A 72,089-nucleotide genomic window follows, 5' to 3' on the forward strand; every position below is an offset into this window, starting at 1 on the left:
GGAGGTAGAGGATGAGAAATGTCTTGAGCTGGCTGGGAGACACCTGCCTGTTACTCACCAACCGCCTGCTCCCCCGCCCCCCACCCCCACCCCCACCCTCACCGTCCTGTAGGGAGGAAGCAGTTTGGGCAGAAAGGGAGGCAGTGAAGAAAGAAAGGACTCGGGAGAAAGCAGCGGGGTTTCCAGGTAATGATGTGTGAAGGCTAAACACGGACACGGTTTCAGAGAGAGAGCCAGCGGGAGGGGGCCGATAGCTCTGATAGGCAACAGGACACAGCTGTATGAAAGATGCCCGTCCCCCACCCACCTCCACCAAACACTCCCCACCTCATTGTGAGGAGATGGCGGTGTGTGTGTGCGTGTCCAAAATACTGCAGATACTTCACTTCCAATTTCAGCCGACATGCCACTTCTATCTCAATCTGTCTCTTCGTCTACCGTTTTCAACCTTCCTTGAAATCTCTTAATCTTCTCAGAGTACCACCTATGTCTCCATACATTTTTTTCAACAGATAGAAAGAACATTGTGCTCATTTTCCATTCTAACAGTGCAGCGCATTTACTTTTCTCAAGCACATTGAAGTACCAGAAAAGCACTAGATGTTGGCTACGGATGACTCTCCACCTGGGCTAAGCATCAGGGATTAAAAAAGTATGTTCAAGATGTTTTTTAAACCAATGTGTGTGTTATAGTGGACTCGATTAAGGGACGACATAGGTTGCGAGTTAAGGGACGACATAGGTTGTCAGTGAATAAGTGCTACAACTCCACAAGACCTCGTCCCAGTCAGCCTGTTCTGCCTGTGGCCTGGCGACTAAAGAGACCAAAGTTAGCACAGAAGCTAGGTTAACTTAAAGTTGGACAACCTTCAGAATTGACCATCTACACTCATTATGATGAAAAGATGCTCATCCAACTTGGACTAAGAGCTGTTCTGGTTAACACCCTGAGAAAGGGTCAACCTTTTTTGGTTTGGAATGTTTCCCCCTGGAACACGTGGGTGCCAGACAAAACTTGGCACCACTTTACAATAAGACTACCCTTATAAAGGGTTTACGAATCGTTTGTAATTAATTTATTAATTAGGTTGTGAACACTTTATACATCATGAATAAGATTATAAACAGGGCAACTGTGACCGTCTGCTTGCCAAATAGTGAGCCCACATGTATCTGTACTGCTAAGCCTTATATTGCTACCTAGCTTACTTGGTCTTCTTCATCAGCCAGCACCCTTCTATTGTTCACTGAGTTGATTCTCCCCTCCATCCATCTTGATGTTTCTTGCCATCTCTTATGACCATTTATGCATGAGTTACTGGCTGATGAAGAAAACGAAGGAAGCTAGGCAGCCAATTAGTCATCTTGCCAAATAGTGAGCCTGTGTCGATGTATGAAAACTATGTTAGACACTGGTTTATAAATAGTTCTTAATGATTAATAAAGTGTTTACAACATAATGAATAACCTAATTATAAACCCAAAATATATAATATATTGGTGCTAGTTCTATGTTTTCCTGCAACTCTCATAAAAAATCTTTAATAATCTTGAGGAAGCGGCGCAACAAGTTGAATTTAGCGTCTCATGATGTTGTTATGGCAACCTGTTAACTAGATGTGAAGCAACATTAGCATTCATTGTGTCAATTGTTCACTGCTGTTGAGCTCTGCTTTGTTCTCCACCAACCCCTGAGGGAGATATCTAACTCTATTGGACCTGGAACAACAACACCACTGCACTGGCAAAGAAGGCCCAGCAACGCCTCTACTTCATCAGGAAGCTCAAGCGAGCAGGATTGTGTCTATGTATATATTACTTAGTTTTATTTGTATACCCCTTTTTACTCCCCCTTTTTCCCCCCTAAGCTGTTATCTTTTTATGTTATATGTTCTTGTTTATATTTGCACTGTGGGACTGCCAGAAACGGTATTTCAATTTTCGGTATGTATAACACATGTGGAAACTTTGACAATAAAGTGGACTTTGACCTTAAGTGCTAAACGCTCAACTTTGCTAACCAGCTAATTGCTAACTTTGTCTGTGTGCTTGGTTGGAAGGCTAGTGTACGATTAGAGATCAGAATTGACAGAAAGCAGTTTTAACCACATCAGATTTAAACAGCTGTGATGTTAGTGTAACTTTGTGTATCACTTGTAGATAAATAGGTTCTCAACTGGCCAAGGTGACAACTGTACTACAGGCATTTCACATTCGCACAATGTAGCCCTGACTTGTTGGAAATCCCATCATCTACAAGCCTCTACAGCAGGCGTAAGGGCATCTACTGTATGAGCAAGCGTAAAAATAAACATCTCTTTTTTTCCTCCTGGCTCTGTGTGTATTGAATGGTAAACTTACTCAGTGTAAAAAAAACACATTAGAGCTACAATATAGTGTGCAGGATCAAATCAATCCATTTTCACAGCAGCTTTACTAGCACAGCCTACAAGCCTGACAGGGAAATACTACTGAACCAGTAGCCCACTTTCTGGCACCGATTCTAAATGGAGGATAATAGAGATGCCAACAAAAGCCCTTTGGGTGTCGTGCCAAAAACAAACCGTTATCCCAGTGTGCATAGTGAAACAAAGAAATTAAGGTCTGTAGATGATCGTTTTAGATTACAGGCTGAGTGCAATAGAAGCTGGTAAATGAGTGTGATTTGATTTTGTTTTGCTGTTTTCTACTTCTATTAATCATTGTTGTATTAAAGATGAGAAAGAGCCTGAATTGAGTTGAGATTATACATTTGAATTACAGTAATAGTGTTGTGTCTTTAGTATCTGTACCTGTGCAGGCTGAGCTCATGGAGATAGAAGCACTCTTTCACTGATGGAGAGGTGAAAGCTGTCCAAGACACATTGTCATGGAGTTCAGAGGAGACTTCCATTGTCCCACTGGGGATCTAAGAAAATATGAGACGGAAAAAAATACAGCGCATGGTAAGAAATTGTCCACATGAGGAAAGGCAAAGATAAAAAACTAATAGCAATTTAGAAAAGATGATGAGAAAATTGTAACTGCACACGTAATGACACAAATGCTCGTTACAGGGGGATGATATCGCTAATGTCTCTCTTGTTTGTCAGCTATCAAGGTTTGCATGAAAAATAAATGAAATGTGTTAGAATTAAACAGTAGGTTTTCAAAGAACATCTGCCCCATTTGTGAGAAGGAAGCAGGCGGTGTGCCTATTCCACTTCAAGTGACAAAAAAATCAGGGCAACCGTATCAACGTGCAAAACCAAAGCAGGGAAAACTTAAAAAAGAAACATAATTCAAAGGTGTAGAGAAATGTAGCGGCTTGTTTGTTCTAGGATTTGAATGACAAAAAATGTAATTTGCTATAATTTAACAGGAGCTATCTGAGGAACATCTGCTCCTGAGTGGGGATCATTAGTGACAAAAACATGAGTTCGTGGTGAAAAAAAGAACAGAGGGCAGCTAGAGACACAAATATTAAAGGTTTTGTAAGACGTATAATCACACTGACAGATCATATGGCTTATTACTCACTTCAAATAAAGAACAAAGACATTTCAGCTACAGATCTGTACTTTGTTGGCAGGATGCCGTCTGTTTTAGGTAAGTTATATTCTAAGCAAGGACATCGCATGATAACTACAGTAAAGAGATGATGTAAATACACAAAGAATGGAAATACAACCTAGATTAAAATTTGTTTGGGTGCTCTGTGTATTATTAGTATGTGCCTGCACAGCTTCAGGTGAAACACGGGAAATGGGTTACAGAGAAAAAGGAAAACAATCTTTGATGAGGCTTGTCTTGATATTGCGGTTACGCTTCCCTTTTTAGTTCAGCATGTATCTCACGTTCCCAGAGACATAATTGATCGGACTGAGGATGAAGATCCATTTAAAACCGGCTTCTGTGTTTGTATGTGCAGGTGTACCGTATGTCTGTGTGGGCGCATGTGGGTGGGACAGGTTCGGGAATAGAAAGTATCCGAGCAGAGACATAAGCCGGAGAGAGGAAGAGAGGGAGACAGATAATGAGAACCAGGGGGAGGTGATGCTGGCATGGGGAGAGGAAGATAGAGACCAGAAATAGACATGCAAAGAGCAAGGTGTTGAGTCAGAAAAATGAAAGAAGAGATGGCAGGCATGGAAGGAGGATGGGGAGAGAGGTGGGAAAAAGTGAGAGGAGGATTGGACATGCGTAAGAAAGACGGAGGGACAGAGAGAAAGCAGAAAATGTGACGTGAAATGGGAAAGAAAGATATTTGAGTGGGAAATAAAGAGAGACAGAGAGAGAGAAAATGGAAAGAGAATGAAAGCAAGGAAGGAGTTATTAAGAGAAAAATGAAGGGAGTGAGGAGAGAGAGAGGAAGACACACAAATAGACATGCAAGGTTGACTCACACGGGGAACCTAGAACAAGCTGAAAGCATACAGAATTACAGAAGGAACCACAGGGAGCATCACACACACACACACACACACACACACACACACACACACACACACACACACACACACACACACACACACACACACACACACACACACACACACACACACACAATTTGCATATGTGATGTGGCGATGCACTTCTCGAGTTTGGAATGGGAAAGCAAGGGCAAAGAGTACTTATAAAAGACTCAAAGACAAAAGAAGAGAACAAGATGGAGGTGGAAGTTAAGCTCGACATGCTTAGAGTGATGATCACTAAGCTAGATGTATGCAAACACACACACACTTTTAAAAGGAGGTTAATCTTTCCTTTCCCATCCCCTGCTCCATTTCCTATTTATAACAGCATCTGGAGTTGCTACATGAGTGACAGATGATTGCCATGGAGGGATGATGAGAGTTAGACCACAGTGTGTGTGTGTGTGTGTGTGTGTGTGTGTGTGTGTGTGTGTGTGTTTGTTTATGCCCTCCAGAGGCATCAGCCAGTTCCAAGCAAGCGTCTTTGAGTACCATAAAAAGCGCTATATAAATGTGATTTATTATTATTTTGTCTGATGCGCCGTCACAGAGATGTTGTCACTAAAAAGCACCGATAAGCGGCTGCAATTAGTGCTGCCTTCCCTGCCTGAGTGTGAGGGTTTCTGTGTGTGAGTTAATACTGCAGTAGGTGCATTTGTATCTATGGATTAAAACAAGACAGTTGCATAAGCATGTGCATATAAAGTCTGTGTGAGTTGATTGTCTGAGGGTCCAAAGAGACCAAACCACCAGGTAAAGCTTTAGTGACTACCATACCAGTGAAGAAAAACCGATCCAAGTATGGGGAGACAAGGAAGGGAAGTGAAAGAAGCATGAAAGTGACATCAATTGGGCAATAGAGGTTTAAAGTGCAGTGCAATATTAGATAATAGTTATTTTCTCTATCAAAGAAACCTGAAAACTTCACATGTTGTCACCACAGACATTTGACTGTCCTTCATGGTTGTTGTACTAATCATCCATGAATTTCAGCTGAAGGTCAGTCAGTGTGTTAAGCTCCTTATTAGTCATTTTATATACAGAGGGCTGAATTCTATCTAGAGCAACTTTTTTTTTTGGACTAAAGGAGCCACTTGTCTTTCCAGGAATGAATACCCTGTGTTTGAATGAAGTGTTTCACGGTGATCATAGAAGTTAAATAACTGTTTATGGGAGAAAATTATAAAGCTATAAAGCTATCCAAATACCTGTTGAAAACAAAGAGAGAAAGTATTGTCCATATTGTCACAATCAGTTAATATGAACCCACTCCCCAACCTTCTCACACTTGTTTCCACTAGCAACAAGTGACATGACACAAAAGCAAACAGACCAAATGAAGCAAAAAGGAAAACAAAACCCACATTATTTGTTCTGTAGCTTCCTTTTCATGTTGTCAGACACTTTTAATAGTCTGAGCCAGTGTAAACAAAAAGTGCTTTTAGTGGACGAACACTGATGGAGGGTTTTTGGTCGGAGCGATTATATATTATTGTAGGCCGTTTAGCTGCTGCTGTTGCTCCATATTGGACCAATTTCAAAAATTGTTGTCCCCATTAGTCATTTAGACAGGATAAAAAAAAAAGTTACCCTTTGAGGATTTATTTGAAGTAAAAGTGCAGCCAGCCTCTGAATGTTACACGGCACTGTGTATATTATGACACATGGAGGCGGATCCTTGTCTCGGGTCACTCACAGTATGTCACTTCCTTGTCTGTCTGTCTCACTTAAACTTTCTGAGACTCAATGTCAACAAGATGATTCGACTTGGTGCCTTAATCCTCCTCACTTGGCCCTCCTGATCCATTTGGAAAACTCTAACAAAGTCACGCACACATTCTGCGAGACTCCTTTGAAGCATAAAGAGTGGCAGAAAGCAAAGTAGCTCTTGAAACTCATTAGATGTGGGAAGGCCTGCTGGAGATGATGAGATACACTCAATTAAACAGGATGGGGTTCTACTGGGCCCGAGGGAGCCATTCTAAACCAGTAGGAAGCGAAAACCATGAGGGAGAGAGGAGATTTGTATATGTGGGATGAGCATAATAGAGTTGACAGATCGATCTGAATGCTTGGCAGTGTGTTTAGAATGTGTGTGTGCTGGATGAGCTGCAGCCCCCCAGGGACAGCGGATGTGATCATATGTTGACGACGCATCCTGATAGGTGTGATAAATGCTCCAACACGTCTGTGTCAAGGCGAAGGGTGTGTAATTTGTTGAAAGGGCCCCCCAGGGATGTGGGTTGTGATTTTCATAGTAAATGAGAAAGGGATGGACAGCGTAAGAAGTAAAGAAAGAGGCAGAGGATCATGGGGGGCTTGGGAATACAGGCAGATAAAAACAAATAGAGACTATTAGTCAAATAGATAGTTCCTTACTCAGAGGGTTATCATTTCGAGATGATCTGCATGGCAGTGAGGATGTTTATTAATACTGAATGTCTATGGATGTCGTAAAATGTATTGTCCACTCTCTTTTTCAGATCCTGGTGACCTTTTTTTTTTCACTCACAATTTTTAGAAATGTCAAAAACCACATGTATACAGTAGATCAGTATATGAATTAAAGACCCATTGAAGAAAGAAGAAAATAATAATAAAAACAAGCCAACAACAACAGTGACATGGAAGCTTTCTACCTTATTTGTAATGCAACATCGTGGTCTGGTTCCAACTCTCAATTTGTAGTGTCGTTCATTTTCTTTTATAATAAACCCATTTGGACTCAAATTTCCCTTCCTGGACCTCAATATGTGTGTGAATCTTTCCATATCAAATCTTTCCTGTACTACTCTCAGCTAGCGCTCCTTCGTAGGTGGATCCGCTTTGTACCATGCTCTAGTAATTGCATTCTTGCTGGCAGCCAGCAGCACCTTTATCAGCTGTCTGTCCCCACCCTGTGTGTTTTCCTGTACCAGATTCCCCAAGTATAACACCAGGTCGGTCTTAGGTACCTCATAATCTGATATCCCCTTCAATACTCCCCATACTTCCTCCCAGCCTGGTGACCTTGTTATGCTTGAAAAACACAAAGTTGTTCCACAAAGTTAATACTGACAATTATTGAGTTTGTCTGAAAGGCTTTGTTTACTGGAAGACTAAACTAGCAATAGAAGAGAACTAAAACCATTGTAAATCGAAAAACTAGTTTCTTCTAGTTTTTTGTCTCCAAACGCAAATGCAGACTAGCACACAAAGCAGAAAATATTGTGGAAATAACTTAGAAGTTACTCAAACTTGCACAGTCCTTGAATACAATTGTGGTTTTTTTTACATTCCAGACAGGTCAAAAGATATTTCATGAACATTTTCCAGAAAGGATCCCAGGTGGCAGGTTTATTATGCAGCACTGGGAGCCAGTCTGTTTAAAGTCTATTACATCTCGTGTCCTGTAGAGACCCAGCAGCAATAGGCCCGCAACCTATTTCTAGATCCGGCCCGGGTGGAAGAAAGAGGTCAGCACCCACTGCAGCTGACAAGATAGGTCACACATTGTAATCTACAACAACTTGTTGTTTCCTCCAGGCGGAATCTTGGCTATTTAATGCATTTTCTGCTCATTGTGATAAATATTAAGCCACCACATTGCTCTCTATACTGGCCTGTTGCCTGTTTGTGTACTTTAAAATCCCCCTTGTGCTTTACCCTGACCTGGTAAATTGGAAACAAAAGAAAAGCAATGCCTTAAGACACAGCTTTGCTCAGTGACTTTTTGTAAAAGACATTTCAAAAGGCATTCAGTCTCTAAAAGTATACTTTGGGGGACATACTTAAGGTCACTAATGAAGAAAGAGCGAGGTTAAAAATGTCTCAAACAATTCTCTGAGGTGCAATCTCGTTTCTGTGGGGGCCTTTGTGATACTGTAAGTATTCAAATCAAGATGAATGGCCAGGAAAAAACAGGAGCTACAACTATCAATAAAAAAAAAGGAACTTAAAGAGAAATTCACAGGCATGAAATAAGATTAATAACACTACAGACATGTCTCTAAGTTTGTGTTCATTAAAAATAAAAGAAGCTTAAGGCAGTCAGTTTCTAAAACAAAAAGCCTAAAATACCAGTTTTGGAATATACACTTTTTTATTTTCTACAATTAATTTGAATAGTCCAGTTGATTCAACTTGCCCTTTCTCTCTACAATGGAATATTTGGAGATTATTTTATATTTTAGGGTTAGCTCATTGTAACTTCATCCCCAAATTATTTGTAGGATGTAAAGACGTGTTAGTTAACATATTTAAAATGCTGTCAGCTTAGTGTCTGGGCTCCTGACCTAAAGCTTCAGAAGGCTTTTCAGGGTGTTCCATTCCACATATATCCATAATATGTTAGGAATATACTTCCGTTTCAACTGTTTGTCATTGAAACTGAATTATATTGAACTAAACTGAAACAAACAAACAAGTGTTTATACTTTGAGTTACAAGGGGACTTCAGAGACAATGCAAACCAGAGAGAGAACAGGAGGACTGGAAAATGGAAATGGTTCACATTTTGAAAATGGTACAGATGCTGAGTGATGTACAAAAGTGAAAACAGAGACAGACAGGCGGAGCTGCACAGCAGGTGGGGCTCGGTCCCTCCCAGATCCTCCTCACAGAGAGAGGAAGACGTCTCCAGCAGCACATTCTGACGGAGGTGGAAACGAGTAACCAGTGGAGCCTGTCACAGCAGATGGCTGAGAATCCATTAGCTAATAGTGGAGGAGCCTCCCAGCCAAACTAATGACGCCCTCATTACTACGCTGCACGCACCCCCGCCCAGCCAATGGACACACACACACACACACACACACACACACACACACACACACACACACACACACACACACACACACACACACACACACACACACACACACACACACACACACACACACACACACTAGTACATGAATCTGCACAAATGTATGCAAACACACACCCAAGGAAGTAAGGCGATGTATGCGGGGAGGGGACACATTTGATGACAAAAAAAAGTAAAATGTGCAGACTGAGAGACTATCCCATCCATCTATCCATCTTTCTGCACACATGACTGCCACCTCAAAATAAGCCATCTGCTTTTCACAGCACGGAGAGATGAGGAACGAAGCAGAGATGAAAAACTCAATCGCACAGCTGCATAAATAATTTAGACTGTGTGTGCTCTGCATGGGATAATGCACAGCTATTCAGTCACCTATCCGGAACTCATCACCTGTGTTCATAAACACACTGTGGCACATGCTGACAGGCATGCAGTCACACAAGCCTCTGCAAGCTTCAGAAGCAACCAGACGGACAAAAGTTAGACAGACGATGGAGTCTAAAAATGGTTTAACTTTCTGCAATCGTAAGAGGTATCTATGTATGTTTTACTGCCACAATGAATATTCAGAGGAGCTCTCAGGACCCTCTCTGGGGCCAAATGAACTACATCTGAACTGTGTTTCATCTCTTCTCAAAGGAGGACTATTCTTTTCTTTTTATTTTCCCGTCAAAGAGGAAACAACACAGGCATACAGTCAGAAAACAAGACAACACAAGTTTCCTGCTGACCTTCATCAGTACACTTTGATATTCTCTGTAATGGATGTTTCCACAACAGTGAACAAGTGGGTGATTCAACTGAACTGTGGCAGGTCATTCAAGGTCAAGCAGGGTCTGAGAACAGAACAACAAGGGCAAACATAATTTCACTTCCGGATGTTTGACCAGCAGAGTGCAGCTATTGTGTGTTTAAAGTTTGCCTATATTTGCACATGGCCTTAAGGAGAGATGTCAGCACAGCTAGGGTTCACATTCCAGCGAGTGCAGCCGCAGCAACCGCCTGCTATTCCCATGAAAGTTTCTCCTTAACCTGTCAGCCATCAGCAGCTTCGCATGACTAAAGTGACTCTGAAATGCAAGCTAATAGGCTTTTAAAAAAGTATGACATTTAGGGGTAGAAATGTGAGAAACTGTGTTTTTTATTAGTGAATGATTGGCTCACATTGCCGCAAAAATAGAAACGATTTTGCGATCAGGTACAAAATGATGAGGTCTTCTCAAGTTTGCTGTTTCAAGTTTCTCCCCCTCTTTGATACATTTTTGATCACAGCTGGATCCCCTGTGGGGCATTAGATACACATTTTCCTGGTGTCAAGCCTTCATCAGCAGTCACTGTCTCACTTACGAGTGAGTGTGCACTATCGTATGCAGGTGACTGTAAGTAGGTGTGAGTGGATGTGGGAAACTTTCCCAACAGAGCTCAGAGGACAAGTATAGCCAAAAGGGGGAACTGTATTCCTAATGTAGAGAGTCTGACTGGCAAAAGATGAGAATATGAGGTCAGGTAAGAGTTGAGTATGTGCCAGTTGCCTGTGAGACTTTTCCTTGATATGTGAGACAGAGCCATGCAATCTGAATGAACGGGTTAGCTGAGGCAGCCGGAGTAGAAGCTGGGTAATAGACAAAAGTTGTCCAACACTGTTTTTGGTTTGTCTGGAAAAATGTTTCTCTGTGACCTCAGCCGTAGATCAGGTGCATTTTCAAAGGCTTCTCAGGTCTGCCATGGCTGATGCACAGCAGGGAAGAGCAGGAAGTCCAGTTTGTGTCCTCAGAAAGGCTGGATTTGTCAGGCTGTGACCGTCAGTGTGCACTGGAGCACATCGCAACTAGATTTGCACCTTCAAGTCCAAGAACACAATAGTTTACCGGTGAAAAGTGGAATGTTTTTTGATTGGTAGTCAGGGTCTGCACCAAAGGAACTAAGACCGCAGTCATGCAGATGTTGTGCTCAACTGTATCTCTCACCTCTGGGCACACAATTTGGGCAGTGACCAAAAGGATAAGATCATGGGTAAAAGCATGTGCAAGTTGTTTCCATTTCAGGATGTTTAGTCCAAAACATTACCCATGTCATTTCCCAAACACAGACTGTTTCAACTACACACAGTCGATTCAAAGCTGATTGGGATGCTGTTATAGTCCACGAAGGTCCAGCCAGAATTCGCTGCAAGATGCAAATGTCAGCCTCAGTCTCAAGCTTTGCCACGTGAAGTTATACATGAGACAAGGACTGTCTATAAAAAGTACCTTTATTTGTCCTTTTGGACTTCTGTTTACACTTCCACACCTGTCTCTGCACCGTAAGTGTCTCCGCTTGATGGGTAGCATTTTACTGTAACGTATTTGTTGCATATATAGTATAGGTTGATGAGACATGGGGATGTAACTATGACAGCCCCTATTTTGCTCCCCCAGTTATGCATTCTAGGGATTTTGAGGGGCTTTGGAATGTGACATTTCAGGGAAAAATATATTTTTAAATTATAAATTAAATCTTTATGCCAAAAAAAATTGTAACAAAGACAAAACATGAGGTAAATCTTTTGCAGTTTTTGACTTCTGGAGGGCTGCGTCACATTGGCATCAACAGGCAACATATTTTTTAAATCAAATTGGTACGGAAAGCTAGGATAGAACAAAGGACTGCCACTCCAGCACTGTTGATACCAAACCTGCTCAGCTTATTAAAGGCTGGCCTCTATGTTCTCACATCATAAACAGCTGCATGACATCAGTCACATTTGTACGTCAAATAAATTCTTCCCTAAGAGTTTTTGAACAGCCCTTATTACCTTTACAAATAAAGGGTTGTAGCTAGTCGTAAATCTTTAAACCCAAACTAGGAGAAGGAATAAGAGACTGACCTCTTCATAAGGGGCACTGAGGAAAGAGCAAGGCTTCTTTTCACCGTGGTGGAGAGAGTGGGATGCAGGCCGAATCAGAGCAGTTGGTTTAGACAGCTGCAACACCATCGGGGAGTACAGGGTGAACACTTTGTTAGCCAGGAGCTAAAAGAGAGACAGGTGAGGGGGAATGTTAGAGAGGGATGGATACAGACACAGCAGTAAAGAAGCACTGTATATAGGAACACACAAACAGAGATGTAATGACTAGGAAGAAGTATAAAAAGGTGGACATTTGTATTCTATATGGGTTGTCAGCTATGGATACATAGGATTTACATTTGCGGTCTAAACCAGAGATGAGCCAGGGTGACTGTGAAGGGCAGTGTGCCAGAAAAGCATGGCATGAAACACAAATCCATCAATTCCTATTCCCTGCCTCGGAGGACTTCAAAGACAGGTCTCACACCGTGCATCCATTCAAGCATGTAGTCAGCTAGCATTGCAGCATGAAGAGTATAATGTGAGCTCAGCACAGTGCAGGAGGACATCCACCCAGGATACCCCAGCTTGCTATTGCATGAACCCTATTTTTGTTTATGGCAGTATATATTTCTGTTTATACCTAATACGTTCTTTAACCTAAAGTATTCCACACATTTAAATGTATGAACGGAAAAACACTGGGTTCAATCTGAAATATCTAAGGGTTGGGAAGGAGACAAGGAGTACTGTATGTGTGGAAAAGAAGCCCTTCTCTGACTCATATTTCATCAGTATGCAGGACACCTGGGCCACTACGTCAGTTTGTTCTCATCAAAACCTACTCCTTGCAGCTCATGAGCCAAAGCAGTGTGTGAAGATACACAACGCGTGTGCACAGACACACACAAACACAGCGTGGCTGTCACAGTACGCAGCACAGATGATGAGCTTGTGGGAGGCAAATCCCCCTCAGTTCTGTTCCTGCTCAAAGAAAGTCATAGAGTTCCCAAACCAGGCCAATACACACTTAAGTAGGCCAGTACAGGGACCAGAGTCTCCTTCAGTGCAAGGTAGGGGTCTCTCTACCAACATGACACAATCCTTGTCTGGTCGACATCTGGTATGTAGTTAAAGGTAGGTGTGTGTATTCAAAGTGTGCATTTTAGTTTGTGCATTATAATCCCAGTTCTTTCCAGGCTGATCTTCCAGAAAAATGAACTTTGGATGATATAATCCTTACGACTTTTTATTTTTTGATGGAATATCATACCCACAAATTAACCATGAATGCTAAAATGCTGAAAATCCTGAGAATGTTTATAGGGAAATGCATTTAATAGTAACGTTTTAGCAAATAATGCATGTTTGGCAGGGAGTTAGCATACCATAGAATAAAATGAGACCTTCACGAGTTGTGTGAGAGTTTGTAAACACATGCTTACCTCAATTTATCAAGATTTTTTGTTTTGTTTTTTCATTCTTAGCTCATTGTTGAGGCTTGAGGAAAAAAACACCACAAACATTTTCTTCAACAATTTAAGGTAACAGGGGGTGAGTAATTGACATATAAATGGTAATTTTGTGGGGGAAGTATTCCTTTAAGCAGGGAATTACAGCTGAGGTTAATTTGGGATATGGTTTAGCTTCAGGTAATAGTTTGCCGTGTAGTAGTGAGGATTAATGTTTGGCTTATAAAGAGAAGGCTTGGTAGCGTTGCTGAAGGAGCCCATGAAATAATCAAGCTCATAAACCGCAGTATTCAGCAGCACTGGGTGGTGATTGGCTGTGTTGTTTGGGTCTTAATCTGTTGCTGTTTGCCCTGCTGCTTGGTTAACACTCCGTATTCTCTATCTGGCACATAATTACGGCTCCAGTGGGATCCCGCCTGGTAAGAATGGTGCCATGCTAACATTTAGCCTGATATATGTGTGCGTCTGTGTGCGTCTGTGCAAGTGTCAGTGTGTCCTTGAGTAATAGAGAGACTGCTGTTTTGCTCAAGTTTTGCCAAAGTTTGTGAAAGACATTTTTGAGTGTGTGTGTGTGTGTGTGTGTGTGTGTGTGTGTGTGTGTGTGTGTGTGTGTGTGTGTGTGAGTGTATGGCTGCGTGGGAGGAAGACGGATTTAGCTGAAGTCTCCAAGGAGCAAAATAAGGGATCGTGTTCAGGTGCAAGACACAATTAGGATTTTGGTAATCACATGCTGGTGGAAAATCACATAAAACATCATCACCTCTTCTTATCAAGAACCTGCCTGCACACCATCACTCACATTTTCACACACACACACACACACACACACACACACACACACACACACACACACACACACACACACACACACACACACACACACACACACACACACACACACACACAAACACACACACACACACACACACACACACACACACACACACACACACACACACACACACACACACACACACACACACACACACACACACACACACACACATCAGCCCCCTGGTGAGTCAGCAGTAATCCTGCAGCAGCTCTGGCCCAGAGAATCATGTGTCTGTGGTAATCATCACATGTTCATACATACACACAAATGCACACACACCCGCATAAATCCTCGCACACCTTGGCCCTGCACCAAACCCTACACTGACACTGATCCCAGACCAGCGCTTGCTGCTTAAAGGAGCTTGAAAATCAGTGGGTAAACAGATGGATCAACACCCACCGCTGATCTATGTTCAGCTGAGGCTCCAGCCGCTCCAAATCATGGGATGGCATGATGTTCAGAATCACTTGATATTATGAAAGTGGCAATGGAGACATTTCTGTGTTAACATCTTTTTTTCTTGTTAATCTATTAAAAAAAAAGTCTCCAAGTTTGTATTTTTGACATGAAAAGGCAAGCAGGGTGTTTTTAATTGAATCCATCAGATTGATTTGATGATATTGCGTAGAAGAACTCAATCTCATGAGCTGATTGCCTGAGCTCTTCACATAAAAGAAGCGGGAATGTTTCATTAAGGCTGTGATAATTCAAAGATATACTTTAGAAATCAGTGGGATTCAGAGCTGTGTACAGGGTAAAAATAGCATGCAGACTGAATTCATTAAACAGATACACACACTATATCAGGCCTTGTGACTGAGAGGTAAGAGAGTTGGAATGATGTATCCTTACAGCTTTATAGAGACATTTTATATCTATGTGTTTCCTAATAAATGACAACAGCTTGTCGCTGGCCTTCCACCAGCAGGCCGATCCTGGCTAAACAAGACGATACTGTCAGCATTGTTCCAGCAGAGTGAATGAGGAGCCAAAATATGGGTTTTGTAGCAGAGAATCACAATGGCACACACACGACAAGTCAGTGTCAGTTAAATTGATTCTGCACTTCTAACAGGCAAAGATAGGGTGGCGACAAAAAACGACAAGTACGGTACATTGTATTGGAATAAAACCGTCTAAAGAAGCTTCAAGCCTCTGCTCGCTGATTTCATATTGTTCTAAAACAAACGCCAATCAATGGATGCTTACAGGCACCCAGCCAGTAATCTGCAGCACTATTGTTTTTGTCAAAGCTAAAAAAATACAGCATTGGCTGGCCACACAAAAGAATCACAGTCATGTTTTCCTTAAATAAGATTAAACAGATTCAAGAATAAAAACACAACGTTTCTGTATGTGTTCAAACTGAATTTAACATCCCTATTTCACACTAACCAGAGTGTGATTTTAACTCTCATAATCATCTTCTTCTTCTCATTGTAACACTTTAGAATCATCATTTCCCCAGTCATTTACAGATATTCATTCTCATCCTCCTCTGTTCCTGTAGTAGAGCTGGGTAAAAGCATTATGCTGAAGTTATTGAAGTGGGGTAAAGTCATGGACTGATCTGCAACAGGCTGACTGATGTGCTTAGGTATGTGTTTGTCATTGCACTTTTGACTGAATTTCATAGTAAATAGAGCAATGACAAGCTATCCAGAGTTTCCTGGATAAATATGGGTGTGTATCTGCTTAATTCATATAAAAGTAGCCCCCTTAGCTTGCATGCCATGCTATGTGGCACAGGATAGGTTGTAAATGCTTCATTCCCTGGCTTATAGAACTTTAAAATTCCAATGAAATGTCAAAACATCTACTGAAAAAGTTGTACAGATATCAAATGTAGCTAGTATGGCAAAGCTATGTTCTGGCTACACAAGTTAGGTAAAGTAGGCACTAGCCACGTTTCCATCTGGTATCACTTATTTAAACTCCAAATAATCTTTGGCTGTAACATGTGTACTCAGAATGGACTGCAGTTTTGACTGAAAGAGCATCCAGACGTGGCATTGCCAACAGTTTAAGGCAGAAATCTCAGCCTCCACCCGCCAAAATCTTCAAACAAAACTGCTGACGTTAACTGGAAGGCTGTGTGAGTCTGAATAGATGAAGTGGCATGAAATGGCTATTCTGTGTAAACCAGCAATCCCCCACTCAATCCTGTTGAAAGAGCAAACAAACTAGAAAATGGGCAAGTAAGAGTGGATGTTTTCCTGGCCTGCTTCCAACCCAAAAAACTCATCTCTTGCTGCTGTTAGACGAGCCAGCATTGTAATGAGTGTTGGTAGAGAGTGAGGAAGGCTGATAATATGAAGCGGAGAGAGGGTGTGAGAGCGCCAGCATTCTTTTTAAGTGTTTTCTTTCACTGCCACAAACTGTTGAATGTGTGAAAGCTATTCAACCGCACCATCTTGTTCCATCCCACCATTGATTTTGGCTTTCAAATTTCATTAAATAGCAGTGGTGGAAAGTAACATGGAGATTCTTTTAAGATTAATTTCCTCTGCACGGTTGAAGCAGTCATCCAATCTAGCGAACCTCTAAATGGACATTAACAACCACTTTCAGAGGAACTCATTTTCTGTTTTGCAATTCCTGCTTTTTCCCAGCTCTCCATCTCCATTTGTTATTTCATTTCTTTTATCAATGTAATATTGTTTTACTATCATCCTTAAGTGCATTCCTTTTCCAAACTTCTTTCCGCCAGTATTTTTTTTTCTCCCACAGATGCCTTTTAGACAGCACCAAACTGAGATCCCTCATAATTATTAAAGTGGTTTTACATCTTCCAGGATGTGGTGCTCATTTCAAAATGTTACTTTGTTTGCTTTTTGTAATTTACTTGAAAGTGATGGATGGTGGAAATTAGTTTTGCAGGGATGAGGATTTGTAAAAAACAAGCATACGTTTTGTTATTTTTGGAGGGCGGCTATAAAAAATGAAATTGGATTAAACAGAGGTGAATCTATTTGAATTGCATTCTGTATGACCTTCAGAGACAGTGAGACGAGCGTGTCATTGCATCCGTCTCAGTCGCTATTGTGAAAATGCAAAAGCAGAATGCGAGATTAGATCGGAAATAAAAGAAAACAAGTACCTCTCCCGGCAAACCTCGGACCCATTTGCGTCTGGTGTTTTTCTTCAGGCTCAAGAGCAGGAATGGTCTTTTCAACTCCACACGGGAAAACCTACAGGCACACAAACAAATGTGGCTCATTACCGTCTGTATTGGATTCATTACACCCAATGTCATCACGATAACGCTCAGATCTATTCAACACAACATCATCAGTCCTCTGTACGCATTCATTGGCATTTTCCACTTTTTTTCCCTATTTAATCTGGCCTTGAACAGACAAAGCGTAGCTGATCTAACTTACTGGAACATTTCATGTAATTCTAATGATCCCACACATCAAAAATACATCTTCAAATGATTGATGTTTGAAAATGGATGCAGGGGTTAACGTCCTGCAGTGTTTCATTAGTGCTTTGTTGATAAGCGTGGTCATTTGTCCCCAAGCTTCTACTTTGGATCCTTCCGTGCTCGAGCCTCAAAAGAGATTCTTGATTAAATCTTTTTAAATTACATCCAGGTGGTAAAAGTTATGTACCAGTGTCACAGGCCAGTTCCTCCTGACTATCTGATTCATTATGATGTAAGACGCTGAAATGGGACGGATCAGCAGACTGACACACACAATAAATGTAGTTGTCAGGAGGAAAATCAGATGAACCCGGGCCTGAGATTTTTTAAAACCCTGTTAGAAAAACTAATTTAGCATGGGATTCAGTATGAAAATAGTTTTTTTCTCTTAAATTGAGTAATAAATGTAATTTGGTCAATATAATTTCATTAGTTTTCACTCCAAATAGGCCTGAGAGGAACTATTTTCATCACCGTATATTTGACATTTGTGTTTTTTAACCCTTGTGCCTTAAAAATATGACTTCTGAAGACTTCCCAAGAGTAGGTTGTGGTGGTTTTTTCAAGAAAAGGTAATATTGTTAAAGTCTTATCTGGCAAGCAGCTGCTTGCTGATGTCCTTTCCTCAAATCATTCTGAAAGGATGAAGAAGAAAGGGAGCAGCAGTGATGGAGGTAAGGTGGTGGAAATACAGACATAAGGAAAAGGAAAACCAAATTATTAAAGGATGACAGGAAGAGAAGATGAGAGAAAACTAAAACCAGATGGCTGACACGGAGATAACACTTTGTGGAACACTTCAATGTCCTGGTCATACATTAGAACCACAGTGAACCAATGTGCTTCAGGCTATGTTGAGCCGATCAAAATTCAATCCTTTCTTTACTCTATTTTTCTGAGTTTTGTCCACCTCAGCAGTGGAGCTCTGCACACAACAGCAGGCTCTGAAGTGAAGCTTTTCATTACTAACGGGAGTGAAACATATTGGAAGATAGTTGATAACTGTCCAAAATGATCAGATCCGAGTGGATACACACTTCTTTTCAATTGTGGAATTGAACTTGAACCATCTGTGTTCCCTTATTGTATTTAAGCTGATTATATATTTGGATTTCACTGTGGAACAAGGACCTCCAGTATTTCAAATGTTTGTCAGAGTGTGGGTTCAAGTTAATTACATTTTTTTGGACTCTGTGTTATAGGACTAAAATTGAGACATCACTTATCACAAATGCTAACATAAAAAAGCTATTGTGGGAGGAAGGGAATTCTGTATATTAGGAGGGACAATGTGAGGCTGTTAGCTGGGAGGCTTGTCAGGCAGTATTTGTCTTTGAATCTCAAAAAAATTACGATAACATTTACCAAAAAATAGAAAAACTGATTTAAAAAAAATAAAGAATACCATGTGGGATGTGACTAAAGATTCTCCTTAAGGAATATTCGGGATACTAAATATGTTCATGCATTTGCTAAACAGGCGCTTACATACATACTCACTAACGCTCTATTCTAACACTCTACACCACAGGCGCCTTTCTACATACAGTAGATGTTTCATAGCACAGTATGGCTTGCTGATGCATTTGTAGAACAATATATAAAACCAACCAGAAAACACACACACACACACACACACACACACACACACACACACACACACACACACACACACACAAATAAAAACATATGTGCATCTCCGAACACACAAACACGTAGAGAACACCAGAGAGCTAGAAACACCTCTCTGAATATTCTGATAGTACATCTCACAAAGAGGTCTGTGAGATTATGTGGGGAGGGAATATGGGCTTAAAGGATGGGAGTCTAGGAAAGCTCCCTCTCCCACACACACACACACACACACACACACTAAGGAGGAAGAAGGGGGGACATAGTGATGCAGCACCGGTCCTCTCCTCCCTGCTTGGCGTGCCTGGAAACCATGGCAGCGGCAGTGTCTCACGCTACTGCAGCCGTCGCCATGCCAACAGCGGCGGCAGCTTTCTGTGGGGATCAGACTTGCCGGGTGACACCTGACGAATGCACACACACTTTATAAAAGCAGGGAGCCACCGAAAGAAAACGGAACAAAGGAAAGTGTGCAGATCAGATCGACACAGGTGAGTAAAAAATGCAGGCCCATACGTACACAACAGCATGTGAATATGAACACACACACACACACACACACACACACACACACACACACACACACACACACACACACACACACACACACACACACACACACACACACACACACACACACACACACACACACACACATTAAAGCGTCTTGCAGGTGTTAATGAAGAGCAACCTTTCTTGTATCCACCTTCTCCCGTTTTAAGTGTGCATGCTCCACACTGTCTATCTAATTAGAGCCTTCCTGAATTTGGCTGTCTGCATGGGGGGCGTGCACACACACACACACACACACACACACACACACACACACACACACACACACACACACACACACCCGCACAGAAGACGCAAACACACATCTTCATCTCCCTTTCAGCACAAATCACACATGTAGTGCACACAAATGACAAGAGCACTATATCACCCTCCACACGCACGGAGACACACATATTCAGACTTACAACACACACACACACACATCCACTACCCACATATTAATAACCAGGTCTCCAATGTCAATTTGAGCTCTCAAGGACCATGGCTGCTGAGCGAGGCAGAGGCCACAGAGAGAGAGAGGAGGGGGGAAGAGAGGGAAGAGTAATGGCGTAATGCATTCAGGTTCTTATTCATGCTGATTCCCCCGCAGGGTGCACAGGCTCATTTACCTAAACAATACATTTCAGACAGGGCAAAGAGGACACAGGTAGGGCTGGGGGAGTGTGTGTGTGTGTGTGTGTGTGTGTGTGTGTGTGTGTGTGTGTGTGTGTGTGTGTGTGTGTGTGTGTGTGTGTGTGTGTGTTGGAGGTTGAATGATAGCCTGCTTTTGCCCTTTGTGTGCTCTGAAAACGTGATTCTTATGTAGGAGGAGAGGCTTTGTGTACATGTGTGTGAGAAAGAAAAAGATAGCGGTCACTGAGTCACAGCACAGCGCATGTAGAGCCCAGCTCTGCCATCGCATTGGCTGTCTGCATCTGATAGAGAAGAAAGAAGGCATAAAAAAGGCAGCCAAGTAAAGGCAAAGAGAGCAACAGAAGAGAGAGGGCCCTTGAGTGAGATGGAGGTTGAAAAAAGGTGGTACTTGACCTCCAGTGTGTGCTCCCTTTCATTTATCTGTGTCTAGCTTCCTACAGGCTGCCACTGTTCTCTCTGTGTAATAGTTAGACTTATACAAAACATATATTTTACCTGTCTTTACCTAGACATGTATAGGATCTATGGTTGCACAAAGAGAATAATGAAAGAGAGGTCCTGTTTAAGAGCTAAAAGGGGGTCAGAACAAGGCACCAACACAAGGTGAGCACACAGCTTGTTAATTTACACCAAAGCCAGCCAATCATATCAGTGCTTTCAGTGGGCAATATGGATTATATATTCAAGTTACATGTATATTAACATTGTGCTATTTTTATAAACGTTGCTATCATTTATATAGAACAGGGATCCACCACTAAACCTAAAAATATTTGTGTTAAAAGAACCTTTAATAGTTAGTATATAATACTAGTTTGATAAGTTATGGGCTAGTCCAGCGATTTCAATCATCATCTGGAAATCAAATCAATCAAATTGTAATAGAATAATGTAAAAATGTAATATACAGTGGGGCAAAAAAGTATTTAGTCAGCCACCAATTGTGCAAGTTCTCCCATTTAAAAAGATGAGAGATGCCTGTAATTTTCATCATAGGTACACTCAACTATGAGAGACAGAATGGGGGAAACAATCCAGGAAATCACATTGTAGGATTTTTAATGAATTAATTGGTAAATTCCTCGGTAAAATAAGTATTTGGTCACCTACAAACAAGCAAGATTTCTGGCTCTCACAGACCTGTAACTTCTTCTTTAAGAGGCTCCTCTGTCCTCCACTCGTTACCTGTATTAATGGCACCTTTTTGAACTCGTTATCAGTATAAAAGACACCTGTCCACAACCTCAAACAGTCATACTCCAAACTCCACTATGGCCAAGACCAAAGAGCTGTCAAAGGAGACCAGAGACAAAATTGTAGACCTGCACCAGGCTGGGAAAACTGAATCTGCAATAGGTAAGCAGCTTGGTGTGAAGAAATCAACTGTGGGAGCAATTATTAGAAAATGGAAGACATACAAGACCACTGCTAATCTCCCTCGATCTGGGGCTCCACGCAAGATCTCACCCCGTGGGGGCAAAATGATCACAAGGACGGTGAGCAAAAATCCCAGAACCACACGGGGGGACCTAGTGAATGACCTGCAGAGAGCTGGGACCAAAGTAACAGAGGCTACCATCAGTAACACACTACACAGCCAGGGACTTAAAACCTGCAGTTCCAGACGTGTCTCCCTGCTTAAGCCAGTACATGTCCAGGCCCGTCTGAAGTTTGCTAGAGGGCATTTGGATGATCAAGAAGATGATTGGGAGAATGTCATATGGTCAGATGAAACCAAAATAGAACTTTTTGGTAAAAACTCTACTCGTCGTGTTTGGAGGAGAATGAATGCAGAGTTGCATCCAAAGAACACCATACCTACTGTGAAGCATGGGGGTGGAAACATCATGCTTTGGGGCTGTTTTTCTGCAAAGGGACCAGGACGACTGACCCGTGTAAAGGAAAGAATGAATGGGGCCATGTATCGTGAGATTGTGAGTGAAAACCTCCTTCCATCAGCAAGGGCACTGAAGATGAAGCGTGGCTGGGTCTTTCAGCATGACAATGATCCCAAACACACCGCCAGGGCAACGAAGGAGTGGCTTCGTAAGAAGCATTTCAAGGTCCTGGAGTGGCCTAGCCAGTCTCCAGATCTCAACCCCATAGAAAATCTTTGGAGGGAGTTGAAAGTCCGTGTTGCCCAGCGACAGCCCCAAAACATCACTGCTTTAGAGGAGATCTGCATGGAGGAATGGGCCAAAATACCAGCAACAGTGTGTGAAAACCTTGTGAAGACTTACAGAAAACGTTTGAGCTCTGTCATTGCCAACAAAGGGTATATAACAAAGTATTGAGATGAACTTTTGTTATTGACCAAATACTTATTTTCCACAATCATTTGAAAATAAATTCTTTAAAAATCCTACAATGTGATTTTCTGGATTGTTTCCCCCATTTTGTCTCTCATAGTTGAGGTATACCTATGATAAAAATTACAGGCCTCTCTCATCTTTTGAAATGGGAGAACTTGCACAATTGGTGGCTGACTAAATACTTTTTTGCCCCACTGTATAAAGTACTCCTGATTGCTGCATTATTCCCTCTGTAAAGCCTTGCGTACCCACAGATGATAAAGAGCAGAGAATTGTGGCTTGATTCTACTCAACATACCTGAAGGTAGTTGTGCACACACACAGTATTCCTGAGCAACCAGGGGATTAACAGCAACAAGTGGTTACCTTTTTATAACCTGCTTAAGTGTCTTGCCCTGGCGGACTTCATTGCAGCTTACTTTGGTGAGTGTAAAACCAATCATAAAAAGGTTGAACGACTAAAATATGAACACAATGTACTGAAGCAGAAATCACTTGACCTTAAGTGTGCACTAAAGCAGCCGTACGCTTATATGCTGTGACACACAGGGTGTTCTGATTCTGTCCATATTGTGCTGTGACCTTAAGTGTGTGCCTGTAGAGCATTTATCCGGCCTGACACACACACACACACACACACACACACACACACACACACACACACACACACACACACATACACATACACATACACACACACACACACACACACACACACACACTTGCAATGACACACTGACTGGCTCGCAGTGATGGGACAGAATGAGCACGCGATCCATCCACGCACAACAACAACAACAACAAGCAGAGCCGTTTGTAATGATACACTGTCCTATTAGCTGGACATACTGTAAGAACACGAAGGCTGCCGTAATTACTGCGACAGAAACAACTCTGAAACCACAAACTTATTGACCAAGGACCCTCTGCACATTGATCCGTCCTGCTTTAAACTCACACTTTCATAGACCACATGTAGTGTAATACACTTATCGATCTGGATACTTAAGCACACCAGGCCGAGGTTTAGCCTGTTGGCCCATAATACCGGCTTCATGGTGGAATTTAGCGGAAATGCAAGGCAATGGGGGGGAGTGAGATTACATACACACACACACACACACACACACACACACACACACACACACACACACACACACACACACACACAGATGTCCAATGAGAAACAGTCATTAATGCCATGCTGTTTAGCCCGCTGAGTGTGTGTGTGTGTGTGTGCATTTTCCATCACACAGAAAGGCTTGGAGTGTGTCCTATGAGCAGCGTTATCTGTTAATGAGTATGTTTCTGTGTGCTTTCTTTTACTTTCTGGTTGTTTTCCGGGGGTCTTTCACACATTTAAAGAGTAATAATACTGTTCAAGGTTTCCTGCCCAATGTGTTTTTGTTACTTTCATAAAAAATGTGTACTCTGTGTGTGTGTGGCATCTGCCTCAGGGCATGTTTGCACAGCGCGGTGTGCTGATCCGTGGCAGGGTTTTTGCGGTGTGAGGAACAGGTGAGAGAAGAGAGAAGGGAGTTGACAAGATGCCCTCCCAGCGCTCACACGGCAACAGAATCACATCCCAATACACGCAGACACACCGCTGTATGAGGGGGGGAAACGAACGAGAGCAAACACTGTTCAACATATTTTGCAATTCTAGCACAAGAGGGAAAAAAATGCTGCTGTGCAGAGCAAAACACACAGTCCCACAATTGTTTAAAAAGTCTCCGTTTTCCAAAGTTGCCAGTCTGGCATGAGTTAAAAATCAGAGAAATATGCAGCAGATAATTGGGAACATATCCTCACAGCACACTGTTTATATGAGCCAATGTTTTTGTGCATTATGTCTCCAAGGGCTCTGAGCATATTTGACAGCATCTAGAACATATGAGAAAGTATGTTCCACTGCGAGTACGCCGCCATCCAGTCAATATGTGGATACGCAGGGTGTGTATGTTATGGGGATTAGGCAGGTAGCTCAGTGTACCGAGCGTGCATATGTATTTGAATAATATACATGCTTGGAAAGAGTAATCCACTATCATTACTACATGTACTGGAGGCTCATGCTTGAAAGGTTGTGTACAACCACGGAGCTGCTTTCACTCAGACCAATCTGTGTCATGGATATTATTCACAGACACACACTCCATTAGCTCTAATTTGTTCTGAATTTGTAGGTAGGACATAGTTTGCGATGTTTTGTCGTTAAAGAACAAGGTCAAACAAATGACATAATTACTTTTTTTGGGGCGAGATTCTAACGTGTCGCTCTTGATTAGAACCACTGCTAACCTATGAAACCAGGATTGAAGTAGAAGATGATTTTTGATTCACTAGAAAGTCGTTTGGCTGATTTGCAAAAACAATAATGGTTTGGAAGCATGCACATATTTACCCGGACATATACACACATGTATCTTTAGTTTTAGTGCTTTTCAGATGTTTAATTTGATCATCAAAGTGGGGAAAGTAGTCGCGGAACTCGAGTTTTGGTTTGCACGATGACAGGTTTGTTTCCATCTGTTTTTCTCCAAATATTTTGAGAGCAAACAAGATGCTTATCTGTAGGGCCGTTTCTCCTTTATTCAATCAGCTTTGTCTATTTCCTCTTGTTTTGCTCAAAAGTCGGCAGCAGCCTTGTATGCTTCTAATTTCTTCTTTCACCGCTGTTGCTGTTGTTGTTGAGGCTGTGTGGGCATGATTTGCAAAAGCAGTAGACAATGTACTTGCAACTCTGCAATTTGGGTTTTCTATTGTTAGTATGAACTCTGGTGGGCTTAGAAGTTGCTGATCAAACATGTGGCATGAGCTCAAGCATATCCATCAGTCATGTTCCTCTGATATTTCCCGTTCATGTCTATTTTCTCTCATTAGAAACATTTGTTGCTCTGTGTTGTTTTACTCCCTAACCTTGACATGGCTCTACAGTCCTTCTTCTTTCCCTCTCCCTGCTTCCCTCCGTGTTTACCGCGGGGCCAGTGGCTGACTGTAGCCTTCCCCCCTCTGCCCAATCAGTGGCACTGGCTTGGGCTGCTAATTGAATTGGGCTGGAGGTCTAATTCTAATGTGCAGCAGATGGCCGGGGCATTCCTGCATTCAACCAGCCGCGGGCCGCCACTCTGTTCCACAGTGCTCTGCCCAGGGTAATGTAATCCACTGCGGAGAGAGGGACAGAAAGAGCCACGCAGTCACCTTGAGGTTACTCACAAATGGGCAAGGTCTCTAATGTTGCCTTAATTGCATTCACTAGGCAACTGAGCTATTACCACTCAGCCGTTCCCATTCTCACACTTCTATATCAATCTAGAGTGCTAAACAAACAAACATGCACAAAGACAACCGTGTAAGTCACTGTATGCGACACAGGGAGGCATCTAAACACACACAGTGGAGGGAACCATCACTGGAGGGCAGTGTTGAGCTGCACTGGGCACCAGGCTCGGGTGATGCTGGTGAACAAGGTTCCACTGAAGACATAATAAAGACACAAATCAATGGCCATAATTTGGAGAGAGACTCAGCTTGGGTTAGAGTTATAATTTCCCTGGTTTCTGCTGCTGCATTGGAGAGTAAACACTGTAAGTGCTAAATCACAACAGACAGAGCGAGAAGGAAGGAGGAACAGAGGGAGGCAGATAGTTAGAGGAAGAAATGGAGAGATATAGGGCGGAGAGCTGCAGAAAGAGAGACGGGGATACAATCAGAGCTGCTAATGTAATAACAGCCCAACACTGAGATGGGGAACATTGCTTCTCACAATGGCTACTATCAACAGCTATCAAGTGCATCGGGGACGAAGCGTCGGGTTGCGCGTCCGTGTGTGTAGTCGGTGTGTATGTGTGTGCACGAGCAAACACAGTGCACTTTATGCTTGCACGGGGCTGCGCTTACTGTTTTGAGATGACTCCCCAGAGTGCAGCCTGAGTGCTGTGAGGAAGATTATGAGTAAGATAAAGAGCACACACGAATTTGGGCTTTGTTGTGCGGCAAGATAATAAAAGATGGGACTCTTTGTCGGAGTGGGTAAGTGTATGTTTTGCGAGTAAATGACTGACAACACAAAACAGCCATTTGGGCTGTGGGTGTGACAGGAGCTCTTTGTACAAAGATTTTAGATTTGTAAGCACGTGTGTTTATACATTTCGGCCCAAATGTATGAGCACAAGCACTTATTTATATCTAGGGATGTTCCGTGTGTTTGCGCCTCGGCCCGGGAAAAGTCGGAGATAATTGGCTGAGGGTGTGGGTGGCAATTGCAGGTGATTTGGTTAGTGCACAGTTTATCTTGCTTTTCTCTTATTATAGACACACAGTAAACTCGTTCTGCAGCGCTAACAGACCGATGAGATAGTGCTGGTAAAACAAGTAAAGAGAAACTCATTGCAGTATAGTCCAACATGTTGAGTCACCATAAACACTGGAACACTGTATCTGTTTTGCCTGTGACTGTATTAGTGTCAAAAGGTTTACACTTATTTTATTATTATCATTATATAGTCCTTATTTAGGGGTTTAAAGGGCCTGGCCACCACTGTAAACCTCAGTTTGTGCCTCTGACGTATTTACATTTGAGTCACACAGTCAGCATTTGTTTTGTGGAAACTTAGGATTTCCATCATGCACCAGACGTTTCACAGCCAGATGGTAAGAAGAGTCGGAGGATTTTGGAAATACCTTCAGAGCAGCGGTAAGTGCTGCTAAACGACCTTCTGGGTTTTTCCACACAAATCTAGGTATATGTTCAGAGAAACGGATGACTCTGTGGCACGAATGCAAATGCACTAGTGACTTCTGGTTGTTGTTTTTCTTAAAAGACTTAACATTTCTCACTTCATCCACAGAAGGGGTATAAATGATGCTTTTTGTGAACACTTTTAAAGCTACATCATCTTGTGCTCTCTGATTACACATAATTTGTCTTTGATTGATTTATTAAAATGTATTTCAGGTGCAGAATCACTTGTGTTCTGGCTTAGGGTTACAATGCTTCTATTGTTAGCTAACCTGCAGTACAAGGTTGCACTCTTATTCACTTGCGTTTTCTATCTTATACTCTAACATACATTCACACTGATCTCGACTCATGTGATGTCTCTTTCTCCTCAGTTATCACCAGTAGCTACTACACACACTTTAATCTTCAGTGTGTGGTCTGTGGGCATGCAGGTGATAATGTCTCATTCTGTGTCTTACTCATATTGTCCATAGTATCATCATTAATCATTTCTCCTCTGCCCAGACATGGCCATCAGTTATTGAGAGGTGCAATAATTTGGAATTGATTTAGTCCCCCCCACATTGAGCCGGGCACCGAATATAAAGAGCTCCTCTGGCAAGACAGCAGGATAAAAAAAAAGGAATGATAAAGGGCTGTCAGCATCTGAATCTCTACTCTTCTGCAAATAGCTGTGAGATGTGTCTCTTTCCTTCTCTTATCGTCTATTTCTGTCCTTCCTCTTTTTGTCGACAGCACAACTAGGAAGCAGGGCTGTAGGGAAATTGTTCCTGTTGTGTGCGTTTACTTGTTTGTGAGTCAGTTTGGAAGAGGAGGAGGAGGAGGAGAAAAAGAGCCTGATGCATGGAATCTCTCCCCACTCCTACACCAAACCCCTTGTGTTAACAAAGATTCAGATTTAGGAGGGAGAGCGTCACAGAAAACCTGGAGAGATAGCTATGAGGAGACAATGGGAGAGAGAGAGCTGCAAGCTGAGGAGCAGAACTACTGAGCCTCTATAAATAGGAAAGGATTGACATACTAGGGTTGATGGACCCTAATAAAGATCTGCCGTCTCTATTATTTCCTCCCCCTTTCTCCTCTAGACTTCTCCTATTGATTTAACAGCATCAGCATCATTTCTATGAGCAGTGGAGGAAAGACTCAATTACACATTATTATGCTATAGCAAGCATGCTGCTGATTAAGGATATTACCATCATGTCCATATTGTATTTATATTTCAAGCGTTTATTTTTTGGAACAAAATAGCTGCGACAATATCTCCCTGCTAAAAAGTAGTCCAATAAGCAGGATGATGACGTCAATGGAGCATTTCAGAAGCTATTGATGCCTGTCAACTATAGCATACTGTTATCAATTCCAATTATTTCTTTATCGCTTCCAAATGTGAATTGGCTCTTGATATCGAACTGTCCTTCTGAACTTCTCCCTGCTGTTCTTTTCCAGTGCCTTTTTAAACTCAGCCACCCTCTCTGTTCTCTTTAAGATCGTTGGAGAACCTCAATATGTTTTGGGGATTTAGTCTGGCTGGTAAAACAACTTCTACTGCCTTAACTCATGACTCTGCTATGGTAACAGGTATTTCAAATATTACCACTGCCTGTCGATCTTCAAAAGACCCTGTTATTTACAGAACAGAATAGACAAACTGACTATTAATACAGACAGAGCTATATTCCTAATGCCTGTAAATCTGAATCATGTCTATGTACGAAGCCTCCCTGGTGTCGGCTCTACCCCCGTTTATAAGTTAATTTATTGTTGCTGCTGTTTGATGTTATGCAAATTCAACACTTCCTCCATCTGTTTCAGATTTACAGTCCTTTCAGGGAACATCATCCTCTCTCTTTGCCGGAAGGCTTTTATTGTGAAACATCTACAGGATACGTTAAGGTTGATTTACAGCAGATTTACAGCTGCTTAGAGCAGTGGAATTAATAATGAATAATATTAGTCAGTGAGGGAGAATAGAGGTAACAGTGGTGAATATAGGATGCCTATACGTTGCTAATGCCGTAGAGGTGTACACAGTATTTAATCCATTATAAAAGTACTGGCTTTTATTGAGGAAATAATGGTATCTGTTTGTAATCATCCCTTTTCTATCTCAACATCCCTCCATCTCCTACTAACCTTTATTGCTTAGCTTTGTCTTTATACTCATGCACTCCTGTGTGTGTGTGTGTGTGTGTGTGTGTGTGCGTGTGTGTGTGTGTGTGTGTGGCAGCAGTGTGGTGGAGGCTGGAAACAGGTGGGCGAGAGGAGCAGAACTGACACCTGGCTGACAGCCCCGGGGAGGCATGCAGCACTTTCATCCCCGCCACGTCTCAACCTTCTCTCCTCACCATCATGAACTTTCAGATCGTATATTGTAATGGTCACACCCCAAAAAATTACACGCATATACAGTACACGGGGAAGCGAGTGACAGGATAGAGCAGCATCTCTTCGAGGGGAAAACGACGAAATCACTTTGAAATAATCTTTCAGACTGTCTGTATTCGACATGTGTCTGTGGTTTCTGCTGGGATAGTTAATACAATGCAGAAAGTTCAGTCTACTTCTGCTGACCTAAAATGAAAAATAATTCTAATTAGAGCACAGTTGCTATATATAAATTATGCAACACCTTTTAGAACTCAACCTTTCCCTCTACACCGACAACATGTTGCATTATTTGGTTTGGATAGACACAATAATTAAAAACACAAAAGATAGGTATGCAAGGGACAACGGTAGCAAAAGTGCCTGAGGCTTGTTTTGAGCTCTAGAGAATGCACAAAAATCTATATGCAAGTTCATTAAAACACACAGAACCTTATTGCACCTGCTTTTAGACGCCTGCAAGAACACATGCCCACAATTCTCTGACATCGTGCAAAATGTTAAAATGAGTTCATGAGTCAATGCTAGAAGGTCTTTATGTCTATTAAAAACAATTGCAATCAAACCCAACTCAACCCATCCTCGACAGATCCCTAAAACGATGGGAAATGTTCTCTTTTAGGGCATGGGGGGTTGCGGCGAGGGCATCTAGGTGGTTGTGTTTCTATGGTAATGCCTGTCTCGCTTCAGCATATATCACAAACAACAGTTATCTCAGTGGTTGCATTTCAAAAGGTCAATGGCATCTAAGGTCAAAGTTCAAGTAATTTGACCTTTGATTTGAACAATTTGGACGCTGGCGATGCAAAGCATGCCAATTCCACCTAATTGGGCTCCATACAAATATTTTAATGTGTATTTTTAAACTCTAGTGTCATAAAAGGTGGCAAACTCCTTAAGGGATAACTCAACGCGTAGGTTGTAAACAGAGAGAAGAAAAATAAACGTAGATGTTTGGGATGGTGTTGTTGATTGTGAATTCAGCAGTTTCATATTAGCTTTGAACGTAGCAGTGTAGCATGTGTAGAGCTTATTTGTTGGAGAAGAAATACTACGATGTATTTACACACATTGTGTCTAGGTTGCTGATTCAAGTAAAAGGGTAGAGCTAAGCTAGCATTATGTGTGTTTGCATTATTTTATTTATCTTATTTGCACTGTGTATGTTGAGTTGTTGGAGGAGCCTGGGATATAAGATTTTCATTGCCAACATATACGCTGTATCTGCTGTGCATATGACCAATGAAACCTTTGAACCTTTGAACAACGACCCTGGCTCACTTAAAGGGGCTTATTCTGCTAATTTTCAGGTTCATGTTTGTATTTTATGTCTTTCCTGTGACATGTCTCCGTGCTTTAATGTTCAGGATGATCTTTATTTTTCTCATACTGCCTGTGCTGACATTAAAGGGCCCCTTTAAAGTCGTTTGCCCTTTAAGGTGGACCAGCTATTCGCATTGTTGTAACCAGGGACTTGGACACCAGGCCTTCATCCACCTGAGAAATGAACAATTCTGTTTATTCATTACTGTTCAGGTATCCTTTAGTTTTTTCCTACATATTTCAATTCTATATAAACTGTATGGATGCCGACTGATTTGAGGAAGCAAAACCCTTCAGCTTGCACACTGACATGCACAACTCACAGCAGTCAGCGCCAATTACCCACGACCCTGCCAGCGAGCAAAACACATGAAAGTTATGGTTCAATTAGGAAAGAGGGTAAAAATAATCTAATCCATAAATTAGCTAAAGTCAATTAGTACAACTCACCAATTAAGGACAAATCTGTTACTTGAGGGCACAGCCATAATGAGGTTGCTGGAGGAGCCACACTGAGACTTTGTCCTTGCTTGTTTGTGTCATGCGTGACAAATACAGAGCTCTGACCATGTTTTTGATATGGAATTAGACTGCAAATTGAATTCTGTCGGGACCGAGCCCCTTGTCTAGCCACACGAGGAAGCAGGAGACAGAGAGAGAGAAGCACAGAGAGCAAAAACAAAGTGAGGCGAGAGAAAGAGAGTGTGTTTGTGTGACTATTTATAGATGCTGCGTCCGTCTTAATAGAGTTGAAGCTTGTGTGTTTTGTGGTGCAGAAGGACTGATTTTCATTTATCTCAATGCTTGCAAAACCCCAGAGTTTTTCAGAAGGGCAGATGTATTTATAGATGACTGATCCTCATTTTAAAAGAAATAACTTGAAAGGGATGATTACCTCAAACGGCATTTAAAAAAACACGCTGGCAAATCTTTCAATGAATCCCTGAGAGAGATTAACAGAAAACCCATCACCTGATTTCCAACACATTCTCCCATCACCTCCTCTATCAGAAACTTGATCTCTTTAAGCTCTTTGACCCCCTGCCCCTCCACTCAACCATGCCTTTAAGGCGTTCTTGTCACCTCAGCCAGTAGGGACCCTCGTGCTTGTAAGGTGCACTGTCAAGAAACGTTTCATGCCCCGTCATGTCGATTCCCTCAAGATGCTTTCATATCAAAGCTGAAGTGTGATGCTAACAGACGGAAAACATGTTGAATGAAAACCGTCACAAAAGAAGAGAGAGCTTTTCTTTTTCTTTTCCATAGCACCAACTTTGTTTATGAAGGCATGAGGCAACACTAGAGGCAGGAAACTATTGATCTCTGCAACAATTGAGTGCTGCAGCGTGCTCACATCAGAGCCCGAGAAGCTTTTAAAAACAGGCGTGATGATGACAGCATGTAACGCCGTCTCTGTTATGTGTTCCCTCTCCCCTTTCTACGTCCCCTCCCTCTAGTCTACATGACTCGCCGGTGAACTGTGTGCTGAGATTTGTGGGAGTGAGTGGGAATTACTGGGAGGTCTGAATTAAACACCTTTGACACCTCCCTAGGCCAAGGTTATTAACACACTAAATCTGCACTTTTGTAGCTTCAGTGAGTGCTGGGCTGCGTGACGGGGAGTTGGAGAAGGGGCAAGGGGCAGCGCTGATGTTGACACTGGTTGACAGGCAGACGGGGCTGCTCCACAGGCCGCCCCAGGACAGCCGGCCTGGTAGGCAGTGAGGAAGGAAGCAAAGGAGCCACTCAGCCCGTTCCTCTCTCCAGTCCTTTCTGGTCTGGAGGAAATTAAGCCTTGTCTCCATTTCCCCCTACGCTTGCCTGGCTGAGCTCTAGCCCTCATCCAGCCGGGCCATTGATGATGTTGGGGAATAAGCTGATGAGCTTCTGCCAGAGGCTACGGGCTACAAGGCTATAAGAGCCGCCGTATCCACTTAACCCTTTCTTTTCCCTAGCCGGCAGGGCCAAATGACCTTACTTGAGGTGATCACCACATAGACTTCCGCACCTGGCAGCCATTCATCATTCCAGCAGCCCTGCAGCCTTTGATACCCTGATACGGCTCTAATGGTGTATGCAAGAGGCGCAGGGCTCACACACACATTCATGCAAGCAAAACTCCGGCTTGAGGAAGAACTACGATTTGAAATGATATCCACTTTGCCCTTTGACCCCCGGAACCATAACAAGAGGCTCATGTGGCTGACCCAGGAGAGCGGCACTGTACTGACAGATAGCGAGGTCAAATGAATAACTTGGCCATGAAGAATTCAAACACTAATACTGCTGACCTTTCCAAAAGGGGTGAGAAGAGGGAAGAAGAAGATGAATGGGGAAACAGGAAGGGTGAAACCCTGTGAGAGTAAAGGTGAGTAAATCTGTTAGCCAGGAGGAAAAGCTTCAAATCATAGCAGGCGGAAAATATGAAAACAACGTCGGCACGCATTGAGACTTCAATTTGGCTTTACAGCAACTGTCTCTGTGCTCACTTTTCTACGAAAAAAAGGTGATCAAAGCTGGGAGAGCAAGAGAAAGCCAACTGAGAGTCGATGTGGAGAAGGAGACTGGACCTGTTGTACGGAGATCTCACTGGTCCTCTCAAAATGCTCCTCCACAGAGTGACGTCACAAATTGAATGTAAAACTAAAGGCATGCAAAAACAGAGCTCAAGTGCAAAGGGCATTCATAAAATAAGTGTATATCAGTTATTATTAATAGAAGTGGAGAGTTCAGGCGTAAGATGTAATGCTGGTCTTGTAACGGTAGCAACTCCCAATCGTATTTTCATTTTTTTATAAAGGTGTAGAAACAACATCCATTTCACAGCCTCTGCTTACAGAGCTCACTCTATGTGAATTATACAAGACCTTAATTAATATAATTGAAATGATATCAATATATAAAAACTGGAAATACTGTATTTGCTTGAATTCAAGTGCATACAATAATAATAATGATAAGAGAGCTGATGGAAGACTTGTGCGAAAACTTAGTTTCAACACTTTAAACAGCTTCGTCCATTTGAAAATGCTGCTATGAACGCACATTATTTGCATATTTCACAGGGTGGAGAACATCCAAGAATAGCAACCACTGTTTTATCAACTAAATCAGTGACACTGTGAATGTACACTTTAAGTAGTGATGTCTTTAGAACTGAAATAGATCTGGGTATAGTTTTTTGACAACCCAGAGTGAAACACAAGCTTCTTATCACACATGGGGTCTCGTGTGTGCAAAAGTGGAATTAATGGCACGCCACAGAGGTAAGGTTAAATGTACTTAAACCTGAATGTTTATGGAACAGGAATTGCTTATCCTGCGTATACAAATCTAGGCCATTTGTGAACTGCTTACATATGAATAGAGAGATAGATCTGGGCATGACGGATGTCTCCCTGTGCTCTGAGCTCTGTACGGGAGCATCATTAGCATACCGACTGACGTGACTGACAGCTGGTACTGAGAGCAGAGGGATGGAGGGTGAAATAAAGAGGGAGGAGACGGAGCAGAATCTGTGCCAACTATCACCCTCTGGCTGTTCTCCAACATTTTAATCACAGCAACAGTGCTCTAACTCTGCAACCCCTCAGAGACCCAGGTACCTTAGCCACACTTGACATTAACCACAAGGCGAATCCACCCATGGTTAATACAGACAAGACTATCTTCCTCAGTGTGTTCCTTTCCCTTTCATTACCCTGGTAGACTACCATCACAACCTGAGAACACAATGTATTTTATATCACTCCCTTTTTTTTTTACTTCTATCTTTGCTGTTTTGCCTGCACCTTCAGATCTAATCCTCTGCTTTATTTTCATTTATTCAATAAGTGCGGTGAGGTCAGGTAGACTCTTTCAAAAAGTTACATCAACTATGATAAGACCCCTCACCACTTATATTTGCTTGCCTTGTTGTCGAAAACAAGTCGTGCCGTGTCTAAACCCATCCTATTTTGCTGGCAATCCTAAGGAATGGAAAGGATGAGGACAGAGGAGCTGGTATTAAAAAAGGAGAAGAGTTGTCTTTAGAGGCAGTTTGTATGTTTTCCAATGTGGTGAAACTTTCCCACAGTTGGGACAGAGAGCAGCGAGGTTTGGAAGCTCCCCTGGGAATGGAGCTCCAGACATTGATGAGGGTAAAAGAGACTGAGAAGAATGCTTTAGGAAGGAATAGACTAACCAATGTTAAAATCCGACTGCAGGACCTGGTCATTTGCACAATCATCATTATCCCTTAGCATCGCCCTGTAGTAATTATACTGTAGCTTCACTCTGAAACCAGAGCCCAGTCTGCTCTTTAGCTTTCCGGCTCTGTTGTGATTGGTCAACTGCTTAGAGATGCCCCAGCCCTTAGCCTATCACGCACAATGTGTTGGGGCGCGATCAAATAGAAGCGTCAGTTTTACATGATGATGTCACTATGTGAAGGAAGTAAGCAAAGGAGTCCAATGGAGGCGTTTCAACTCCCTCTGAAGGGACCTTCGGGTTTCAGCCTTTGCACAAAAACCTATATAACACATTACAGGAAACGTAAAAAGCAAAAAGGCCTCTTTAAATGACAAGGTTGATACAGGTATTTGGACCAAACTGATACGACCAATAAATGAATTCCAATCAGTACCTGTAACTCGCTGCTGAGAGGGAGTGTCCGCTTGTTCTTGGAGATATCTGTCCCCCTCCTAACCCTGCAGTCAGACACAGATCAGATGCTCTTTATCTAATGTTTACAACAGGAATAATGAGGATTAGTTTCAGGGGGAGCTTTGCGTTTTGTGATATTGGCAGAAAATGTTGTGCATCCTGAGGGAAGGCCATAAATGTTTTAGCTGTCACAGTGAAAAACATTTCAGACCAAGTCTGTGGGTCAAAAGCTAAAAAAGAACGTCTAATGACGTCCCCTATGAGTCTGCTGACTTTGTTTTAATTATAAACACAAAAAGCGTAATTCTCTCTACAGAGGCCACCATCAAAGTACAAGTTTAAGATTGTTCTGTAGTGAGCATTTCATTATTTTTGCATTTATGTTGTGTTTGCATAAAACAAAACCTAATTTGACCCATGTAATATACTGCTGACATCATCTGCAGCTAAATAATGAACTTCCTGTGAGCTGACCTTTATTTTTCTGGAGGTTGTGGAGGTTTTTTGTCCTCTGCTGGGCTCTCCATCCCCAGTTTGGAAATCTGATCAACTTCCCAGACGATCCAGTTGGCATTCTAGTGTAATATTTTCACACACACACACACACACACACAAGCTTAATCATGGTGTGTTTTCTGCAAAACACTTAGGGCCCTTACAAGGCCAGCGTTCGAAACACAAAAGTCTTCCTCCAACACCCATGGCTACTACATTTATGCAGCTTTTGTTAAGCCACAAACACTCTTCTATGCTACAATGCACAATAAATAGAAACTCAGCAGGGAACTGAGCTGATCAACAAAGAAGCGTGAAGGAATAACACTTGAACAAACAGCTTCCTCTTCTGATGTAGTGTGCAAAACATTAAAGCATCAGGAGGTCTCCAGGTACAACCAAAAGCTAAAATTGGCTCAAGAACGTTAACAACTAAAAAAACATTTGAGGAAACACAACTCGTTATTACAAATTGAAAAGGATTGCAACCATGACCTCGGTTTGGGAATATTAAAAGCATCTTCAATGAGGCGTCTTAATCTTAATTGGGATTACATTTCAGATCTCAGTTTTCCAGATATGATCTACACTTTATAAATGTAGGGCTTTGTCTATTATTTGATTGTCATTAGAATAAAGCCAATTGCAAAAATAATGTGTAATATATTTGTATTCAAATAGTTCTACGTTGATACACGGAAAAAATTAAGAGACCACTCACATTTTTCTTCAATCTTTATCTCTACATGTATGGCAGCCATTCCAGTGTCTGTTGGATTCCAACACAGAGAAAAAAATGTAGAGTACAGACAAAAATAAATACACTTCTTTTCCCTGCTTACCTCTAACCTGATTCACACATGTTGGTCACACACTTGGCACTGTTTCCTCCTGTGGATTTACAGCTGAATCTGTTGGAGTGTGAATGAGGTCAGGTCCTGTCAGGACAACAAAGTGTGTTCGGATTAGGAACTTGGTGGTGATGCACACCTTTCCCAGCACCATGGTTGTTTTTGCAGGGGAGCAATTAGATCTGGAAGACGCCCAGGCTGTGGAGGATGGAGCTCTCTTCCAGGTTCTTATCCCCTGTATGACACAAACATGCAAACAAAACATGTCAGCAGGTGCAAAAATAACAATCACGTGTACTGTATCCAGAATAGTCTGTGAGGAATATACACAAACGTGCAAGCGTTGTGAAATCAGCCACAAATTGGCAGAGAGATGGTGCAGAAATAGCTAATATGATCTTAATGAAGTCGCTCGCCCTCTTCATGCGCACAGACACACAAACACACTCCAACTGATCTGACACATTACATGTGCTTGCGACATTAAGCCGAGCAGCTAATTTAAGACCTCTGTGACAACATGCTCGGAGATTTGCGACATAATTAGACAGTGGAGGAGCTGGAACATTGTGAGGGGAGATGGTTATCTACGTGATGTTTAGTTAAATGGTAGCCAAGATCGTGAGTGTGGGTTGGCTGGAGAGAGAGAGTGGAGGGAATACAAGAAACGAGTTGGATAATTGGTGTGAGGAAAAGAAAGGGAGGACAGAGGGAGTGAAGGGAGAAACAAAATGTAAGGAACGTATAACACAAAATCTGTGAAACGGAAGAGCGTCTGAGAGGCTTTTTCAGTTAGTGCTTTTTACCTTTCTAAATGGTCAAATGGTCATTGGAGAGAGGGGCGGGGCGAAACTTTCTGAAGTTATTTCAAAACAACAAGCACTCAAATACACTTGCATTGAAGCACTACAGTAAAGGAACAATGACAATATCATAAACGAGGTGAATTTAGGCTGGTTCATTGCGATCACAACAGCTAAGACACACATTGAGCCCAGAAAACAAATGTTATTGAGGGCTGTAAATCTAATAAGACACAAAGGCTATGTCTAAAATGGACAACATTGCTAGGAGATTTAAGTTATACAGCGATGCAGGCGTATTTCAGCAGGCGAGTGCTTTTGTTTTGAAATAACTTAACGCGAGTTTGGCCCCGCCCCTCGCTCCAATGACCATTTGACCATTTATAAAGGTAAAAAGCAAATACTGAAAAAGCCTCTCTGATTCTGTTCTGTTTACTGGTACAAGAAAGAAAAACAAATGGTCCGTTTTTGCTTTCTCAAATTTTACAAATCCAGTACCATAAAACAAAATAGAGGAGCTTGAAGTAAAGTTTGTAAATGATGTAAGTTAATTGCTAGAACTTTTAACACATTTACTATTAATTAGCATAGCATTGAAAGGATACACATGAAGTCTGATTGAGTATGTACATGTGTGTTAAAAAAAAAAAGCATTACCTGACTTTTCTTTTGTAGATTAAAGTAATGTATGTTCATTTGCAATGGTTAGCCCTTCAAACGATCAGCTGTGGAAGTACAAAAGGAGATTTAGGGAAGGGTACAATGCAAGAGGAGACATATGTGGGACATTAGGAGTGAGTGTCCTCTTTGGCCCTCAACTTGGACCATGAGCAACACACACACACACACACACACACACACACACACACACACACACACACACACACACACACACACACACACACACACCGAGGGCCCCCACTAGCCAGCTAACTCATGCGACAGCTTTGATTTATGGGATATTTGATCTTCACAGCTTTCCCTTTCCTCCAATCGACTCATAGTCTGGAACGACATCACTACCACAGCTTAGTGGCGAGGGCCCAGCTCTTGGGCCCCGTTGAGACACACACACACACTACTCACATCTGCTTTCACCTCGGCCCCTAACTGCACTATGCTGTTCTTACTGTTGTTGGAAGCTGGCCTATTCTGAAGTGAGCGGGGTCCTAAGTAGGAACTCGCAGAAAATTAGAGATGTTAATGTAATTCATATATGGTCCACTTTATCGTAATTGAGGGAGGTGTGTGTGTGTGTGGGGGGGGGTACAAAGAGTGGCAGAGAATCAAAGAGGTAAAGAAGATGGATGGAAAGGAAAACAGACAAAGAGACTGAGTAGACGCAGCTAATGCTCGGAGAGAATGAGCTGGTGAACATTTGATGAGACTGTATTCCTATTAAATTGTCACAGACTTCTCTCTTTCTCAGTCTGTGTGTGTGTGTGTGTGTGTGTGTGTGTGTGTGTGTGTGTGCCCTTCACACAGGCACAGCGATGTGGCTGACCCAAATGACTGGGATATTATTGGGAGAGCAAGGGAGGGAGACCTCTGCTGAATACTGATGAAGCCCGGCACAAAGCTGCCTCCTGGCCTCATTAACCTGCCGAAGACTTCCTTTGTTTTGCTCCAAACACTTCCTACATCCTGTCTGAAGGGGTTTCGGAAGTCACACCGCAGACAGAGAAGAAGCAGCCTTCAAGAAGCTCGGGGTTGCCAGCGAAAAAGGGAGGGAAGGAGGTGCTTTTGTATATGAGTGGAGAGGTTTGTCTCTTCTTAGTGTCTCATTTCGCACAGGAAAAACTTAGAAAGAGGAAATTGCGCAGGGAAATAAAACATGTTTAGTAGTTGAAAACTTAAAATGTGTTAAAAAAAATAGATGGAGAAATCATATTGTGAGAGAGAAGGAGGAAGCAGAACACAACGAATGGATCACACTTTCTACTGCATGAGAGCTAGGTAAAGAGAAAGTAGGACGAGGGGTTTGTGCTCTTTCATATGCCTTGGCACAGCACGTCGGGTTTTGTTAGTCAAATTGTGTGCAGTGTGATGCCGGTGTGCGCTATCGTATGTGTGTGTGTGTGTGTGTGTGTGTGTGTGTGTGTGTGTGTGTGTGTGTGTGTGTGTGTGTGTGTGTGTGTGTGTGTGTGTGTGTGTGTGTGTGCGTGTGTGTGTGTTAGCACAGGAGATTTCAATTTCATCTTTAATGGAAACAGCAAATAGGGGAACAAATAAAATGTGAAGGAGAGGAGCAAATCCTCCCAGCAGAGGCCCAGTCAGAATGGATGATGAGGCAGACATGAAGTAAACATTCTGCTACTCACAAAACAAGGTGGGTATAAGAGGAGGGGAGGTAGAGATGGAAGACACAGGGGGAACCGGGGTGAGCAGGGAGGAGGAGAGAGCAGCTTGGAGGAGGTGAGGAAAAGAGGAGTATACAGGAACAGAGGAGGAAATAGAAGGGGGAAAAAAAGCAGAGAGGGAGCGATGGCGGGACGGGGGATCAGTCATGGTGTGTCTTCCAGTCGGAGTCGTCACTTATACTGTGGCAGGGAGCAGCCGTGTAGTCAGAAATCATCAGGAGCAGGAACAGATTAGAAACAGGCTATTGGTTCTGATGAGGCCTCGCATAGATCAGTGATGGCTCAGTGGGGAAAGAGGAAAAGAGAGCAGGGGAGAAACTCAGAGCTGAGGTGTTGGCTTTCAGTTCTGCTATTTACACTATTAGTATAGATTCCCTGCATACATAAGGTCATCACATTTCGTGTAAATAGAAGCTGTTGGTGGATCCAATATAATAGAAGAATATCTATGAAAATCACTTGAAGTTCTATCTTATGTTGTGTGTTCGGCTCTTAAATAGTAACTTTTTGGGGTTGAGTTCAAAGCGAGATTAAGAGAGTTTTAGATTTCTATATCCACAGTCTCACAGTCTACAGCATATTCCTGATATACTGTATTTCCCCAATATCACTATACATGACGAGGGCTATAACTGTGGAGGAAACACGTATAACATAAAACAGTAAATACTCACATGTTCTTATTAATACTTCATTTTTTAAATACATTTTTCACGTCAGTGTTTTTGTTCTGTGGATTTTTAATAACTTGTATTACGTGTAGGTCTCTTCCAGTTATTCCTCTTGACAGTAAGATCAAAACAGGGGGATGGCAGTGAGAAAGAGGAAGAGTGGAGGTGAAGAGAGGTGCCTCAGCCTGCTGACCACCCGCAGGGTCAGTCAGGGCCGAGGCCTCACCTCATGTCAGACTGCAAAGAGACCCCAGCTGAGTCAGCGGGTCTTTGGGGGATGGGACGGATACAAATGTGAACGTACACACTGGGACGCTAAAGCCATGCCTAAAAAAAAGAGTGGAAGTATTCCTGTGTGATTTCTGTGCCAGAGAAATGCCAGCACACATTGATAGGTATGGATACTGTTAATGAAGGTTCTCAGGCTCCGTACTTCTTTGTTGACTCTTCTGTAATTTGTTAAATGTCACTTGTGAGAAGTATACATTTCATTTAATATGTGAGACTGTTCTTGGCTCTACAGGTAGGTTGATTTAGCAGCCTGGCAAAGGACTACAGGATGGAAATGAGTCAATCTTGGCTCCCGGTTTCATTCTAATGTTGATTAATGTAAACTGACCAAGACAAATGAATACAAATGGGAGTTTAAGAACAGACGATCACACAGATCCAAAAATATAGCCATTCATTAACAAAGCAATCAGGGCTTCAACAATGTGCAACGGTTTCAGGGATGATATGGAGAGTTGACAATCTAAAGGTAATAACCAACTAAATCATAAATGATGATAAGATTGACACACAAGGATTAACGTCTGCATTATTTAAAGAGAATGAAAATGATGCCAATCACTTGTCAAAGCTTTCCATTCCCATCATTAAACATCAAATAGATTACAAAAGAATGTGGTTTATGCTTCCCTTTTGGAGACCAGAATACTCCAAGCCGAAGAGCATTGAAGTGGTCTTCCTGGTGGCACAATATATTTAAACTTGATTTAGTTTTACCACACCACTCTTGTGTTTCAATATAGGTGTGTGTCAGGGTGAAACAGTGTACCTGTGATCCTGATCTTCTTTTTGAAGGCGAGAGGATGAAGCTGTCTTTGTTCAACAGCCACCTGATCATAATTCCTAGTACGAGGCAGCTGTAAATCAACCCCTGCTGGAGCCACACTAAAGCCAGGTCTCAAACATCCTGGTCCTGTGGGGAAACAAATGGCAGGGTTGAAATTTGATGATATTTTTTACATGTACACCATATCAATGTCTTCCACTGATGTCAGTGTTGTCACGCATCAACGTGCACCCACATAGATTTTGTTGTTTACTTCAAAAGGCTCCAAAGTGTCCTTCAAAAGCTTGTTCCTGATTAACATGAAGGTGAGACGATGTTGTGTTTATAAATTCTAGGGTCGCATCTTTGTATCTAAGAACAAATTAGTAATTTCCCTCCCTGCATCCCTGCACAATTAATACGATTAGAAGAACAAAGTATGCCAGGCATTTCAATTTGCACCGAGATGATGTAAAATATTGATGGAAGGCACCTTCTGTCACTATCTGTGAGATTTTGTGAAGATATAAAATGTAGACAGTATTATTTAACAAACTGTAACCTATGTTTAGGACCTCATAAGCATGTGTGTATATTTGTATTAATCAGTGAGCAGCTTACAGCCTGTTCCACTGGGGATTCACATTTGCCCAGGATAGCAATCTGTTCATGGATGAAAGGAATCGGAGCCTCTCTCGTAGCCAAGCCTCCCTGGAGAGCCTCCAGGAGCTTCAGGCTCTCTAAGAGCTCCTCCAGTGTCTGGAAGGCTGCCTCTCACTTCTTCTCAACTAACATGGAGTGGCTCGCATGCCTGCATTTGACAGCTCAGCTCTTCAAAATGTAACATGGCCCAGGCACAGTGAAACTCCATATCGAATGCTTCTGTGATCATCGTAGATATTTCCAGACTGAGTTTATACCAACTTTTGTTACTAGCTTATGTTTGAATTTTTTTTTTATTTAAACAGCATGCTAATCAGCTGCTCAGAGGGTCACACAGTATATTACAAAACAATGAATCAACTGTTCCACATCACAAAATATTCATTTGCATTAAACACCCATGCATTCAAATGAGGAAGATAAGAATAGTTTTGTCTATACTAGAACAACAACACTGAAAAGCATCACCACTGCCTCTTCCAGATGAACACTGTCGACCTTTATGTGGACATAATGGAAGGAGAAACTACAGGGATGCCTAAGCGGTGCATACAAGTGTCCGAAGCATCAAAAATAGTGCTTAAACTACAAGTGCTTAAACTTAAAGCAGGTAAAACAAATATAATATACACTCAGTAATCTGACAGTCTGATAGGACAGCCCTATCATAAATTCTTCTCTGTAAAGGTAAACATTTGCAGCTATTGTTGAAACGGTCTACTAAAATAAATCTTTGAAAAATGTTTGAAAAACATCTCAAAACAGTGCCCAGATAGATGGACCAGGAACAAATGATTACCATTCGCTCACATGCAATAACAATCTGAATATAATATTTATAGATTATTTTTATACATATAATTTGGTGATCCATAACAAATACTTAACTAAGCAAGTGTATAATGTGTGTACAGAAAAAGTGTTAAAAGTACATACATGTCGGCCGTCGTTTAGCTCAGTGGGTAGAGCTGACTGGGGTTTGGTCCCCAAGCAGAGGACCCGGGTTCAAACCCAGCTTGGGACCATGTGCTGCGTGTCATCCCCTCTGTCTCCCCCTTTCATATCTATCTCTCTATTAAAGGCAGTGTTTGCCCAGAAAAATCTTTAAACATTTATTTTTATTTTTAAAGTACATATAGTACATGGAAGCTGAATAATTGCTAATAATTAGTAACCACGATAAATTATAATTTCAATAACTATTATGAAGTAAAAATACTATATACAGCCCCGGAAAAAATGAAGAGACCACTTCAGCATTATCATTTTCTCTTCTTTTGTTATAGGTTTGTCTTTGAGTTAAACATTTGAATTGTTTTTGTTGTATTCTATAAACTACTGCCAATTTTTCTCTGCTTTGGAATTCAACAACCACTGGACCGGCTGCCGTACATGTAGAGATAAACATTTAAGAAACATTTGGAGTGGTCTCTTTATTTTTTCCAGAGCTGTATGTCAATTTTGTTAATCCACAAACCGTTCACTTTTGAGGGCTTTATATAAAGTGTGGGATCTGAAGTCATAAGAGTTTATATCTGTTGTTATTGTAGACATCCTTTTGCAATGTCAAACTCATTTGGCTTCTTATTTGTGTGTGTGCTTGTACTCTGTCTAGAGAGCAACCACAAACTGTGTATGAGATTTCGCTGATGGAAATTTCAATAACCTAATTTAAAAGTAATGCACACAAACACCTTTACTAACCTGCAATCATGTATAATAGCGCCACAAAACGCAACAAAGAGCAATGCGATGCTAACTTCATTTGTGCGATGGATGAAATTAGATGAGTTTATGGACAGGGGGGGGGGTTTATCGACATGGGTGTGAAAGCCAAAGTGCTGAGGCAGGAGACTGTGTGTACACACGCAGAACACTGTTGACACGACAGCCATTTACATAGCAATGTCTTTGACGAATCCATAAGGCGATAATGCTTACTTGCACTGTGGATGTGTGTGTGTGTGTGTGTGTGTGTGTGTGTGTGTGTGTGTGTGTGTGTGTGTGTGTGTGTGTGTGTGTGTGTGTGTGTGAGCCCGGCTACATGTTTGCAGAGTCTGTGTGATAGGGCTTCAGTGTATAGATTACACAGAGGTCATATGGGCAGTGTTCTTTGCTCTAACTCATCATTTCTTCTTTGCTTTTCACCACTAACTCTCCATGTCTGAATCATTACAGCTACTCCATGCTTACAAGTGTTGCTCAGTGCAGGAGAGCTCTCTGAAAGCTCACCACGTCTTTTGTAATGTCCTGAAACTCAAATCTGGAGATCCTCCCCGCAGCTGAGAGGGTCCAGGTGTGTGAGCGTGAATACTGGTAGAGTTGTAAGTGCTCGCAAATATCACGTCCATTGTTTTCTACACATCTACTGCTCCTTCACGTTAACTGCTTTCGGCTCTGCATACAAACGCTGAGTGTTCTTTTTTCATTTAAATGTGTATCACTCTCCAGCGATTTAAATGGGAACTGGCACTGCAGGTGTTTCGACACAGCAGGAAATACTGGATGGGCGATAGTGGAAGTGACATTTCAGAGTTTACTTCTCTTTTTCATTCTGAGAAACAGCATCCTGTGAAATTACTTTCCCTAACTTAAATCCCTTGTACAGTATTATTATCCATGATACACAGGATTCACTCTGTTTGTGCTGTGTCGGCAGTACTGTGTGGAGCCATTTCCCGCCATCATTTTGCTTTCTGATGCAGCACAGTTCATACCACACATTAATGTGTCAAACTTGAATACATTTACTATTTTTAAATCAGAAAGAGATCAAGGACTAAACTAAATAAGCAGCCTTGACTACAAATAATTGTTCCCCCTTCACAATGCTTTCCCCTACAGAGGACCTGAACCCAGCTGAGAGAGTTTGTCCTTCCTATTTTGAACCATCTCGCCTCAGAATGACCAAAGTTAAAACTCTTTAACTTGTAAAGTCAAACATATCCCAGCTCATGGACAGGCCCCATGATTTAGGAGTTCATAATATGAGCTACGATCTGACATATTATGGACATCTGGCAACTAGTCATGTTGATATAAACTTGTGTACATCCATATATTATTTATAGGATGCAGTTGTTTTTTTATCGCTTGAGAACATGTGATCTATCTAGCAGCGATGGCTGACCATCTGGCCACATACACATGGACAAGCAAGTTAATGAGGATCATCCAAACACAATTAGGCAGGCTGCTACAAAATACTGGATGTGTCCTCTAAACTGGAGCTAACCAGCCTGCACTTCTTGGCCGTGTTTGGAGGCTTTGAAGAGGGACAGGCCCTGTTGGCCTCTCATGATGTATTTATTCTAGAAATGCAAGCTCTGGAGAAAGCAGTAAGGTGGAGGAAGAGACCAAATCCTCAGGCTTCCCTCTTTTCTCCTCAGGAGGAAACAACAATCACTGCCACATCACTGACATCATTTATGTTGCACCTCTGATGACTTTGTGTTTGGGATACTACCCATCTTCAACCTTTCACCCCACCTTTCTGTCAAAGAATTGATTTCAAAATACTGCTGCTGGTTTATAAAGCATTGAATGGTTTAGGCCCAAAATACATTTGTGATCTCCTGCTACATTATGAACCATCCAGAACTCTCAGGTCTTCTTAGACGGGTCAGCTTTCTGTCCCCAGAGTCAGAACCAAACAAGGGAAGAACAAGGTTCAGGTGTTATGCTCTAAATATCTGGAACAGACGACCAGAGCCCTGCAGGTCCGCTGCTACTCTTACTACTTTTAAATCCAGGCTGAAGACTTTTCTTCTTGCCGCTGCTTTTAATGGAACTTTTAATATCTCACACTGCACTCACTTTAATTCATGTATTTAATACCCGTGTTATTCATGCTTTATGTTTATTTTAATGCCCATTTTGAAATGTTTCTGCTGCACTATTTCTTAATGCTCTTAATGTCTTTCATTTTTGTAAAGCACTTTGAATTGCGTTTTGTTGAAAGGTATATACCACTTCAGTTCAGATTATAGCATTCAAAGGACCTGTGTGCAGGAATAAGTGGTATTTATGTGTAATCTGACTGACTACATGTTTATTAAATGATCTACTCAAAAAGGGATTTGGAATAGCAGCATACTTCCCTGGGTTCCTAAAGAAACATGATATAGTTAGAACTCATGTAAATGTAACTTCTTGTTTTGTTGATTTGTATCAATTCGTTTTTTGTTTCCATTGTAGGTTAGCATTGTTAATTTCGAATGTAGGGAAAATTCAATCATGTTCTGATCCTTACATTTGGTTTGGTTTGTCTTTCTCATTTTATGACATTTTTAATTTGAAATTGTTGTAATGTTAGAGTTTCTGTGTCGACCCTAGGAAACCTAGGAACCTCTTTAATGAAGCTGAAAGGGGTTTATATAAAGAATCAGAATACCCTACACAATCCGATTATGTTCTTTTTTAACTCATTAAACAAACATGGGGGAAAAGGAGGAGAGGAAAAACCCTGTGATGGCAAGTACATCTTTTCATTAACTCAGGCTGTAGGGTGGGGTACCTTGGTATTTATGCAGCAATGAATGAGGAGAAGCACTTTGTTGTTGATCGTCCTCATCTTCTCCTGGCACAGCTCTTAACCCCCCAGTTAGACCTGCAGGAATCCAACTACTCTCTGTAACCACTGCAGCCTTTTCAGTTCCTCGTCGTGCTCTAAAAGATTAAAGAGGGCCAGGGGGGGAAAAGGTTACGAAGTAGAAACACATACAGAGAGACACACATGCCATCGGAGCATAAAATGCCATTTCTTGTATTCACTCAAATGTCATTGTAATTCTGTAGTTCACCACGATATATGGCACAATGATCCCACACAGATGTCTTCTTTCTAGAGAAAACAGGCAAAGAATGCTAATTATTTAGTAGCTTTAGTTAGCTTATAGTCCCTGCTGTCAGTCAAACATCAGTACATACAGCATGGTAATATGTACACACACACACACACACACACACACACACACACACACACACACACACACACACACACACACACACACACACACACACACACACACACACACATCTCATGCCTTGTTAGAAATAGATGGTGGATGGCCAGGTGTGAACTGAGAAGAGATAGGGAGAATGTGGTGTGAAGAAGAGGCTTCAGATGAAGAGGATAAAGAGGTGGGGATCAATGGAAGGAAAAACTGCCCTGCTGGGGTTTCAGGGGTCACTGGGATCACTGGGGGAATATTTTGGAGGTTAAGGGGAGGAAAACCAACGGGAAAGGCTGAAGAAGAGATTGCCTGGCTCTAGGCTCGTGAACAGAAATTTCACACATATGTGTTCCTCAACCTGATTTTAACTTTTTGATTTTTGGGCCTGGTGCATTTCCTTTCCCTCAGATTTGATTAAACCAGTCAAAATTCAACATCTGTTGCTATTCCGTCACAGTGGAGAACCGCTTTATTTGCAAACACATGCTCACAATCACAAATGCAATATGAATATTTGATATCAACAGCAGAGGTAGAGGAAATGCAAATGTTCTCATTCAATACAAATGTATGTTCCCTTTTTCTAACTAGTAGAAAGTCGCTTGTACGAATTTACTTAGAATATCTGAGAATGAGTCAGATGTTATCTCAAAAGGAACACTAAAGGAAAATAATTCATTGTGTGGTGGTAGAGAGACGAATAAAAAAAGCCAAGGAAAAAGAGCAAGACTCTTCAGTGAACGCTGCCATACTGTGGGAGTTGCTTTCACTGACATTTGAAAAATCAGCTGAATTAATGTGAAAATGTACACTCAGTGGTTCACTGACACAACCACAAAAAGTACACTACATACAAATGAAATTAAACAAAGAAAGAGTAATGATGCTGAGAGCAGAGGCAAGAGTACTCTGGAGAACGGTGAAATAGCCGCTGGAAAAAGGATTACAGTGAACGATTCTTCAAATATGTGTTCTACACGTTCCAATAATGCTGAGTACAGTTGGCCACTGTTCTTTTTTTTTTCCAGTTTGTTTTGTCTTCCTGTTTTATTCATTCTAAATAAAATACATGTTAGAAATGACTGTTGTGTAAAGGCATTGCTATCACAAAACAACAGCAATTTTGGATTCTATTCAAAGGTTTATAAAAGTCTTGAAAGAATGTTCCCAAGTGATTGAAGGAAAAATGGTATTGGCAGTTATGAGCTAAGTTTTAAAATAATAATCCACATCACCACATGAAAGCTAGTAAAGTGAAGACATTTCTTATGATTGTGAGGTTTGTTTTGATTTTTGAGTCAGGAGAATTGTAACTTTTCGACTTGCATGACAAAGTCTTTGTTGATAAAAGCACAGTAAAGACAGATGGGGAGCTTGGGAATTCATTTTATTGTTGTTCTTGATGTCTTTTTTCCAACACCAAGAACATTAATCTGCACACTGCTAAACTCTTGTAGAAACATCAGTCATTTTAGTCATTTTCTGTACAGGGGGCTATCAAAGTCATTGGACATCAGAGCTGAACCAGTTTCCGGCATGTCCAGGAGAAATGGACATTGACAAACAGACACACCTTCACTGACGTTATCCATCACACACAACCCCTTTCACAATTGACATTAATATCAACCTCCATGGGGATCAATGCATTCAGCCTCGAGGCTGGACTACTTGAACACGTCTTTGCTTCCTTTTTTTCCTACTGAACAAAACCAAACTACGGCTCCTATCTCGGACAACATCATTGATTTTCGTGACATGAGGAGTCATAGGGTTTGTTGTTTTCTTAGCCAATATTGTTCTATAAAGGCTAGCCTGTCCAGAGCACTGAGCACCGAGTGGAGTTAATACGTTGTGATGTGTGCTATAGCTTGTCTCTTTAATGCAGGTTACAGTGAAACAACATGCATAAGGCATGACTCACATGTCAGTCCGGATTTACATCAACAGCGCTTTGTGTGATCTATAATCCATCTCACTGTGGGAAGTATTACTTTGTGGATGAGTGTCTGTGTTTACACGCTCACTTACAAGATATTTTCCATAAAAATAAGAGTGGTGTGTGACCATGTTTTTGTCTGTGCGGGCTGTTTGACAAGGACAAATGGCTGTTCTCCCATCCTATCATGCTGTATACAAGGTGTTGCCCTGTCTGCATGGGACTCTCAATGTGACTCAGACCTTGGAACTGCAACAAAGCTACGGCATCACACAGGGAAGATAGATTACTTTGTTCAGCTCAAAAATATGAAATTCTTCCCTTTGTCTCTGTGTGTGTGTGTGTCGGAGAAAAAATAATATTGGTACAACTCCCACGTCTGAAGTAAATGTCAGAGCGAGATAAATAAATCTCTACACATGCCTTTATTGCCTATTGTTATTTTGCATTCCTAATGCACAACTTCCCTGCTGCGGGGACTATGTGTATGATAATATGCCAGCATGACGGCCATCATATCTACTCTCACAATACACATGTTGTGCTAGCTTGTATACGTTTGTTTCCAGCATGTCGGCCTATAGAGAAATCTGGAAAATGCAATATGTCTTCGTAGTTGCTTTTAGTAAGTCACGTTTATGGTTGATGTAAAGAATAAATAGAGATGAGTATGTATTTAAATGTATTTAATGATTTGATAATAAAAAGCTTTTATAAGGACAGCCACAAGATGTGTGTGTGATTTAAACAGCTGCTGTCAATACGGTAAACGGTGATGCATTCTGCTTCTCAGACACCACTTTAAAAAGGTCAGGAGACACTGAGTGACACTGTATGTGTTCTATTTGTGTTGCTGACCAAATAAATGCAAAAATTGTTACTGTTACCCTCGTAAGAGCCACTAACGCCTCAGTTACATGACTTGAGTTAATTCACATGGGACCAGCGCAACCTCTAGAGCAGGGGTGCCCAACCTTTTCTGAACCAAGATCTACTTTTAAAGTTGATAGTGTGTCGAGATCTACCAAGCCATATCGAAAGCCATAGCGTAGCCACAATTAATTGTGGACCTATATAATAAAACAATTTTCTGACACAAAGATCAAGTTTTAACAATAATAATACATTTATTGAAGTAAATGTACGTCATGCAAAGAATAAGCACAAGTAGGCCTAGGACTGGCCCGTAACAACACATCAACATACAACCCAATTAATACAATGCCTAATTCAAGTTGGGAAAGTGGGCTACCCTAGTGGGACTTTTGGCACTGAGAGGAGGAAGCTAGTCTCTCATAGTCCGGACAGTAGGAGCTGAGTGCCAGCCGTAAGCAGGCCGCAAGGTGGTCATCAGTCATGGTGGATCTGTATTTTGACTTAATGATTTTCATATGTGAAAAAGCAGACTCACACAAATATGTTGATCCAAAAAGTGCAGTCAAATTCTTTGCAGTTTGTCTGAGGTTGAGGTACTTCTCTTTCTGCATTAGATTCCAGAATTCCCATATTGTCGAAAACCATTCTAATGAACACACATAGCTGAAAAACAGAGAAAAACACTCACATGTGTCAATACCATTCCTCAATTGCTGTTCAATATCCTCCGCCATTCCCTCGCATCGCCGTGTAACAGAATTTCTTGATAGCTGCACATCCTGAATAGCAGACACAATCTCCTTTCGACTTTTAAAATCGTCACAAAAGCGAATCTGCGGCTTCCATGAACGCTTCTTTCACAATCTCACCATCCTTGAAAGATTTCTTTCCTTTAGAAAGAACACGACAGACACGATAAGAAGCTATGGTTGCAGCCTTACTCGTGGTATTAGGCCTGGTAAAAATGGACTGTTGTGCTGCTGGCTGACTTTTGAATTCCTTGACTTTTCGGGCGCGCAGTGGTGATTTAGCTGGGAAGTTTGTATCGTAGCTCTTGTGGACCGTCTTCAAATGCCGCTCCAAATTCCCTTTCTTTGGTAAAGCCACATTTGCATTGCAGATAAGACAGATGGACTTGGCATTGGAATACACGAAACAATAATCCTCCTCCCACTCTGAATGAAAATGATAAGTTTTAGATGTTTTAGCTTCTGCCGCCATGGTAGTATCCACTCGCTCTAGTCAAGCTTCTCGCGCCCTTCCGAGTCCTTAGTTAGAACTTAGCAACCATACCATGCGCGCGCAGATAGAAAGAAGCGCGTGAGATTTTTTCTTTGATTATGCCTGATCTACTTTACTATAGCTGTACAAATCTACACACTGCTTCACGCGATCAGCAGTTCATTGTGCCTATTTAAGATGTTTTAAGTTGGAAGTTTTAATGTAGGCCTATTTTACACATCAGTAGGAGGATAGCCTACACACAACATTTTCTCGCGATCGACTGGAACTCAGCCCGCGATCGACTGGTAGACCGCGATCGACTGGTTGGGCACCCCTGCTCTAGAGTGTTTTAGCCCAGTAACGTTAGCATTTGCTAGCTATCAGTGTTTCAAGATGTATGTCTAGGCAACTGAGAACTGCAACAGTTATTTCCTAACCTCTAAACATATTCTTCAAACGAAATGTTACAATGAAAGTAAAAACTGTAAACTACATTCAAAATGTGCATGTTGTAGTTATACAAAGCCACCAAACCTGTTAACCTCCGGTACTTATACAGATTTGTGTATGCAATCATCCTAAAAACCTGGGAATAAATAATGAAAAACTTTCCAGGACTTTCTCAAAGTAGAGATGGTCCAAACCTTTTTATATATGACATTTCCTGGACATTATGAAAAGTCTCATTAAACCATGAATTCCTTTTGTGGAAAATAACATCCAATTATCAGTTAAATGAGACTCATTAAGCATTTGAATTATTTACTTTCAATTCCAAAACAATGTGTCAAAGCTAATTATTCTTCACAGTAAACATAGAACACCTGGCAGGGCTTACAGAAACGCTGCTTATCTTAACTGTTCCAGAATCAATAGAACGTTTGGCTTATTAGGGCTTGTGTTTAATGAACTGTTGACAGATTTGTCCATCTTAGATTCCCAGAATTGTAATCGGCAGTTTGCCAAACGCTATAATGTGTTCATCGGAGTTAATAGAGGGAAGCAAAACAAGTTGGAAGGGAAAGTTAATTTAAATAATAGTTCATCATGGGCAGACTTTTGATACCAATAAAACAGATTTAAACTAGATACTAGAAGTGGGTAGATGAAACATTGCTATTAAACCAGCATGCTTTCTGAACAACACGTTGAGTATACTCTTTCTGTACATTAACACTCTTTGAGCATATTTGTTTGTATCCCCTTGCACAGCTGGAGGTGTTAGTTACCTTTGCTGGGGTGTAAGGGGCTCTCTTGGGCAGTACTACCAGGATCCTGAAGACAGCTTCCTCTGTGAAGCTCATCCAGGGCTCCTGGAGCCTAAACACACAGCGAGGGAAAGGATGGAGAGCCAACTCATTAGATACAGCGACACACTTAGTTGGCTAAACCTCTTACAGTCCTCTTGGAGTGGCTGAGAAAAAAGATGCCGAAGCTTTAATGACACTAGGAAAATGAACTCTCTGCATTATCCTGATTTTTGTTGCACCCAATCCGGACACAGCTGGTACAGCCCTTTCTGCTGGCACTGCTCAGCAATGTCAATGCTCAAGAACAGTCAGCTGTTCTGTGAAGTGGAACTATTATATACAGCAAACGGACACATGCAGGGCTGTGTTTGTTGTAAAGGTTTTGCAGGCGGCCGGGCAAGAAGGAATTTCCCCGCTCTAACAACACTGCTGAGCACACGGTTTGGAAGCGGTTCTGCTGGTGCTGAGCCTCTTGGTGGTCCTAAAGCTTCCACTCCTCTGGAATAACGACAGGAACATTTCCCATGATACAAAGCAATAAAATCAAATGTGCATCACTTGCAAACAATGTGCACCGCTTCAGAAGACGTCTCGCTGAGAGCAGAGCTTCAACTGACGTAACAACCAGTCTCAAAAAGAGGGTTTAAAATGCATTTTAGAAGTGTTCTGCTATAGGTTAGAAATATGTAGCCTTATCTAACTAGATTTCCGTTAGCATAGGTAAGCTAGCATATGTGATTGAGCATTCATTATATATGCTTCAATTAGGGCTGCACAATTAATCGAATTTTAATCACGATCACGATTTTGGCTTCCCACGATCAAAATCGCGTGACCGAGCGATATTTCAAATGTGTCATTCGGTTCATAGAACCAAAAGCCAATCTAGCGCTTCTAGCGAGTGATGGAGAAAACAAGCCTCGTATACAATACAATACACAATACTGGGTTTTCGTTTTAAAACGGAGGCTTTTGGAAATGCTGCTGGCCCCGGGGCTGCTGATTAGTGTGGACAGGCAGAAACGCAGACTTTTGGAACCGCTATCGTAGGCACCCATGAGCGCTTTCTGATTGGGTCTTATCAATCACGAGTAACCTTCTCTGATTCGTCACGCTCCTACCATGTGACCCTTCCTTACCCGGAAAAATTCAAATCAGCTGGGTATCGGGTCAGATCAGCTGGGTATGGGGTCGGATCAGCCTTGACTACCAGTGGTAAACATGGATAACGAAGTAAAAGCGCTGTGTACCTTGTTGTCTGTGGTAGCAGTTGTTGTGCAGGTAAATTCTGCATTTTATAATGCCGCAACTGCAACCGGCACGCGCATGCCCAGTATGCGTGAATGGTCACGTTCTCGTTTTAAAACTCCGGATTAAAACGAAAACGCAGTAGTGTGGACGAGATATAGACCTATTTTATGTTGATGCACAAATGTGTACATTAGCAGGAATGTAGCACCTGGATGTGAAAGCAGTAATAATGAGCCTATGTGTCAATAAAACATGTTTTGGTTAAAATTTCAACAAATAATCGTGATAATTAATCGTGATCTCAATATTGATTAAAATAATCGTGATTATCATTTTGGCCATAATCGTGCAGCCCTAGCTTCAATATATACTTCCTATGAGTCCTTCAAAAGCAATGTGTGATTTTGAAATAAAGCTGTATGAAGGCAATCTGAGTTTACTTGTTTCCTCAAAATGCACTCTGGATGTGCTCTTCATAGAAAGCGTTAGCAAGAATTCCACTGAGTTTGACATCACTGCATCTTTTCTTCCCTCCCTCAAAGGCCTCGTTCTTATACTTCCAACATCCCCCCTCCTCCCTGTTTGCCCGTCCCTCACTATTTCCCTCTCCTGGCTGTGCTGCAGATCAGAGGGGAGCTCATTACATAGGGATATCATGACTCTAACATCTCATATGCAACAAGAGCGCTCTCCTCCGTCTCCCTCTCTGGTTTGCATGTCTGCAGACAGCATCGGGCCACACGCAACACCTTGCTATTCAAATTGTGTGAGCAGAGAGCACATTCCCTGCTTTCTACTCTTTCTGTGTCTATATACAACATCTACCCCCCTCCAGCCTCTCTCACTTGCTGTCTGCACTGCTGGACCTAATTCCTAAGGAGAGTAATTTTTGCTCTCACTCAAAATTCCAGATCCATGTGCCAATCTCCGGATTTTAAGGCTTTCATGGGGATAAGGCACAGCGTGCAGCGTAAGCCCCAGCGAGGAATGTTGTTGGTGAGGGAGGACGATGACTATTCTGAGCCAGTTTAGATCTCTTTTGCAGATTCCTCCCGCCTCTCTCACACTCTCCGTCTATGTACCTAGAAAGGCAGGGACACACTGCCAGACTTTTGACTTTGCGCACCACAGATCTTGACATTGGCTTGATGTTGGCCTGATCTTAAATCCTTGGGGAGGAGAGCAGTGGCGATCCCTGCCAATGAGCGTTAAGTTTTCATTAGGCATGCTCAACCTGCCGCGGCTCCAGCTGCCCCCTGGCAAAAGCATCCCGAGGCTTTTATTATTGTTTTTGAACTGCAGGCCAACAGCAACCCATGTACAGAAGCCCTGCAGTGTGTATGTGTGTGTGCTCTATCTGTATGTGTTTATGTGTCTGTCATATCCAATAAAGTTTCCCATTCTAACAGTTAATGCCTTTTCCTCCCCGATGAGCCGTTAAATGAGTGCAGATGAAAAGACAAACATATTCACTGACACACATGCATGTACTCTGCACACTCTTTTCCCTCCGGTCATAACGGAGTCCTATGCGAAAAAAGTCAGCACGGCATCTATCTTTCGTTTTTATGACTTTTGTTCAGTCTGACACCAGATTTCCCCCCCCCAAACAGCCTATGCTTCACAGCCTGGAGTGCAGCCAGGCCCCGAAAAATGCGGATGACAGAACGATGACAGCAAAGCAGCAAGAAAAACATGGGGGAGTGTAAGTGAGGGAGAGACTGAATGATAGCGGTAATTAGAAAAGAGGAGACTGCGAGGAGACTACTAAGAGACGAGCAAGAATGTAAATACGAGGGGGGGGGGGGAGAAATATTATGTGAAATAGAGTAATGGAGGCAAAAGGACGGGAAAGTGTAACTCTATCCAATGTTACGTTAGAGTTACAACTATTTGTGCCCCCTGAGGACACAGAGGTTGTGCACGTCTTTATGAATCCACACACAGTTCACTGCACAGAGACATGACCTACATTCAACAGCTCCCTTTAATCTTCTCTGCTGGGATTGAACATCGACAGCTCTAGAACACCTGCGTATCCATCTTGACAACAAAGATGATAAATGCTTAATGTAATATAGTTAATGTATAATTCAGTGTGATCTACATCGAACAAGCTTTGCTTTGTGTCCCGTTTTATAATGCCACCGTTTTTTGTTCAGCAAATTGAAGCCAATATCCCTCGTTAGGCCCGGGACTTCGCAGTAAACTAGATTTAATCATGTTGTCCAACTCGTTTATTCAACACAAGCACAAAAAGACCCCGCCTTTTTGCCATCCTTACGAGGATCACTGGTTTATATTCCACCAGTGCTCAGACTTTATCTGAGCAGTAACTATTCAGGCGAGTCACATTTTTACATCCATGGAAGGTTAAATCTGACAATTTGTTTATACTTACATTCATTTAAGCAGTACACAACAACAATTCAACTCAATTCAAAAGTACATAATGTCTGACCTCTTCAGCAGAGCAATTAGAGCAACTACAATTTAGCTTAGGTTATATTTGCCCTCTAGTGCAAACTGTGACATTAGCCAGTGATGAACTGTGTACGTCATTTGGACATCTTGTTTTAAGCCATTTGTCCCCCCCCCCGAGCTCATGTTAGTGAAAATCCCCCACACAGCTACAAGCAAGTTGCTCTGAATCAGGCTGTCACTCTGGATTTATTTATCTAATGCTAGAATCTGCTTAAGACAAACACAAGAGCTTGGTCTCGTTTGCTCCCAAAACAGACGCTATCATGTGCACACACACATGCATATATTTAGTAGATATTAGGGGTTTCTGGTCACTGGGTGAGTATTATTGGAGCATGAAATATCATCTCCTAAAAAAAACTGCTGAGACAGCATGTGTGTGTGTGGCTTCATCAGCAAGAAATGCCATGCAGGGTGTGTTGTATTAGCAGCCAAATGGAATGGTGAATGTTTGAGAGAATGTGCATTCCGACAAACCATTACGGAAATGACCTTTTTTTCCTGTTGTGCGTTTAATCTTCTTCGACAAATGATTGAAAGGGGATCAGTGTTTCATCTGCTGAGAAATATCAGGCAGAAGTCTGCCGGCAATAGCTGCGTTTGCTCATCCACTTGACCTTAGAGAGGGGCTCTTCTTGGGTTATGAACATTCACGGCATGCATGGCTAGCTAGATCTGTGCTGGCTCACCCACAGAGACACCCACACTGAAATGCACTCGCTACGTGGAGGTGTAATTTTCTGATGAGTGTGTGTGTGTGTGTGGGGCTCCAGGCTCTGTATACATATGAGCTCTGTCTGACAGCACCATTACCTCCACATGATTATGGTGTTAGTCAACGTTTTTTTTTGGTGTTTACTCAGGGCTTGTCATCTGCTCTCCCAAAATGCTTGTTTTATTCAAATCCCCTGTTTACAAAATGTTTGTGATTAAAGCAGGGGGAGTGGGGGGGGGCTGTTGAGGTATCAGCATGCATGCAGTCTGCCACAGTGTCCTTTTTCGAACCAGGAATCCACCAATGATTTTCAGGAGGCAAAGCGGGTGGTCTACAAATTGAAAGATCAGTAGTTCGATCCCGGGCTCCTCCAGGCCTCGTGTTGATTGTGCGAGTGAAAGAGCATTTGGATTAGATCCTGATGAGCAGGCTGGAACCTTAAATCACTTACTAATCGAAGAGATTAATGTGGACATGTAGTGTCAAGCGCTTTGATTGGTTGAAGAACTAGACAGGCACTATATACATGCAAGTCAATTCAACAGAAATCTTTTTAAATATTATTATCAGCCCAGTTTAGTCTTTAAAGAAATAGAGATATGATAGGGGATGATAGAAAGGATGACATTCAGAACAGGTCCATAGGCAGGGTTCAAACTGTTCGCTGCTCTACAAAGAGAGCTTCGTGATGGCCTTAAATCTTTTTTTATAAATAAAATGAATCATATACAGAAGCCAAAGTAACATAACTTACCACTAGAATGACCTTTAAGTAAACAAAAACTGTTAGTCTGTGCTCATAGAGGCTTGAATAAAGGTTGTGATAATGCTACAGATGGTAATAATTATGATGCTTATAACACAAAAAGCATTCAGGACCACAAACACTGTATTTTAAGGCCTGATATGTCAGCACTGAGGTAATTGGACTTCTTAAAACAGTATTTATATTCAGTTGGGTGTTGTCTAAATGTGTCAGAGCTCACCAATAGCAGCGCTCCTTCTCTGTGTGAGTGTGTCAGGCACGAAGGGGGCCTTCTGAAGCCCTGAGGGGAAGCAAAGGGACAAGAGAGTATAGGTTAAAGAAGCGGGGGGGATTCGCCTCAGACTATAAACAACAGCTTTTCCAGTTCCACAAACAAAGCATGTGCACAAACTGGTACATTAAAGGAAAAAGGAAAAAGCCACAGAGATAATGAAAAGCAGATGCTACAGAGTTTTGAAAGTTGAAAGTAGTTCATCATTTTAGACGGGTTAACTGCAGCTTTGATTTGTAGCCAGCACCTGATTATGCCTGACCAAGTGCAATGGCCCCACTGGACTCCATCTTGGTTTTGATGCCTCAGGCTTCATCCATAGGGGAACATGTTATTTGTGTTTCCTCCCAATAGGAGCACAACAGCTTGAAATAAAAATCAATCTGCTTCCCTGGCCTTACCAGCACTGTGTGTGACATTCCAGAGCCTATCACTTTGCTGTGGGCAGATGTGCATGTAGCAAACAGAGCTAAATGCATGCAGGTAAGGTGATTAGCGTGGATCAACATTTCCACATCACTGTCAAAATATGTTTTCATGTTGATAGTGGGGAAGCTGTACCCATCAAATCGGCACAGTGCACTTCATTTTGACTGTATTGTTGTCAGCAGGCTCATAGAAAAGGGAAATAAGAGTATGTTGAAGTTAAACGCAATGACAACCGTAGGTAAAAATAGCTAAATTAACAGCCCGGGGTTTACTGTAATGAAGCCACTGTGTGGCGGGAGCATCTGGTAGGACAGGAATACAAATTCTGCTTCTGTAAACTAAGGGACAACAATCCCAGCATTTAGAGGCAGTTACGTTAAAATTGTCTTAAAAATAATAAACAAAAGTAATAGCAGCACACCTGAAGTCCCACATCTTTTCTTGAAGTTTATCCTGGTATAGCATCAGTAGCGAACAAAGGAATACCAAAAACACTTTTACAATTAAAATACCTCAAATAAGTCATTAAGTAAATAAAGGTGTTTATCAAAAAGAACTAAAATATGTTGTAATGTTAATCTTAAAGTAAGTAGTCACTAAAGCTGGATAAATGAAGTGAAATACAAAGTATATATTTATTTTCATTTTAGTACAAATACCTACTATTATGGCAGTGGCACCAAATTAACGTAATCAATTTTGATTCAAGAGTTCTGATTAATTGGCGCCATGTTATTTATTTGATTACATTCATTTTTGAACACAATAATGTCTTGTTCTGCTTACAACACCACCAACTACATGCAGTATTCTGACCTTCAGGAAGAAAAAAAGAAGAAGGAGCTGTAAAGTACCATCTGACAGAGGATCAGTACCTGGGGCTTTATCTCTTAATCATTAGAAGCTACTTTTCATGAGCACATCGCAGAAAAAAAGACATCATATTTAAGATTCACCGTGCAGCACAGCAGCATACACATACTATCCATTTCATTGTTCACAGGAGACCGTTGCTCGGGCATGCACTGCGATTCTGTCTCATTTCTCAACCTTAATAACGATCTCTTATTCCAAAGAGACTATGAGTGAAATGGATGGCAACACAATCATATCTGTATACAATTAAATCTCCCCTACTGCTGTTCATTTCTGCTCTTTGTGTTTCCAGAAGGAGATTATCATTTGAGTATGAGCTCTGTTTTTGTACTTATGTGTTTGTGTGTGTTACCAGAGGCAAGGGCAGCTGTGTTTAATAGTGACCAAGCCGCCAAGGCCACAGCTGAACCCGAAGCCACAGTAAGAGAAACATGTTGGTAGGGTAATTGGGGGGGGGGGGGGGGGTAAGTCTGGTTTAGTCTGGGCAAAAAACTGAATTTCAAACCCAGAACAAGTTGGCCCTACTCAGCCTCCATTGGCTCTCGGAACACAACCGCCAATGCATTCCCTCACTGAATAATGACAGGAATCACATTCAACTACAGTCGTCTGTGCGGGTGAAAATATATCCTGCCTTCCAGTATGAAGATGTGACTTCCATGCTCTTTTGGAGTTAAAAGTTCACGTTGGAGAGCTTTTTGTCTGCTGCCGTGAAATGACTTCACCTCCATTGTATTACACTGACCTATTTCTCACATTTTGTTCGCCATTTCAACAGTTTACAAGCAACAGCCTGCGTGTGAGGGAGAGAGGGAGAACAGAAGGAAGGAGAGGGTGAGAAACAGATTGCATCCACTAGGTTTTAGTTTTGGGCTTGGATCCATTGAGATTTTCTCCACTTTTTGGTTGAAGTGGCTGTTGCTGTGCTACAGTTTTGTTCTTTTCTTTGTCTGGGTGACATCTTGCTTTTGTTCATTTGGGTACAATGTTTCCATTTAAATAAAGACAAACCAGCTCAAAGTACAAATATTTAACACAAAATTGTAAAAATAGAAACCCCAAATTTGCAGATAAGTCTGGTATAATATGATTTAGCAGTGCAAGAGGCTGCCTGGGCCATCTTTCATTGTTTGTTTGTTTGCTCAAATGGTAATATAAACTACACAAAATGCCATGCTTGTCTGGACAATTGTCTTAAACAAACCTGTTATTAGGAATAGATTGCCACCATAGAATACCTGAGGGCTGCTTCAAAGGAAAAACTATTTTATATGCAGCATGCATTTCAGCCTGCTGAATACAAAAGAAACTGGGCTGGTAAAAAAGGATATAGTTGCAATTTGTGTACTTTTAGTATAACACCTTCTACAAAACAATTACGTAAATAACACATACGGATGAAACTCTGGTTCCCTTTAACCTCAAATCAGAATTTAAGAGGTAGTTGCAATGTGTTTCCTATAGATGAAGGGTGAATGTATATGTTTCTGAGCAGACAGACCTTCTGTCATACATTTACTTCATCAGGCACGTGGCTAATACAAATGTAGCTGATGTACTTCTTACTGTTGGCAGGCGGATAAACCATCTGTCAGTCTCTCTGATACTTCCTGTGACAGTTTATTTAGATTTTCATTAAAGGCAACCACATACTGTATTGTCACTAATTACAGTACCTGCATGTTCTCATCAGATCAGATGACTACACCAGAGTAAAAGAGGGGATTTAAATAAAGAGGCCCTAATGCTTTTTGGGGTTTTCCCTTTGCTGTAGTGTGTTTCAGGTTTTTTTGTATGTAAACGGTCTGCAAAGGTAAAAATCCCCCTATGCCTATAAAGCCTCCATCGGACTCCTTTGTTTACTTGCGTAACAAAAGGACATCACTATATAAGAACTGTGCTTCTATTTGGGAGCGCTCTAATACATTTTACGTGATAGGCTACGGGGCGGGATATCTAAGCGGTTGACCAATCAAAACAGAGTCGGCCAGCTAACCAATCAGAGCAGACTGGGCTGTGGTTTCAGACAGAGGGTGAAAAGAGATGCTGCAGCACAGACAGTCTGAGAAAAATAAAGAGCTTTTTGAACATTAAAGCATGGAGGCAGTAGAGGCACAAAATACTAATATCAACCTGAAAATGAGCATATGGTGTCCTCTTTAAGATTCTCCGAGTGTTAAATTACCTTTGCTTGATAAGACCCAAGTACAAAGAGGGAAGAGACGGATCATGGTGTTAAGTTTGTCTAAGGGGCCGTGGCACAGTGGGACTGGCCTGCATTCTGGGACCAGGAGTTCCTGTCCTCTGGTACGCCTTCATATTAACAACACTGTACTCTTCCAAAAGCTTCTCTCCTGTGGTGTTTGATGAACAAATAATTCACAAGGACAAGAATATGACGATCAGTGAGTACGAGTGTCAGGGATAAAAATACAAAGAGCAAGACAATGGAAAACCAGTCTGTACTCAGGAGAGTGGTGTTTAGATCTATGGGTGAATACATAAAGTTGTTTGAGCGTGAGAAAGAAGCTTGCAGTGAAGGCAGCACACACTGGGAAGCTGAGACAGACCTCGGGGCTCTTAGAAAGCTCAGAAATCAACGGAGGGTGGATAATCTACACACACCGAGACTATTGTGGGAAAAGTGCCCTCGCTCTCTGTGTGTTGAAGTGATAGAAGGGGCAGTTCTCCATGGTCCATTTAGGGGAGTGGAATTGACTCTGCAGTTTAGTATGACCCACCTACAGCAGAGACAACAACGTTCTACAGTTTACAGCCAGGTAAAGCACCCCCATACATTCACTTATGCCTGGGCAAACAGACACAATAGTTAGAAGAATAGAGGAAGTGATCACACACACACACACACACACACACACACACACACACACACACACACACACACACACACACACACACACACACACACACACACACACACACACACACACACACACACACACACACACACACACACACACAGTATAAATATACATAGAAGAGGAAGGGCTGTATTGATTTGACTAATTTCAATGTGCTGAGTTGCTATGAAACACCTGCCCCAGACACAGGCGCAGCTGTTTGTCTTGGCAATAACATCACAACCCTGTAACCCCCCATGACCCCAATCCATCATCCACAGTGCACACACGCAATGCACACACACACACTTACACACAGATACACACGCTGCCAGTGGACCCCTTTTTTCCAAGACCTTTAGTGATGTGTCAGATGAGAGGGGGAGGGACAGTATGAGCAAAAACCTCTGCAGGATCAGGTCTTCACCTTCATGACCTTACTCTGGAAATGCACAGAGATAGTCATACATAAATATGAACACACACACACTGTATATGCAGAAGGGACACACATACGTTCAGATATGCATGGCACAGAGGCAACACATCCATCTTTGATCATGTTATTCAGATAAGAAGTCAAATGACCTGCTGTCATGGCAGCTCGGAATGACAATGAAGGGGCGTTCCTGCATGTCATGCTCCAGGGAGAGCAAAGGCCCCCCAACACAGATAAATTACATAAGTGCACACACCCACACACACAAATGTAGTATTCCAAGCTCATTTATCTGGAAGACACATACTAACTACGCATTTAATGTCAAATTTATGGACATGCACATCCACGTGGACAGGCTGTCTAGACGCAAGACTAATTTGATGCAGCTTCAAGCAACAGACAGCAGCCATTAGTCCATAAGGAGGAGCTCTACACCGACACAACGCAGCACTGTGTGGTGCAGGAATTGCTTTTAGTAGCGTGATCAGTACAAAATGTTCCCTTTTTAAGTGTGTTTCTTTATGAATTTAATGAGAACAATGTTTAAGCTGCAGAACATTTTTACACTATGTCGACTAATTTAGACTGCATTACAAATGGCTGACTATCTGTGACAACAATTAGTTTAGACAAAGAAAATGTCTACCAGCTGAGATATCCACAAAAACAATGCTTTTATGCGGAGAAAAAGATAATGGACTACAGCGGTGTGGCCGGATGCTGGTGGGTGTGATGTTTTGCATACAGAAGCATGTGTGAAAGGGAAATAAAGCGGATTTTTGTCCTGTCTGACAACTGTGTACAGAAACCCATTATTACATGAATAACGACAAAAATATGACACCCTAGCCTGGATGTGTGTGTGTGTGTGTGTGTGTGTGTGTGTGTGTGTGTGTGTGTGTGTGTGTGTGAGTGAACTAGCATAACGGCGGAGATATTTTATGCTAGCTCGCGCGGCACTGTCTCAGAGGGAAGAAACAAGATGGATTCTCAGCCACTGAACACCATTCATCTCCATTACTTCAGCTACACCACGCATCTAAATCCTAGTGATGACAGCCCAGGGATTTCAGAGCAGTTATCAGCATGATCCTCTCATATCAAACATTGAACGCCCTCGTTGCTCAACGTTACTTATTTCTTTCTACAGAGCAAACACAAAGAGGAGATGTTCTTTCAAAAGGTCTCTTTAAACACTGCACGGACGGACTTATTTCTCCTAAATTTGGCCGTGATGCGTGTTCTAGTCTCTTAATATCCCGCTCACTTGCGCTTGGCATTCTCGATGACCACCTTAAACTGGACACCTCAGACACACAGAACAAAACTTTAACAGAAGCCACTCTCCTGTTCTTTCCAAGGAAAACTACCTCTCTGTATGGAACAGTCGCTAGTGTTAGGTCACGTAGATAACTCTTAAGGATACAATAACATTTACATAAAAAAATACTACAACATTCACAGAGTTAAGTGTCTGACATACACATGAACACACTGACCTACAGGCAACTCATTGCAGCAGGATTATTATTACCCATTTTGTGTAATTTTGGGTAATTACTGATTGCCCTTGGCCTACTAAAAGCTAATCATCTTGTGTAACACTTGAAGATGGGCCTCCAGTTATGTGTAAGAAGTCATGCCTCATCAAGCAAACACAGTTTATTATTGCTCTGTATTTTAAAGAGAATACACCAAACAGACATGCATGGATTCATGAGTTCAGTTTAAAAGCAAGCCTGTATTCATATGTCAGATATTCTGAATTCCTTTTGCAGTGTGCAGGTATTGTTATAGACATGTGTAGCTATACTTTACTTCATTAAAATGATTTCATTGCATTGACTCCAGTAAAAATGATAGTGACACACGTGCCAGTGCCAGTGCCAATGAAGTGATATTCAGTGAGATTCTGTGGTCCATGATGGGAGTTTTCTCTGCATCTCGAGTGGGCAGGGAGTGACCTCTTGTTGTGTCTTGTCAAAGATGTAGTCTTGTCAAGTTTCTTGTTTGTGTCATCATGCCCCAGGTCTATGGTTGGTCATGTTTTATGTTTTGTTTAGTCATTTTTGTTGTGTCTTCCACTTCCTGTTTTGTTTCGGTACTCACCTTCTGTGTCTCGTTCCAGGTCTCTTGACTCCCTGTCACTGCCCTCTCAGCGTCAGCCCCGCCCCTGATTGTTTCCACCTGTTCCCTGTTACCTCATGTTTAAATAGTCCTGTCTCCCCTTGTCTTGTGCCAGTTCGTCTTGTCCTGTCTGTGGATCATTAACCGGCGTACTACCAGCATTTTGTTTATTTATCCTCCATGTGAGCGTCTTGAGTTCTTGTTTTTGCATTTTTGGAAATAAAGTCTTTTTTTATACTTTAACTCTGTCTCCTGGGGTCGTGCATTTGAGTCCTACTACCTTGTGTTTAAAGTTTGTGAGACCTCTGAGCCCTTGCGCCCCCCGATGCGCGTGTAAGGCCCTCTGCTGACCCGGCTCACGAATGGGCAAGCTGCTTCTGGCAATTACATGCCCAAATGATCTCCCACAGGACAAAGCTGTTACGGAGAGATGGGTTAAGATGCGGAAAATACGATGTAAAGTATCAACACTTTCTGCATTAGATAAAAGTAGCATAATGTATGTGGAATAGCTGCAGGTGGACCATAGAGAGGAAGTAAGTATATATCCATTGTCTATATATAATGCATTGAGACTGTGTTTCTGTAATGTATGTACGTGGTAAGAATTGATGGGATACTGTATGGTCTGAAGCCTGAATGTATTCAAGGTCACGTCCCATGGATTTGTAAAGGAGGATATCTGCATTCAAAGATATCTGCAGCCAAGGTCCACAGGGAGGGTTGGTCAACAATAGCAGTGATAGCAGTGAGATGTGAATACATGAGTTGAATGGGAAATAAAATGAGAAAACAGCACCAAATGTTAAGCTGAAACATGTTAAAGGTCATTGACATGCCAATTTGTGAGGGCGGTGGGGAGTGCAGCTGCATTATAATCCAGCATTCAATTACATTATGATACAATATTTTACATAAGGCACAACAGTTTTTTTTTTAAAGCTGCAAAACTATATATTTGTTGCATTTCCTTTACAACTGAAGCTTTGCAGGATAACAGACAGCACCCCAGCAATGTCATGGATTAGAAAAGGAAAGGCGGGACATGCTAAGGACCGATAGAAACCGTTAGAATGAAAAAAAGGGTATTTCTGAACTGAAGGATATAAAAACATAAAGCATGCAGACAGAGTTTCAGGTGTAGTCAAAAGGAGAACAACGCAAGTAGAGAAAGCAGCGTGAAAATACAACATGAAGTTGATGGTATTGAAGAGGTCTGACATCAGCAGCATGATCCTTCAGAGTAAAGAATGACGAATGTGTGTGTTCAGTTGTGTGTTTATAGATGTTTGTGAGACCAAGCAGATCTCTGAACCTTGCCACGAAGACATCAACCGGAAAGAAAATGCTGCTTTGGTCTAGGGGTGATTCTTTAGAGAATACCTGATGGAAACAAAGATAACAAAGAGAGGAAGAGGAGGAGAGAGAAAAGAGGTGAAAGCAGAGGGAGACCGATGAAGAAATAATGAGAATGTTACAAGGACAGAGACATAAACAACACATGTAAACAGAGAGAAGGAGAAAGAGCAGAACAAAAAGTCAAGCTGTATTTCAAAGACATGAGCACCTCAGCATTTTGGAGCTGGGTCTCCACCTGTCACAGAAAGTGCACAGAAACAAAAAGCCGGCTGTCACCGTGGCAAAGCGCCATCCATACAGACTGAGGGATAAAGGTCAGAAAATGATCTGTCATTGGCATAATTGCATCCGCTGAAGTTTGTATCGGTGCCCTGGCATTGCACAGATTGCTTTTCACACTTCATTCTTCCCCTGATGGAAAGGTAATCCTGAGGACACAAATGTGTATAGTTGCTGCTCACGGTAGAAATGGGAAGCTGAAAGAAGGACAGATTGACATCAGGTAAAGCCAAGGTGACACCAGGTAAACTAAAATGTGGCCGCAGCAAGGTGATACACTTTCTAAAGAACATCTCAGAAAAAAAGGGAGGCTTCTTTACTGAGCTTTCAGCACCAACACCATAACACGCTGGAATGACAATCTACTCGCTGACCTTTGGCTCTGAAATTATTTCTATAGAGTTGCCCTCACATCACTCCTTGTTGGTGAATAATTGAGTCATGTGATCATGTTCTGTTCAACCTGTGGGGACTCAGGTACATGGTTGAACCCCCCCCCCCCAGTAGTTTGTCTGCAGCTAGAAAAGGAAGTGGCCATTTCTTTTTCTTTTACAATACTGTCAAGGTGCAAAAACAGGAGCCCTTAAATGCCCTGCAGCTTTCCTCTCTGAACCTGTGTGTTATGGTTACACACACACACACAGAGACTATATTTCAGGGCTTACAGCAGGTCATCATACCTGTACCAACACAACACATTTACAGCGTTTGGTGTCCATTAGTTTGAGATCATTTCATTTAACATAAAAAACATCATTTCATGTTGAGATAGATGGCACCAGCTGATGTCTGTGATCAAAAGGCATATTACTTATTGTAATGTTGATATTATATGTAATTTCTCATGTTTCTGTTCTCAAAAATATAGATTGCTACAGTATGATCTGATGAAGGCTGCAGTAAAATCTATTTTTCATTCATAAGTGTTTTCTTTTTCTAAAAACGTAGGTGTTCTGATTACCTGTGGACAATTGTTTAGTGAATATAGATTTTATTTTAAATGCAAGTCCACTGCCGACAGAGTGCTGAACAGAAATCGAAGAGAATAAGAGTGATTATTAAATGTTCAAAAAAGATCAGCAAATTCACATCTCATTTATTATTGTATCGTTGTATTTTCTAAAAACAATAACAACACACCAGCACTATATATCAGCCATCGTCCGCCCTGATTTCTAAATACTAGATCGACCACTGAAAAAAGTATAAAGTCGATCATTATCATAAATATACCATTAACTCATTTATGATTTATTTGATGCGTTTCAAAAAATACTAAAGAAGTACAACAAACAAAATGGATGAGGGATGGAGGGATCTGCTTGAGCTCAGGTTTCATATCAGATGACTATAGTTATTAATCTTAATTATTTATGAATCAAAAATCCACATTGTTGACCTGAAGCAGATGCTACATTTTAACAACAGCTTTCTGCACAACTATCAGGAAAGGCCGACTTAAGTCATGATATAATTATTAGAATAATGTAATAAAAAGCTGAGGTGCTAATTTACTTAGCAGTGTTGCATGATTTAAAGTAGATCAACTAAAAACTAGTAGAATCTCCTGAGGAAAACACAGGGTGAACCTTGATGTCAGTAGAGTATATTCACACTCACGCATACCTACATACATTCAAGGTGGAGGTATGAAGGATGGTGTTTTACATTGGTCTGAACTGTAGAGAATGGTATTAGGAAAATGTGCAGGAAAAATGGAACAAGGAGAGGGCGCACATCTGTGATTGCGTCTGTAACTGCAGATGAAAGGAAGTCGTTTGAAGTTGGTATGGTGCTATTTCTCCAATGACTCAGATTAAACACTGATGCCTGAGCCCAGCAGCACATTCATCACTTCAATGATACTTTTAGTGGCCGTTCCCCTGCTCAGGCGGAAATTAACAGCACTCTGGTGCCCGGTGTGTGTGTGTGCACGGAAAAACTGCTTGCTCACACGCTCACTCACTCACACACACACACACACACACCTACACATGGGTTAATTCCCAATTCTGCTCACATACAGCATGCAGGTGTTTTTGCTATGTAAAGTCTAAGGTTTTCAATGCTCCTTCTATCTTCCAATCAGGGGACAAAAAAAAAAGCTTTCACACAGTGTCCTCTCTTTACCTCATCAAACTCACCGGAGGAGTTTGAGACTTCTAAATTATGCCATTAAAACATTATGATGAATCATTCATTTACCAGGTTGATTATAATTTAAATGACGGATGAGACCAGTGAAAAATGTGATCGTTGTAGTGGGGTTTAAGAAAACGGCTGAATTTGCTCCATAGGTGTTTAAATAGTGACTTGTTGCGAGAAGGGGCTACAACTTACATTTTAATGTCTAATCCTCTAAATAAATTACCCTTGCATGTTTACGAGAATCAGGAAATATTGAAAAACTAATAGAACTTTGAATTCTGTAAACTTGTACTGGCATTAGCTGATGTTCATCTGTTCATATCAATCTATATGTTGTGTTGGTTCTCTGTAATCGGACTCCCACAACAGCAGCTACTAGTTTGCAGGTTCCCCTGGCATTATAGGGAATAAATACAACTGATATTGTAATTAAAAATTGAAATTTGCCAAACATTTCACAATTGTGTTCATCACTACCTTATATTTCCTTTTATCATGTTTATAGGATCTTAAAATCCCCCAAAAATTCAATTACAAATGATCCGCTTTGTCCCCAGCACAACCCATGTATCGGTTGTGATTATTCAGAGGGATCAGCTGATTCGTGCCTGATCACAGCAGTGTAGGGCTCAGAGTACTGCTGTGTGTTCTGGTTGGGTGTACAAAGAAGTCCGGCCTCTAGGGGTCTCTATTGGGGTCTAAAGCCCCTTACCTTTATGCAGAATCAAATAAAAAATGTTCCATTTATACCCCATGAGGTTGATGTGGGGATAGGGTTTCAGTTGTTGTGTATACTGTGTGTGTGCACTATAAATCCACCCATGCCTTCAGAACATGCAGCTCTCTGCTGAGAGTTCAGCAGAGTCTGAATCAGTGTAATTTGATCAGTGTGGCCCTAACCTCATGGGATAAATACCCAATAAAAGATGTTTTGGCGTCTGGATAAGCGTAAATCCATCCAATTTGAGGCCTAATTAAGTGGGACTTACATAGCAGACGGGGACAGTCGGTTATAAGGGACAGAAAAAGGACCGGAGGCATCAACGTCTCCGCTGTCTCAGGAGAGCACGAGATCCAATAAGGATGGAAATAAAAGAGGGGTCACCATGGCTTACTTGAGCGTGGAAGCACATCATTATAATAAAGTGACACACACACTCGAAGTATTCATGTGCAGGCTGCAGCATGGAGACGGACTGCAGCAACTGTGCGTAAATCATGCAGGAAGAAAGCTCTGCTAAGGGTTTTCTGGCCCATTCCAGTTTGGTGACCCTTGACACTTCGCCAAGGGTCAAATAAGAGATTCAAAAGAATTAAATACCTGTACATTTAGAAAAAAAATCTTATTTTTATATCACCCATACAATGGTATTATAAGCCACAGCAGCTTTTAGACAGCCTTCAATAGAATATTTCCCATCAGCATAAAAGCACAGTTTGTTGCCTCAGCTACAAACTGCCACGGTAGCAAACAAACATAAACTCCCCAGATAAGCGCTATCGCATGATCATAAAAGTGATGGTGGGGGGAAATGTGGCCCCTCCTATATGGATAAAGATATACCCGAGTCACGTCAGGCCACAAAACAAATTAGTCTCTGTCAGAATCCCTTCAGATGTCTTCCTGTGCGTTTCCAGATTTCACAGGCAGGGTAAAAAAAAAATTGAGGCGTCCTGCGATACAGACAGAGAGCCGTATCAGGAGGTCATCTGTGCTTCAAAAGGGAAATATATTAAATTCATTCATCTCCGTCAGTGGGAGTGCCAGTGCTGTGGCCTCCACGTGATGAGGGATAGAGAGATCTCCCTCCCTTGTTCTGGCTCACCGCCTTCTGAGGCATTGTCTGGGAAAATATCCCCTGTAATAGAGCCAATGATTAAATAAATACAGAAGTGTGTGTGTGTGTGTGTGTGTGTGTTTTGCATTGATGCACATGCGAAGAAAACTCAATAGTTGCAGTTTGTAAGCGAAGGAGAAGAGAGGACAGTGAGAGGGGGTGATGAAAGGAACAACAAAGAGGAGGAGAGGGAGAGAAAGAAACAATGAGGCCACCCGGAGGACAGAGAGGGTGGGGGGGCAGAATGCGGCCAACCTCACATTCATCATGTGTCACCAGGCCATGCTCATACAACCCTTACGTTCACATACAAGATAGATGTAGTATCGCACACACACGCCTGCACACACACACACAATATCAACTGACACCCCGAGGGTTATATAAACTAAATAAACTGTTCAGTGCGTGGCTTCAGGCCCATACTGTATAGCCTAATATAAACATATATGATCCAACAGTAGAGGAGAGGTTTGACAAGAGCAAGGGAACGGTGATTCATAGCGGTGTTCATGGTAAAGTCTCAACTCTGATCGATCTGCGAATGTGTTTTGCACTCCTGTGTCTCCTTGAGTCCTTAAATTGGCTGTTGAGTGAGAGGCGGAGGACGGGAGAGTGCGAGGAGGAAGGCGAAGGAGAGAAGAAGAGGTGGTGAAGGCAAATAAAACTAAAGGAAAGTAGAGACAGAAGTGAGGGCGAGTGAGAAAATGGACACAACTTCTGTGAGCCAGGAGAGGGGCTCAGCAGCTGGGTTATTACCTTCTGAAGGGGAGGTGTCGCGTGATGAGACCTTAAGCTGTTGTCTCTGACCGACAGGACCCTGGCTGCAGAATCACCAGCATGGTTGCTTACGGTCCACATCTCTCCATCTTCCTGATGGTTCAAAAAGAAAATACAAACATTACTGCCTATTTCCACAAAAGTCATTAAATATTGTATCTATGATTGTGCAACAGGATTAAGGCTTTGTAGCCTAGTGGAGGCAAACACCATCTCCACATTTAACTGTAGGCTTG

Source organism: Eleginops maclovinus, chromosome 14 (assembly GCF_036324505.1).
Source record: "Eleginops maclovinus isolate JMC-PN-2008 ecotype Puerto Natales chromosome 14, JC_Emac_rtc_rv5, whole genome shotgun sequence".
Taxonomy (NCBI): domain Eukaryota; kingdom Metazoa; phylum Chordata; class Actinopteri; order Perciformes; family Eleginopidae; genus Eleginops; species Eleginops maclovinus.